This window comes from Mytilus trossulus, chromosome 7 (genome assembly GCF_036588685.1).
Source record: "Mytilus trossulus isolate FHL-02 chromosome 7, PNRI_Mtr1.1.1.hap1, whole genome shotgun sequence".
NCBI classification, from domain to species: domain Eukaryota; kingdom Metazoa; phylum Mollusca; class Bivalvia; order Mytilida; family Mytilidae; genus Mytilus; species Mytilus trossulus.
Window position 1 is genome coordinate 647,702 of NC_086379.1, and position 65,679 is coordinate 713,380.

At 31.8% G+C, this 65,679-nt stretch overlaps 2 protein-coding genes across 4 annotated transcripts; both read left to right on the plus strand.

The window, feature by feature from the left end:
* Nucleotides 1-4,013: 4,013 nt before the first annotated feature.
* On the plus strand, nt 4,014-48,095 carry LOC134724461 (multiple epidermal growth factor-like domains protein 10). Of its 2 annotated transcripts, none has more exons than XM_063587484.1 (12): nt 4,014-4,051; nt 4,539-4,647; nt 8,016-8,228; nt 8,494-8,709; nt 10,173-10,373; nt 11,736-11,909; nt 13,424-13,621; nt 15,225-15,359; nt 16,499-16,636; nt 17,178-17,318; nt 18,641-18,671; nt 47,527-48,095. In XM_063587484.1, the coding sequence occupies exons 2-12, from the start codon at nt 4,593-4,595 to the stop codon at nt 47,654-47,656; spliced, it is 1,632 nt and encodes a 543-aa protein (XP_063443554.1). In that variant the 5' UTR covers nt 4,014-4,051; nt 4,539-4,592; the 3' UTR covers nt 47,657-48,095. The 2 variants fall into 2 exon arrangements, with proteins under 2 accessions (XP_063443554.1, XP_063443553.1); XM_063587483.1 differs by lacking the exon at nt 47,527-48,095 and adding an exon at nt 20,369-21,024.
* Nucleotides 24,772-45,223, plus strand: LOC134724460 (multiple epidermal growth factor-like domains protein 11). Of its 2 annotated transcripts, XM_063587480.1 has the most exons (13): nt 24,772-24,839; nt 25,613-25,728; nt 26,959-27,171; nt 28,164-28,379; nt 32,675-32,875; nt 34,703-34,876; nt 36,167-36,364; nt 38,256-38,390; nt 38,993-39,130; nt 40,387-40,530; nt 42,881-43,018; nt 43,527-43,667; nt 45,163-45,223. In XM_063587480.1, exons 2-13 carry the CDS (start codon nt 25,674-25,676, stop codon nt 45,195-45,197), a joined length of 1,788 nt encoding a protein of 595 aa, XP_063443550.1. In that variant the 5' UTR covers nt 24,772-24,839; nt 25,613-25,673; the 3' UTR covers nt 45,198-45,223. The 2 variants fall into 2 exon arrangements, with proteins under 2 accessions (XP_063443550.1, XP_063443552.1); XM_063587482.1 differs by lacking the exon at nt 38,993-39,130.
* Nucleotides 48,096-65,679: the final 17,584 nt, after the last annotated feature.

A 65,679-nucleotide genomic window follows, 5' to 3' on the forward strand; every position in this document is an offset into this window, starting at 1 on the left:
TGAGCAATATGACGACTGTCACATGTAGAACATGATCTGCTTATTACCCTCGCGGAGCACATGAGATTACCTCTGTATTTGATTGGGTTCGTGTTGCTCAGTTGTTTATATTGTGTTTTATGTAGTGTCTCGTAAGTCTTTATAGGCTGGGTATTGATCTTTTTTTTTATGATGTTAACTTTTTTATGCATTTTAATGTAGATCAATATGTGACACTTTAATAAACTATTATTTATCTTATCTTTATCTGTACTGTAGATTATCTTTTTGTCTTTCCCCGCTTTTTTCAAAGACATTGTCACTTTATTTTCGACTTAAGAGTTTGAATACCCCGCTGGTTTATTTCGCCTCTCTTGTCATGCAAGAAATGAACCATCCTTGATCTGTCATTAAAATTAAAAGACAAATTCCACGGAAGTCATAATAATTTCAAAACAAACCTATGAGGATTATTTTTATATCAAATAATTTGGGAGACACGATACAAATTAAATGTAACTTCGTAAAAAGCATTAATTAAGGAATAACAGTACTGTAGTTGAAGAGTTGCCACCGTCAATTGTAGATTTGACGGTCGCAAATACAGTTTTACTGGCGACGCGGAGCGGAGACAGTAAAACGGAGATTTGCGACCGTCAAATCAAAATTGACGGTGGCAACTCTTCAACTACAGTACTGTTATTCCGATTCTAATGCATTACAAAAAGAAAAAAATACGATAAAACTTGAAAAAATGTCTAAATTTGTCAATTAAATAAAAATCCGCGAAACTTCATGAATAATTTTGGCACAAAGACGTCATGGCTAAACGTGACGTCATACAAACGAAAACTTACAAACTGGAGGTTATTTCGTTACCTGTACGCTTCAAATTTGGATAAAATTTCATTAAAACGGCAAATTCGAGGTAGGTGTTGTTTTATTTTCGATTATTTAGTAGTATTCAAACATTTGTTGATTCAACAATTCAAAATGGCGAGTCTCTCCTTAGTTACGCCTGGTCAACTGTGGATTTGACGGCAACTGTTAGCCAATGAAAAAAATTGTTACATCCAAATTGCATTAGAATTATCGTTTTCACGTATTTTGGGTCTTCAATGCTTCTCAACTTTGTACTTTTGGTCTTATATGACTCCTAAATTCTAGCGTAACTGATAATGCTGATTCTTCTGTAGACGAAACGTTCGGTCTGGCTTACATAATTTAATCCAAGTATCTTTGATGAATCGTATAAATCAAAAATCTCATACACCATACATTAGTACACTGTCAATACTTGCTTTCTATTGTGTATAAAACATTCACTTTAACCAAGTATATGGTAATTAACAAGCATTAAAATTTTAGAACAGAGACAATATTTTAATACTTTTAACGTATGCGTTAAATAATTAAAAAAATAATTAATAATAAGTATTTAGTGAAAGAAACATACCTGGAACAATTAACACATCAAAATTAAAAGGAAGTATAGTTGTATATTTCCGAATAAAACTTACCTAATGTAACAGAACCGAAAGAGACCGTTTTGTAAAAGTCATAAACACATGACCCTTAACCTTTACAACATCACAAAGTTAAGACCTATAAGTCTAAAATAATGATATTAGATTCATGTTTAAAAAAAACTAGGAGTGACAATCAGCCCCCTCTAAATGTTTGTTACCATTACGAACAAAGTTATATAAGCTCCTCACTCATATGCTGATTTACAGATGGATGCAAATGATAGACTGTATAGAAGTGAGGTGAAAGATACCAGAGGAACAGTTAAACTCAAAGATTGAAAATAAACTGACAACGCCATGGCTTAAAATAAAAAAGGGTATGTCATATATTAGCCATTAATTTTATTTAAAGTGATAAGTTTCGATTTGCTTCATTTGTCGCATTTCATTCTTAATGTGACATAGGCATAAAGAACAATATTATTCAATTTCAGGCAAATGTTGGCAACATATACTTCAAATATCAAGGTACAATGTATTTTGTGATTTGTGGTAGTACAATTAGGAATTCTACAGGTTCAACTAAACTTAATCATCAAATCTTTGAAACTTTGAATTATTTCTGGTATACATTTCTTTTTTAAATTAATTTTTTTTATGTGTACAGTTTTTCTCAAATTGTGAAGTTACTAATATTTGATAATTCTCTTATCAAAATCCTTCTCTAATATGACGTCCTTCAAACGCTTTGAGTACACACCCGTGGTAAAATTTGAATATATTGCATGGGCTGTTCCGATCGTACTACCACGTCGTATGCTTTTTTATGAATGAGTTTCGCGACGTCATAAAACGATGACGTTAGAATATGAGCATTTTACGGAAAAATACACGCTTTTAAATCCGAAAATCATCACAACATGGAAACGTAAACAAACGATGCTAAAATGTGTTATAAACCTCATTTATTTAAACATTGAAGACATATAAGTAAATTATCATTTACATTAATTAAAAACTATCTATATACGATATTTTAAATAGTTTAATCATGTCACTAATTCAGTTTGCTCCGTTTATTTACGCCAATTTAATAGTGCGTTTATTTATGGGGATGGATAATATTTGCCTCCACCTAGAGCTCTTCGATCCAAATGAATTGCCGTATTTGACCTATTAGAATCGAAATAATTCATGGGGGCTTGACTATATCTAGATTTTACCACGGGTTGTCCCTTTATGCCGATATTTTACCCCTCGCTATCGCTCAGGGTAAAATATTTGTCATAAAGGGCCAAATAAATCACGATATAATCAAGCCCCCATGAATTATTTCTTAAATAAAACAATTGATGAAATAAGATAACGACAAACCACAAACACTGAAGTACAGGTTACAGACTTTGGAGATGTTCATATATAATATTGCAGGATTAAACATGTTGGAACCCTCCCCTTAACTATGTAGATTTGAGCGTCCCTGCCGAGTCTTTCGTATGTGTGACAAAATTGAGACGTACATAGTTTAAATTCTGGTATCTATGATGAGTTTATTTGACAGTAGGGTAACAGAAAAACACATACAGCAGAAGACCAAATTATAAAAATCAGTAAAAAGGGGCTTATCTCATTCGATCCACTCCTTAATAACAAAGTCAGATGAAAAGGACTTAACACAACAGATCGACGGTATCATAAAGTAGCATTTTACCAAAAACTGTTTTAACAGACATTACCTCAAAACAACTAATGAAGTACGGACTCATGACGTATGATACACATATAATATGATGGGATTAACATTCTTGAAGTCATCTAGCCGTCAGGCAACTTGGAAATGTTTTGTTAGAGTATAACATGAGAAAACAAAATAAACATCAGTTAAAAATGATTTTCTTATCTGAAGAAAATAAAGAAAAACATATAACAAAAAATAAAAACCGAACGATGGAAATAAGTCATCTCCACACTTAATCCTTTTAAATCTATCTATATGGTAAAATAATCGTTTCAGTCCGTGTAAGACCCTAAAACTTCATCCCATGCACTTCAAACTGTTTCCGTCACATCGCTCTGTTATATTATTACAATCTTAAATCTTACAACCTAAATAGTCAATAATATTGAACTTATTAAGTGAAAATCTACTGTAAATATATGCAGTATCTAGATTAATTTTACCCGCAAAATTCATTGCTACCTATTGAATAATATCTATCTTAATTCTTTTGTAGTGTGAAAAGCTCTTATGTAAAGCAATTAGACCGCATATAACACAATATCCAGAGCGAAATGAAAAAAATAAATGAGGAAATGTTTTTTGGTGAATATTTCTATTTCTTGGAAAAGGGAAGAAGTGGTGTGAGTTTGTTATAATCCTGGTGCCTTTGATAACTATTTACGGCACTCAATCAACAATAAAATAAATATCAGTTTAAACTTACAAAAACCTAATTGTTACAGCTAAAACAAAACCTACACATTTTAAACCTACACATAAAAAACGCTACGGTTAACCAATAACCGGATTTTTAAACTGATGTTATATTTTTAGACAAGATGAATATCTTACTTCCTGTTTAATTGTGTTGTCTTGATACAAGGTATGTCTTTTTTTTTTTAACTTATTTTGTAAAATATCTTGGAGTTAACTTGTTAATATATTCTTGTCTTAATCCACATTTTTCCTAGCATTTAATATCACGTGTGGTGTACTATTAATACCCAAGGTTATCATATGCAAAGTAGTCAGTGCTTTGGTATTGACATAATTCGTTACATACTACAAATTGTCCGTGTCGAAACTATTAAAGAACTGAGTTAAAACCCCCGGAGGTACAGTTGACCGTTGGTGGACCTGGCTACTATATTTATGTCATGTTCGGTTATATACATGTAGCTCTGAACTTGGTTAGGATCCTATACATATTTTTTTTAAGCACACTTGATAGTGTGATATTTAAATGGTAAAAGATTTTATGTAGAAACTATGGAACAAGTTATATAGATGCCTCAAGACTTCAAGATAAACATATAATTTACAAAATGATACCAAATTCATTACTTTTCTTTTTTTTTCATCCATTTAAGCGAATCGTAAGCTGTTATGGTACCCGCTGGATGTAGATTTTAACTACAGCTGATATGTTACTTCGTCTACTCAGTCACACAGCTATACTACTGAGAGTTACAGCCCAACGTATGTTACACTTCAATAATTATTTGACACATTCAATGTTTGTTCATTCCAAATGCTGCCTTATTTCAACCTAGCACAAACGTCTATGTTAACCAGTTCAAACAGAGGGTATCTGTTATGTCGATATAATTCTTATATCATTTGCATATCTATAAATACTTGAATTGGATTGGTTAAGTAGAATTTTTCTCTTGGTTTACACTTCGATAAACCATGTTTCCGAAACTACTTTTGTAATCTATTCATGCGCGATACATATTCTTGCAGGGATACTGGGATTTTCAGCATGTTGAGATTATAAAACAATTGCATAACAGTTGTTTCTATTCTAATGCATATATAACCAAAAAATAAAAGAAATAAAATAAATGCACTCAAGCTTCGAAAATGTATTTATATAAGATTTAAATAAAATTCCGGGAAATTTCACGAATGATTTGGCGAATTTACGTCATAGCAAAACACGACGTCATACGATTGAAAACTTTCAGACGGAATATTATTTCGTTACTTGTACGCTTCAAATTCGGATAGTAGCTAATTAAAATGAAGTTTTTGAGGTAGGTGCTAGTTCATTTTTCATTCTGTTGCATTTATCGAACATTTAAGTTTTTTAGAAAGTCAAGACGGCGCCGTACTCCTTAGTTACGACATGTCATTGTGCTGCTGTACTTCTGATGGTACATATAGTAGCCATCAAAGTAATAATGTAAATTAATAATCGCGTATGTTTGACTGAAGAATTATAAGGATTAAACACATTTTTTCTAGAGGTTATTGATGTGTAAACCGGGTCTCTAACTCACAAACTTGACATAAAAGTCCTTCGGACTTTTATTCAGTTTGTGAGTTAACCGCCCCGGTTTACACATCAATAACCTCTAGAAAAAATGTGTTTAATCCTATAGTAAACCTTTTCGAAAGATCTTGTTTTCCTCTACAATCAAGCTAGCCAATTTTGGTAAAAAATTGTTCATTCGCAATTTTTATATTTGTAAAAAATGTTCTTTATTTATTCAGTTTACATATTCTATCACAAATAACTACTAGCCCAAAATAAATGAACATCTTATACACTTTGATTTACCTATCGGAGAGTTGTTACGCCACCTTCGACACTTTTGACTATCTTGTGAAAGTTTGTATTGGTTAGGGAAATCGTTTTGCTAGTATCATGTAAAGATTTAAATCTAAATAATCGAAAAGACAAGTCAAATTCTTGTATTATAGTTGTTTCATTTACAATGACATTGGTTGTTAAGGTCTTATGATTGTTTATAATTGTTTACATTCACTTCATTTGACCTTTGGTGGATAGTTGTCTCATTAGCAATCATACTGCATCTCCTGTGTTACATCATCTCTTTTTTCTGTTCGTTTTTTTAATTCTTTAGCCTTGGCTTTGTCAGTTTTTTTTCGATTTGACTGTCACTCTGGTATCTTTCGTCTCTCTTTTTAAAAGCATTTTTATATATGACCTCTTATTTTTCAATACGTTAATTCTACCGAATTGTGTACTTTGACAACTTTTAATTCAATTACAAAATGTTTTGCATATATAAAAAGCTTCCTGATTAAAACACTATCACAACATTTTCTATCTCAAAATTTAGATTCTCACAGTTTATTTATTTCAAACAACTAAAAACCCGGGAGTAAATTTTATAAATAAAACTTTTCGTTACATGTATTACATGCTTCAGGTCTTAAAATCAATATAAAGCAAATGAAAATCCCTAAAACATAATCATAACAAGTGTCTGAAGCGTTTTCTGAAAAAAAAATGTATAATGAATACACGATATGAAATGAAATAATAAAACAAACATCAATTGCAGCTTTAATTTAATGTATAATGAATGTTGGAATACTGGAGGAGTTTCACCGGGACCACATCACTTTTTAATAAGCTATTGTTTTCTCTTATCGTATGGTTATGTGAAGGAACATATTCAAAGTAATGTTACCAGTGGCGTCATGGTGTTTAAAACTGTATAAATATAAATTGTTTGGTGAGAGTTGTTTTCTCGAGTCAGATAGTCAATTCGATTTTACAATGGCCTGTGTGAACAATAATTGGTCAAATCATTAGGCTTCTTAATGATATGTTTCTTTCAGCTTTTATCGGTTTAACAACGGAACAACAGAAACATTGAATTGCAACAAAACAAACGCCAACACACACAGACTGTCAAGCGCGTCTGGCGTACTAGATTATAATCCTGTTTCCTTTGATAACTATTTAGCCTTTTTTTGTCTAGTTAACAAAAAACAAAATAAACATAACTTTGGATATTATTTGCTAAGTAATAAGTATGGTGTCACAAAAATGATTTATAACATACCATTCTTGATTTTTCTAGATTAAAGAAAAACTTAAAATTATATCACAACTGCTAAATTAGATTTGACCTTAAGGATGTTCACTTGTCTTGTTTTGGAATTTTTGTACGTGTGGAATCCTCTGGTTTTATCCATTTAAATGCACTAAAAAATTTGCCCATTGACCACATTTCTAGTTTTATAAATCCTTTACATGTATAATGATAAGCATTCTGTATTATTTACTACCAGAACTTAAACCTGTCAATGATAAAGCTATGAAAAGTCAAGAGAGAATATTATCCCTCCAACATTTCAATGGCTAATATCTCGAAAAACAAGCACACTGACCTATTTATTTGTTTGCTCTCATGATTCCTTTTTATTAATTCCCTATCAATATATACTAGCGTCTTGGAAAACTTTTTTTGAAAATGAGAAGCCGACTCCATTAACTGGATAAAAGAAAATTAGAAGCCGACTCCCTTAAGTGTATAAAACAATTTATTCGCATTATTTTTGGTCCTGAGACTCCTCAAGGGTTTAAGTATCAATATATTCCAAACAACTCCACGGCAATTATAAATCCAATCTGCAAACTACTCTAAACTTCTAATGGGGTAAAGGATTTAAAACAATGAATGTACGGATTTTAATAATCCTATGCTTTAAAGGTTTTGGTTACCTATGAAATTCAGTACAGAACACGCAAAAATTCATGAATGGTAATAATATTTCTATACTTAGCTGAATTCATAATGTAGATTTCCCAAAAAGACGTATTAAACTGTGCATGTTACAGAACAATAACTACAATATACACTATCACAATGTTTTCATTTGTTAATGTAATGGTGGTTTAGCAAATTGTCGTTGTTATTGACTTAAGTTCAGAAAAAAGAGTCAAACATGAATAAAGGACATTCGGACTTGGTACATCATATAAACAAATAATTTCTGCTTTACTATATGTCTTACAAGGCGGAAATATTATAAATTACAGAAATATGATCTTCTTTTCTTTTTATTCACAACGTACGTTACAGATAACCTGACACCGTTTGGTACAGCTACTCAAAGTTCCACTCAACCAAGTGGATTTCCTAAAAATGCAATAGAACCACCTGTTTCGAATGCGTTTTCCCATGAAATTTGTTCACACACAGGCATTAACACCACAACACCAGCTTGGTGGATGTTTCAATTCTCTTTCGGAATTGCCTACATCACAGATATCACAATCTATTACAGGGAAAGCTGTAAGTATATATAGACAGGAGACACGTTGTGAAATAATATAATATGTTTACCTTAATATTCTTGTATTTATGACACGTTTCTTTAGTTACAAAAAACACGTAGACATCAGTATTGAAATTTTGAATTTGTCTACAAAATTTACATATTGAATGGTGTCGTATCAAAGTTTTCCTTGATTCATGCATTCTTATAAGACTCACCATTTTATTTCTTCTTTAATTTATTGTATATAAATTTAGATTTTTTGTGTATAATTTTTTACAGTTGCGCATCGCATGGATGGATTTCAATTATATGTTACCAATACATCAACCATTCCACCTGATGGTTATCTTTGCTATGAGGATCCTGATCCAGGATTGCCAGACATCACACAAACTATTCCTTGTAACCAGCTTGGACAATATGTCATTTATTACGACACTACACCTGACAATATTTATGGACCTATAATTGAACTTTGTTACGTTGCCATTAATGGTGAGTAAAGTATCATTTATACATATTGTCTTTTAACTTTCTACCCATAAAGCTTTCAAGTGCATTTAGCTAAGCTATACCAGTCTCTTTGTTGCATTGGACAAACAGTAGAAAGTTTCGAAAACCCAGGTTTTGCCCAGGAGATTTTGTTTTTATCAAGTAGGTCAGATTGCACTAAAATAAAATAACAACAATGTTTGTTTTATTTTCTAATTGTTTTATTTTTTTCTTCTAAATATCTTTTAACATTAACGAACAAAAAATGATATAAAAGGATACATTTATTAATACATCTATACAACATATATATTAATGTTTTCAAAACTGTCCCGATCCCTTAGCAGTTAGCTTTTTAATAAAGGTAACAGTAGTATAATGTTGTTCAAAAGTAAAAAATAGGAAAAGGAATCTGAGCTACACACTATAACCGAGAAATACAAATCAACAATACTAAAGAGGAAGACAACGGAACAACAGACACACTGAATTGCAACAAAACAAACGCCAACATGCATAGAAAAGAAAGATGTGATAATAACTTAAATATTGCGGACTTTGCTCAATACATTCTAGGAACATAAATGGTTGGTTGAACCAAAATTAATCGCTGACCAAACCTCTCGCTTTCATGGCAAGGTTTAATAATATCGCTAAAATGGCAACACTGCGTGACAGAAATACTACACAAACAAACCAAAAATGTGATAAAAAAAATCCACTATCGGTATTCCTTTTGTCTCTATCACATTGTTCAGCAATTCATAAACTGTCATTTAATGGCTTTGTGACGACAAATACGTTAATCTGGGCTTATACTTTTTACCTAGACATATCACTTTCGTCGAAACATATAATCTTGGTAAGCTTGACCCGTACTTATGACGTCATCTTTATGTTCGCTGGTGAAACAAAGCAAACAAAATACTGAACTTCAAGGTAAAATCAAAAAGGAAAGTCCTTAATCAAATGGAAAATTCAAAAGCATATTCAGCTCAACATATGCACCTGTCGTTTTGCTCATGTAAAACAACATCGGTTATAACATGTACAAGTCCAATTCTGTGAGGTCAAATTCGACGGGCAGAGGACAGAATTGTGTTTGCGACTATTGAAACATATCGTCCACCAGCATAAAGAGGGCTTCCATAACGGACATTTAACACTTGATGGGACCAGTAAAAGTTTGAAATGAATGACTTAAACAGCTTCCCTTCATGGATCATTAGCCTTTATAGCTTTCTTGTAGGAAGAAACTATCTACAAAGAAAATCATTCCAGAATATGCAAGCTATGGAATACTTACAAAATGTATACATTACAGATTGAAAAATCATAATTTACAAATTGATTTTCTTTTTTCATTGTCATAAAAATAACAGCGCTGACCTATGCTATTCAAATTGATGTTGATATATTTTTGCATTCTTATCGCCCATAAATCATGATGACTGTTTTGTTTTCAGGATGCCGAAAAGGTTTATGGGGAAATAACTGCGAGAAAGTGTGTGCTACATATTGCGTTGATCAACTTTGCTACCCTGGAAATGGGTCTTGTATTTTTGGATGTAACAGTGATTACTGTTTGAATGATATTTGCAATAAATTTACCGGTATTTGTACCGATGGTTGCAAGCAAAAACGAACAGGAGACTTTTGTAACAAATGTAAGTAATTTTTGATAAACATATCGTAAAAAATCCTAACGCACTTGACCTCGATAATTTGCCTATCTCCCTATCTTGTGGGATTAAAGGGTTGATTTTGGAGGGAGGATGACTATGTAATTAATATCAAAATGAAAAAATAAATGGTTTTGAGGTAAAAAAAAAATTACAATCAAAGTTTACATTTTATAATATGAAAAAGAACAACATTATACAGCATGTCTATGAAAACATTTTTTTCGTTTTCTTGAATGTTAAACATCATAAAGAATGAAAAAGTACAATTGCTTTGCAACGGATGAAGAATATGACATTAATTTATCATGCTTTGAATTAAAAAAAAAAAAACGCGATAAAAATAACGACCAATCAAAATAACATTAGAGAAAACATGATATGTTAATTAAATATACTGATTAGACTTTTTAAGACTTTATAACGTTGTGTCGTTTGTTTTCTCGTATAGTTGAGTGTGAATTCACAATACTATAAGACGTGTAACGGTACTTTTCTATCCCAGATTTATGTATTTGGTTTTGATGTTATATTTGTTATGCTCATCGGATTTTGTCTAATGCTTAGTCCGTTTCTGTGTGTGTTACATTTTAATATTGTGTCGTTGTTCTCCTTTTATAATGCGTTTCCCTCAGTTTTAGTTTGTTACCCCAAATTTGTCCATAAATTTACGAGTTTTGAACAGCGGTATACTACTGTTGCCTTTATCTTAATATAAACATCTATAAAGGTGAAAGTTGGTTAATAGACTTGAACTGTTTAAATGCATTATCATTAAACAAAATAAAATTATAAACCAACTGGTATTAAAACATTAACGATTTTCGAAATACTATGGATTTTCAACCCACGGACAATACTTCCTAACTGAATTTGACAAAATCTTTCATATTTCGGAGTTTCAAATGCTATCAACTTTGTAATTTATTTAGTCTTTTAAATTTTGTTTGAAACGAACGTGATTTATAAGACTCTCTAGATACAAAAGTATAATCCTAATGTCATTATTGAGTTTATTTGAATATTTTTTCAGTATGTTTTTAAAGAAATAGCCAACATTTTGTTTCGAAGAAATATTTTGTGTTCGATTCATTTAAATTTCAAACACCTCACCACAGAGGGTATTAATCTATCAAAAAGTCTCTACCAACTTAAAAATACTCCAACCTGGATCAAAGTTTATGATTTCTTTGTTAATTCAAGGAAACTATTTTTTCTTCTGTTTTTAAATGTTTCGGATTCTGGAGGTCCTACAGTACAAACGTTTTACTTCTCGTACGTTAACTTACTAAACAATGAAATAAAAATGATATAAAAAATAAATGTAAATATATCTTTTCGTCACAGATAACTTGGCATATGACAGTTCAGTCCTTATAAATCCAAACAGTAGTTACCCAGGTAGTCTAGCAAATGATGGAAATAAAATATCCTGTTCTAAAACAAAAGGTCCTACCGTTACATTTCAAGTCGACCTTAAAGAAGAAAGCATTGTCACAGGAGTGCACATACTGTTTGGCGGTAAGTTAGTTAAACAGTCTATATTTGATTTTATTACTGAACTGACTATACTCATATTTAATTGACTACTTTAGTTAATATATTTGATCTTGAAAGGCTTCTATTGGAGTTGAATGTTTAATCATTTATTGGTTTAATTTTATCCATATGCACTGGTTAAACATACAAAGGCAACAGTAGTATACCGCTGTTCAAAAGTTAATTGATTGAAAATGAATCTATGTTACAAACTAAAACAGAGGGTAACACATCAACTATAAGAAGAGAACAACGAAATAACAGAACATTGAAGTGCAACAAAAAAAGAAACATACGTCAACACGGAGTTTTAACTCACATCGAACAGCACGCTATAAAAAAGTCTCGAAAATGACTAGTGATTAACCATTTAAATACACTAATCATAGATACCAGGACTAAATTTAGTATATACGCCAGACGCGCGTTTCGTCTAAAAAAGACTCATCAGTGACGCTCGAATCCCAAAAAGTTTAAAATACCAAATAATGTACGAAGTTGAAGAGCATTGAGGACCAAAATTCCTAAAAGTTTTGCCAAATACACCTAAGGGTATCTATAACTGAGGTAGAAAAGCCTTAGTATCTAAAAAAATCTAAATTTTGTGAACAGTTAATTTATAAATATAACCGGTACCATATCAATGATATTTCATGTCAGCACAAAAGTTAAACGGGTAAACCAACGCTCTAATCTATATTAAAACGAGAATCGAGAAACACTTATGAACTGCACCAACAAACGACTACTACTGAACATCAGACTCCTGAATTAGGACAGGTGCAAACATTTGCAGCGGGATGAAATGTGTTTAAAGGTACCGACCTTCAACCTTAGCTGAAACAATAGTGATATATCACAACATAGAAAGACACACTTAGATATCAATTACTAAATCAAAATAGATACTAAAACAAAAGGACATACACTGAATGAATGCATTAGATATATGATACAATATAAATACAAAATCAATAACTTAAGGGGCGAATAATTAAAGTAACAGTATTTTACCGCTGTGAATGTTAAAGAATTTCAGGAAAACAACAATAACCTTGTACAGAAAGCCACCATTTACAAAAGTATGCATAGGTTAATGAAATTAATTTTGTTTTTAGGTACATGGGGGAGCAAAGTATTTATACACAATATATAATTTCGATGTTCATTGTACAAAGAAGTGAAAATTCATAGTAACAGCAAACACTTGTCAAAGCTGGTATATAGACCAGATATAATCTTGAATAAGTAAACATAACCTAACAAAACAGCATTACGTATATTATTAACAGGTTTTTGTTATCAAATAGAAAAATCAAAAGAAGCACAATCTTCCTAACGACTGGTATGCTGATTTTCATTTGGTGAAACAACGAAATCAAATATTCACGGACACACATTTTTCCTCAATTAACAAAAATGGGTGGCACAACAATTAATAAAGCAGAAGTAAATTGGTTTTGCAAGTTTGAAACGTTTGAAGCTATTATTTTCAGATTATAATACAAAGGTCGGTAGCCATACACTTTATGCATCAAATACAAGCAATTCTTGGAAAAGTGGGACAATTTTATTCGAAGAGCAATTTTTGCCTACAAGAATCAACGTTAGTGCAGTTTTAAGATATTTGACTTATGTACCTCCAGTTCAGGGAATATCTGCAGAACTTGAAGTTTGTGAAATTGGAATTCATGGTAAGTGTTTATTTATCAGAAAAAAGAAAACTTGAATGCATTAAGGTGGTGTTTTTTAATGGAAAGAAAGTAAGAACATTTAAAACTCTTTTGGGTAATTGAGTTTTGATTCAGTTAAAATTTCAAAATTATCAAAATACGTTAATGGCTGTTATTTTGTTTAAATGTCAACATATAATCTTTTCATCGAAAAGTGGTTATTCGCCTACTGTTAATATTTGGTTATTCGTCTTATTGGTAAATACCGATAATTTAACCATTTGAGTAACTATATATATATTTATGGCTCTATGGTCGAATTGTTGTTTCTTTGACACATCCCAAATTTCCCATTCTCAATTTCTTTGAAATAATAAAATAACAAGAATTGCATAAGATTTTGAAAAACTGGTTTTTAAACTATATGTTATTAAAATATGAAAAGAAAAGTAGGGGTTAGTAGGCAAAATGTTTTAATGTTAACACATGGATAAAACCAGAGGGTTCCGAAAATCTGGCAAAAATTCAAAAAATAGAGGATCAAACATCCTTAAAGGAAAATAAATGTCAACATTGAAAGTGAAATAAAGGTAAATCATATCATTGACTGACATCGATTAAAAAAGAACCAACATTCTTATACAGATAAAAACGAAGATAAACATTTATTTATCATTTATGATATGAAATAAAATAGAGCTGAAAAAATCCAACAGCACAAGTATGCGTAATCTATTTATATCTATATTAATATTTAGATCGATTATACGGTCATCGGATGACTTTAGAGGTCAACTCAATAGTTAACTAGATGGCATGTAGTCTAAAATACACACGAAACGAATCTACTTATGTTCATCCCTGTGTCTTGGTAATTGTTTATTTCAGAATTTTAATAGTTTGGATAAAGGGTTAACATTGTTTGAATCAAATATAAGAATTTGATTAAAATCGGTGAACATGAATTTTACAGCTAAAGTTCTTTAACACCATATAACACGTGTTAATTAGTTGGATCACTTACGTCGAAAGAAATTGCAAAATAAGCTTTTATCATTTTATTTATCATGGAAATGTTAAATAATAACAGTATTTAAGTACATGTACATGCATCGACAAGGAACGAAATTATAAAACAACAACATAAAACTGTTGGAGCTACATGTAACATGTGTACATCGGCAATTTCAAAAATGTCAATTATAGATTTCTGATTTTTAAAAGAATTATAATGTCAAGCATGTCAAATGCGCCAAAAAGTACAAAATATAACTACAAAAGTTTAAATGGAAGATAACTTGATCAAAATGGTGTCACATTGCCTACGGTTAATGAAAACAGTATTGATTTATTGATTTGTGTTTAACAGCACTCTCAAAACTATGGTCATTTATCTAGGCGGTCAGGTTTTTGTTTATTTGTGAAGAAAGTCGGAAGTGTCCGAAGAGAAGCATCAACTGTTGATAAGAAAATAGAGAATTAGAACTGCTTTTGATAAGGAATAATTTAGACAACCCGGTTGACCAGGCCCTTTAGATCATTATGGGTATAGCCAAATAAGTAAGAAGTCATTTATTTTAGGAACAAAACAGTATTATTTAAACAATGAATCCTTCTGTTTAAGGTTGTCCACCTTCACATTATGGTACTAGATGTAATACACTGTGTCCAGGTAACTGTAACGGACCTTGTGATCTTGACACTGGTAACTGTATATTTGGTTGTCTAAACGGATGGATCGGTAATAAGTGTGAACAAGGTATACATATCAAAACTTTACAATTCATGTGTAAGAGACGTTGTACTTATCTGTTATATTATAATTTTTCAATCTGTCGTTTGATGCTTGTTTTTTTAAAATTCTGCTTTGGTTTTGCAAAAGCATGTACGCAGTATATGCAAATGTTATGGATTCAATCCCAGCCTTGTCAAACAGAACCTTAAAATAATGTTATTAAATGCCTCAGTTCTTTACACGTAGACTTTAGGAGTAATAGCAAATGCTAGTCGGATTGAAGTCATGATCTTGTCCTTATGTGCATATTATTAGTTATCTTGGTGTTATCAGGGGTGTACATAATTTTACACCGTTGTTAAAAATTCATACACCTTAGTTTAGCAATTACAAGAAAAAATTTAGCTTTTGACAAAATTAAATTAAGTTCAATCTTAATCAACTAGGATTGCATGTTTTCCTCATGTTCCTGCCGAATGTCAGTATTTCTCCTAGGTTATACCAAGTGTGGCTTATACATATTGGTCACAATAATAGAGTCGAGAGTACAAAAAGTGGCTTTTAATACCATCAATTAATTATTCAATCAATCCATCAACTTTGTCAATATGCATCATTTATTGTCAAATTTGACATGTTCTGATTGTTAAATTTTTTTTTTACTTTCTTTGCCAATACTGTCGAATATTGTTGTAAAACAATAAACAAGCATAAACAATTTCAATATATATAAATATATTAATTCCGACATGTTGAATGTTTGATAAAGAAATTGCTTGCAATTGAGATATTTGATCAATTCAATTGTATTAAAAATTTCAGGAACATAATTTTTTTTCATACTTTAAAATTTTACCTTTGGTGAGTCACATCGCAAATGATTTAGTACGACCAACTCTTGAAAATACCAACATGTCAAAAAGCATTGAGGAAAAATAGTGTTGTCGACAATGTTTTGCTAAAACAATCTACTGAATTTATCAGTTTAGGGCACAAGGGACAATTTGGATGTATACTCATTAGATAATTTCAGGTTATTGTTTTTGAAAAATATTGTTTTTGTTATCCCAAATTTAATCTTTTAAATCAACTAATTATCGTGGATAAATTATAAATAAGTATATGTATGACATGTTTTTCTTTAATAAACTTTTATTTAACAGCCTGTCGGGATGGTTTATATGGAAGTAACTGTCTTCAGATATGCTCACCATTTTGCTTACATGCACCTTGTGATCATAGAACAGGAGATTGCATAGATGGATGTATTCGTGGAGTGCATGGAACTAATTGTATGCAAGGTTAGATTTTATTTAAACGTTCAATCGGTGTTTGAATGTGAAATATATGAAACCTTATATATACAACTGGGCCTAGACGACTGCGAAAGAGGTTTTTTCATCTGATTAATCGTTACACAAGAATAAAGCAAAGTAACAAAATTACCGAACTCCGAGGAATATTTCTTTAGCAAAGCGAAAAATAAAAAAATAAAAAAACATTAAGGAGCCACTCGTCTGAAGTTAACACAAAACTGAAAAATGGTTTCACGTTGCTAATAAATATGCTTTAAATTTGTTACACAGTGAACTGTATACAACATAAATCAAATGGTTAAAAAAAAATATCAATCGATTACAAATATACAAATGAAGTCATGATCAAGCTTAATAAAATCGTGAAATGAACATGGTTGTGATATATTTCGTTTACTGTGATCTGTGAAAAAATAAAACAATTTGCTCATACTTTTTAAGATATAATAATAATAATAATTATAATAATAATAATAATAATAATAATAATAAATAAACTCTATATATTTTATCCTTTTTATTGCAGTTTCTATAAACACAGCAGACGGCGTCAACGAAGTCGCTACCCGGATTGGAATTTTTATTGGAGGTGTTCTTTTAGGAATACTTATAACAGTTGCGGTGTGTTATATAATTAGGAAAACACGACAATCACAGAAAAGGGAAGGTAAGCAATGTTGCAAAAGAGGGAGGAAATATACCAGAGGGAGAGTCAAATTCATAGATAACATAAACTTACAATGGCATGACTAAAAATAAAAAGACAAGCAGACAAATAATAGTACAAAAGACACAACATATAAAACAAAAGACTACGCTACACGAACCCCACCAAAAACTTGGGGCTATATGGGGTGCTCCGGAAGGGTAGGCAGATCCTGCCCACCATGTGGCATCTGTCGTGTTGCTTATGTTATTATAAATCCGGTAAATAGTATAATTTGATAGGTCACATTCGTGAAAAAGGAAAGGGTATTGTAGTTACGATATAAGCAACATATCCTATATCATCTATGAAACGGTTATTCCATACCGGTCAACCAACTCGGGATGGCGTGCGCAAAATTTACGAAGGGATGAATTCAACTTTACCATTTGGAACTCTTGGTTTAATAGCTTCCTTGTGAGTAGCACAAAGGAAATCATGAAAGGAAATACAAGCCCGAGAATATCAATTGAGAGATATATACTCCGTATGCAGGCGCTGCTGGAATGAAGCAATTTAGTCAATGAGGCAGAAACATAATTAAGTTATTATGTGTATCTTTTATACTTCAAATCGTTGGAACGTTTACTTTCGGTTGCTGAATAATTTCGCTGTCAATATAAGAATGCAAAGATCTAAGATTATTCCAATGACGAATCACCTGCAAACCCATACTGCATATATATAGCAAAAAAGAAATCGCCCCGAAATGATAAATGCAGTATTACCATTGAAACGACCAACATGTTACGATAGATTTTAAGACTGCAAAATAACATTACTTCGTAATTGGTTTTTTTCAACGTGTTGATTCCAGCGTCATTAATGAGTCTTATATTAAGAAAATGCGAGCATCTGGCTTGCCAAGTTCTTAGCCTGGCTTTTTGTTTGGCTTTTATATTTAGCTTTTGCATGTGTTAATTTCACTAACTGTATAAAGAAATAAAAAATCCTCGTTATTTGTTCAGAAATATATTACATGCGATCTTCTAGACACCAATACATTAATAATTTCTGACTCTACTGTAAACCAGAAGTTCTTCTTGGGGACAGTGACAATTTGATCGATTTCAATTTTAGAAAAACATCATAAACAATAAGTCCAACATTCATTTATTTGGACAGAGGAAGGACTGTTAAACAGAGAGCTCAGATTGACTAAATGCTAAGCTCTATTTTGCTCTTCCGTTCTTTGAAGTATATACATGTTTTGCATTTGATACTGTTTAACATACTATTATACATGCATACAAATAGTTCAATTTTCTCTTCTATGTTGACAGGCAAAGATAATGTGTCAAAGAAAACACAGAGGTATGTTTGTTATTAATAACTTAATAAAACACAGAGGTATGTTTGTTATTAATAACTTAATAAAACACAGAGGTATGTTTTAAAACACAGAGGTATATTTGTTATTAATAACTTAATAAAACACAGAGGTATGTTTTAAAACACAGAGGTATGTTTGTTATTAATAACTTAATAAAACACAGAGGTATGTTTGTTATTAATAACTTAATAAAACACAGAGGTATGTTTGTTATTAATAACTTAATAAAATATGTTTGGTTTATTCTCTGAATGATAAAATGTCTGAAACGAGAAAGATATAATTCAGGTGAAAACGGAATGTCTCTTCACTTCAGCATGACCTTATTCTATTTCGCGTCAGATGCTTCCAACGGTTAAATTCCGTAATAGTTAGATGCATTTTTTAAACTTTAAGGCAACATACAGAAGTCATTGTTATTTTCTAAACTTTTAGGCCATTGCTATATAATCAGTAGATATTTGATTTGTAATCTGACTGGTGTGCCCCGTAATAATACTCAATTTCTAGTGTAGGTTCGGAAAGAACTCTTAACAAATTAATCAGTTAATAAAAACATTAGTACATACATGTACAGAATAAAATAAAATTGAGAATGGAAATAGGGAATGTGTCAAAGAGACAACAACCCGACCATATAAAAAAAAACAACAGCAGAAGGTCACCAACAGGTCTTCAATGCAGCGAGAAATTCCCGCACCCGGAGACGTCCTTTAGCTGGCGCCTTAACAAATATATACTAGTTCATTGATAATGAACGCCATACTAATTTCCAAATTGTACACAAGAAACTAAAAATAAAAAATAAAAAAACACAAGACTAACAAAGGCCAGAGGCTCCTGACTTGGGACAGGCGCAAAAATGCTGCGGGGTTAAATATGTTTTTGAGATCTCAACCCTCCCCCTTCACCTCTAGCCAATGTAGAAAAGTAAATGCATAACAATACGCACATCTAAAATTCAATTCAAAAGAATTCCGAGTATGATGACAGAAGATGTAACCAAAGAAAATAAACAAAATGACGAAGAAAACATAAATAACAACAGACTACTATCAGTTAACTGAAAGTGACATGCCAGCTCCAGACTTCAGTTAAACTGATTGAAAGAATATGATCTCATCATATGAATATTAGGGAAAATCCTTCCCGTTAGGGGTTAAGTATCATACCATCATGACATATATGAGAAGAACATAACCCGTGTCATGCCAACAACTGTTTTTTGAAAAAATGTGTTTAGTTCCGACGCAAAGACCCTTTAAGTGAATCAATATTAACGCCAAAATAAGCAATCTTTAATGACCTGACAGCAGTATCGTAACTATATCCCTTCATGGTAATTCTATTTAAAGGTTTTGTAAGTTTCTGAGGTGAATACTGACATTTTTGTGCTTTATAAAGATATTTCCATAAAAAATAATAAAAGAATAAAAGTATATTTCGTCAATGTGTATGTTGTCTCGAATTTAACCCTTGTTTTATGAAATGCTTAAGCGACAAAATACATAGCTGGTTTGTACTATCTACATATAATGAAAATAATAAAATAAAAATCTAAAAATGGGAAGCCTGCGTAGACGAAACTAAATTAAAATCCTGGTACCTTTGATAACTATTATTCAATATTTTTAACAATCTGAAGACTTTATAAATACTTTGTAGCTTTATTTTGTAGTCAAGATTCACAACATTATGACGATGTTAGAATGGAAAATGTATCTACTTATCAGGATCTCAGAATGGAGACGGGAGCAAATGAATATGACCAGATAAGCCAGATAAACACATCATATGATAATCACTGAGAAATAAACTTATATAACGTCATCTACCAGGGGAAAAACTAATGGATATTGAATACAGTTAAATATAGGAACTTGATCTACACGATGTGATATGTGGGATTGTATCAATAGGATAATAATTGGTGTATTGATAGACATTTGAAGAAAGTCTTAATGAATACAACATCACACAAAACACCAAACATGTTTGTGAAATTGTATCATTAAAGACTTGCTTTTTGTATAAAATGTTTTGTAGTGTAATGTATCTTTGCATTATGATCCATCGTTCCGTAACAATTATTGTTAGCTGTTATTCAGACATTTCATAAATAAAATGTATATATGTGTGTGTAAGTGTAGGGTTGTGTTTGTGAAAGTGTCTGACCATTTCTCTGTCTCTAATTGTCATAAATCACTTTATAAACCAGTATGATCTGAATAAATTATTTTTTTGTTTTCTATTAATATCAATAATGTTAGCGTTTATCTGTATATAATGGCGGTCAATGCTATATTATATAGACGTCGCTATTTAATAAACTCTGTGACCCTATGGATAGTAAACTTGAAAATGATAGCAGATAGAAAATACAATTTATTGATTAAATATATGTATGTTCAAAGTATACAGAAAAACTCAAACCGGAAGTCTAGTCTGGCTTAATATTCCGACCTATGACGGAAACAATATCAGGACGCCTTTTTTTCGTTTTCCTCCAAAAATAACCCATAAAGAATAATCATTAGCAAGGATGACAAATTCGACAATGTATTGTTCCTATAGGGTTTAGAGGCAGGATGATAAAAAAATACTTCACTATTTTTGCGTTGTTTTATTAAATATATGTGATTAACATGTTATTATGCACTTTTATATTGTTTATGATTGTTTTTTTGTGCTGGTTGTTCTTCTGTATGTACGTACTATATTCCTGTCACTTAGTATTGTCCTGTCCAAGTTGGGGAACATGGCACTTGTGATAAATTTTTTATTGTGTTGCTGTTCAGTGTTTCGGTTGTTCTGATGTTTCCCTCTTATAGTTGATGTATTTCCCTCGGGTTAAGGTTTTAACTCGGATTTATTTCCTCTTCACCGATTTATGACTGCCATACAGCTACTGTTGGCTTTATTTATTTATTTGAAATAAAGATAAATGTATATTATAATTCCTCATAGAACCTTTAGTTAATGATGTAGTAGAAATTTACCGAAAAATATACTTGATCTCTCAGGAATAGTCTAGTACAAACTAGATGCTAAGCCTTATTATTAAACAGCACATACACAAAAAGAGGTCGGGATAATCATCATGACATTTATACGTATCAAATTATATCAACATATTTATGACATGATACTGAAAGAAAACGGCTGTTTTCGGTAAAAGCAAATACATCCTACACCGTTAGGCTTATTAAATTAAAATATGAAAAGCAGGCAAGGTAATGTCATTCAGCATGTTCATAAAAAGATATGTGGACTATTTTATTCCTAATTTCAAACAAAAATTTTCTATTCATACCTTAATGTATGTAAAAAGAAATATTGTTGTAAAGTCATATCCATTTAGCAATTAAATTCAATAGTAGAAAGATCATTTCCTGTTTAATGTATGTTTAATACACTTCTGAATTTTATCTAATACAAAGATTATCTTGCTTCTTTTGTTGATATTTAACACAATAGATGTAAGCCAGGCTCTTATTCAAAATGGGATAATATTCTATTACAGTTTGCATAGAAGAAATTGTAATAACAACATTTCCAAAAGTTTGGAGGCTTATCTCGTTTTGAAATGATTTTGTCAGAATGTAAACATTATCTTTTTTCATGTTTACCCACCAGCTTTTGTTTTTACTTAGTATCAATTAAAATATATCCTTTTGCGCTTGCCTGAGCAACGTGATGACTGTAACATATGGAGCAGGATCTGCTTATTATCCTAACAGAGCATATCAGATCATGCCGGTATTCCATTTTGTTTGTGTTAATGTATGTTGTGGTTAATGGGCTAAATCATGTACGTGGCACATTTGTTTAAGTAATAAAACAAAACAATCAAAATGGTATTAATCAATAATTTATCCCATTTGATTAGAAATTATACAGGTTCAACCAAACTTAAAAATCCAATATTATATATGATTTCTATTACATATTTATATATTTCTGTTTGAAATTAAAATTTCTAAATGTACAGTTTTCAAATTGTCAGGTAACAGATATTTGTTAATTCTTTTATAACACACTAACGTAATGAGTACTCATTTGTTGTGTACGATATCATAAAACAAATATGGACATGTGGTATAATTGCAAATAAGACAACTAAAAATCAAAATGAAGTTAATATTTTAGAAATTACAGTACTGTAGTTTAAGAGTTGCCACCGTCAATTGTCGATTAGACGGTCACAAATGTTTTACTGGCGACGCGTAGCTTGAAATGTTGAAAGAAAAAAAAACCCCAGTTCCACGAAACTTAATGAATGATTTTGACGCAAGACTGCATGGCTGAATGTGACGTCATACAGATAAAAACTTAAGTACTGTAGATTATTATGTTACATAGGTGTTGTTTATTTTCAATGCTATTGTAGTAATCGAACATTTGTTGATCCAATTAATTCAAAAGGGTGGATTCCTACTTAGTTACGCCTGGTCAACTGTGGATTTGACGGCAAATTTTAGCCAATGAAAAAAATTGCATTAGAATAACAGTTTTATTCAACATTGCGAAAATACATACAGTCGGCAACAAATAAACCTGACATGAACTATGTGCAACGATTCAATATTACAAAACAATTGCTTTACGAATATTAATCCGATAAAAAAACCCCAACCAAACCCAAAATATTTATCCGATAAAAAACCCAACCAAACATATGTATGACAAAATATAAACCGAACTTTACCTCAAAAATAATTCACCTCAACACTTATATATATATGATGTGTATAAGTTATTATAAGTTGCACTAAATGTACACATTATAATTTATATTTTGATTTTGTACAAATTACAATTTGTACAAAATGATAACTTGTACACAACATATAATATCACTTCTTGATTGACAATATATTTGTATCATTTGGATGTGTTTTTCAACAGACTGTCGATGTTCGATTTTCTTGATGGAGGTTTGCTGCTCACAAGGACGCTGTTAACCAAGAGTTCCAAATGGTGAAATTGAAATCATCCCTTTATACATTTTACTGACGCCATCACGCGTTGGTTGACCGTTATGGAATAACTGTTTTACAAATGATATCGGATATGTTCCTTATGTTTAGCATTTTAAACTGTTGTGGATTCGAGCGTCAGTGATGAGTCTTTTGTAGACGAAACGCACGTCTGACGTATATACTGAATTTAGTCCAGGTTTCTATGATGAGTTTAGTTCCTTACGTCGTAACTACAATCCCCTTCCCCTTTCATGAATGTGACCTACCGAATAAGACTATTTATCGGATTTATTATAATATGAGCAACACGATGGGTGCCACATGTGAAGCAGGATCTGCTTATCCTTCCGGAGCACCTGAGATCACCCGTAGTTTTCGGTGTGATTCGTCTTGCTTATTCATTAGTTTTCTATGTTGTGTCATGTGTACTATTGTTTTTCTGTTTGTCTTTTTCATTTGAAGGAATTGTGCTGTCAGTTTATTTAAGATTTATAAGTTTAACTGTCCCTCTGGTACCTATCTTTCGTCCCTCTTTTATATAATTAGTCATTTTAATTTCTACTTTAAATGGTAAACAAATCAGCGTTTCCAATCATTTAAAAACCACAAAATCCCATCTCATGCTCATTTTCTCAAAACTGTTTTCGTTACTTAGCTCTGTTATATTATTACACTCTATCAACTTAAAGAGTGAAATCTTAATATGCAATATCTAGAATACTCTTCTGGAAAAAAATCATTGGGCTGTACTGAATATTTTATATCTTAATTCTTTTGTAATGTGAAAAGCTCTTATGTAAAGTACTTAGGAGGCATATAACATATGTATGCATCTAGCATTGTCTAAGGCAGAATGAAAAAAAATGAAGAAATTTTATTAGAATAATTATGTTTATACTTATTAGTTATTTGTTTTGTGGGAAAAGGAAAGGGTGGTGTGGGTTTGTTACGGTACTCAATCAACAACAAAATAGATAGGAGTTTAAACTTTAAGAAACCTAATTGGTACAGCTAAAATGAAACCTACACACATTAAAAACCTACACATATAAAACGTTACTGTTAACCAATAACCGGATTTTTAAAATGATGTTATATTGTTAGACATAATGAGTATCTTACTTCCTGTTTAATATGTATTATAGACGATAGTTGTCCTGATAGAAGGTTTGTCTTTTTTTCACATATTTTATGAAAGTTACCATATGATTTTGTTAAAATATGATATTCCTATTCAATATTCGTAAATATAGTGTTTAGTTTTAGTTTTTCATGGCTTTTCATACCGCTCAGAGCTGCCACCGAAACAACAATTTGTACTTATTTAGTTTCGAAACATATAAATGGATCGAAATTAAAAGAATACATACAAGACTAACAATGGTGGGAGGTTTCGGGCTGAGGATAAGCGCACAAATGCGGCGTAATTTAACATGTTTTGTGAAATCTGAACCTCTGTACATGAGGCAAATGTAGAATAAACAAATCCTATATTGTTCAAAGTTTGAAAAATCACTATGGACTTTGAAAGACAAACGAAAGGATATGTAGTAAATGTGGATTTGACATAGCAGTACATATTTTATGTTAATTTATTTTGTGTATGCTTGTTTTGTTTTATACGCGTAATAAATTCAACATGCTCATAGGACTATTTATTTATTTTATTACATTAAAATATGTCAAACTTATCTGCATGCAATTAATGCATTTTTGTATAAATTTCTTTTTGTATATAATATGCTTTCTTCAATCTAAGTCAGCGGAATAATATGAAGAACACATCAGACACAAATGAAAGAAGTTGTAATATGTAGCAATTAAAAATATGATACCAAACTCTAAGAATATGTATAGAGCAGACAACACACTAATGTGAGAGTATGTACAAATTAGAATGATAACTAACATATAACATTTCCTTTTGTAATTCGTTTTAGTGAATCGGTAGCTGCTATGGTAAAATGTAACATCTAGATGTACACTTGAACTACAGCTGATATGTTATTACTTTTACTCAGTCACACAGTTGTTTTATTAAGAGTTTCAGCTCAACGTATGTACACATCGATAATTATATGAGACATTCAACATGTTCAATATTTGTTCACTCCAAGTTGCACAGCATATAAACTTAAAATAATGGTTTATGTTAACCATTACTAACAAGCAAAATCACAAAAATACTGAACTTGGAGGAAAATTTAAATCGGAATGTCATTAAATGGAAAAAATTAAAAGCTCAAACACATCAAACGAAACAATAGTAACTGTCATCTTCCTAACTTGGTACAGGCATTTTCTTAATATGTAGAAAATGATGGAAAAAATCGGGTTAGCTGAAACTCTCACTTGTATGACGGTTGCATCTAATTCCATTATATAGACAAGGATATGTGAACCAAACAAATAGACATAATAGGTAACAATGACCAAATTAGGGGTTCAGCATTCAACATTTAAAATCGAAATCACTATAAAAACAAACAGAAATGTAACAAAGAGGCATACAAAGGCTAATATACCAAGCCAACTAGCCACATTCTTTATGTATGTGCCTGTCCCAAGTCAGGAGCCTGTAAATTCAGTGGTTGTCGTTTGTTTATGTGTTACATATTTGTTTTTGTTAATTTTTTTTACATAAATAAGGCCGTTAGTTTTTCCGTTTGAATTTTTTTACATTGTTTTATCGGGGCCTATTATAGCTGACTATGCGGTATGGGCTTTGCTCATTGTTGAAGGCCGTACGGTGACCTATAGTTGTTAATGTCTGTGTCATTTTGATCTATTGTGGATAGTTGTCTCATTGGCAATCATACCACGTCTTCTTTTTTATATTTGATGTGATGTCATAGGTAGATTTACGTGTTCGTTTTTTTCTGGGGGTTAGCATGTCGAAATGTACTATTGTATTTTTTATTTTTGTACTTCTCTGTCCTGAATGTCAAAGAATGTTCTTGCATTTAATTGTACTGTATTCCTGTCATGTAATGTTGATATTTAAGTGTTATATTTAACATTGCCATAAAAACGCGAGGTTTGGCAAGCCACAAATCACCATTTTTCTTTAAATCACATGTACAAAGACAGGAAAATGGCAATTGTTATTTTTAGTTCGTTTCTGTTTGTGCTGCCTTGTCGTTTTGTTGCACTTCGGTAATTCTGTTGTTTCGTTGTTTTCTTGTTATATTTGATGTGTTTCCCTCGGTTTTAATTTGTAACACGGATTTGTTTTTTTTATCATAATATAATATGCTTTTATTTTCATTCACTACGTACTTTACAGATAATCTAACACCGTTTGGCACAGCTACTCAAAGTTCTAATCATTCGATCGGAGTTCCTCAAAAAGCTTTACAACCACCTGTATCAAATGCGTATTCCATTAATATTTGTTCACATACAGGCATTGTCAGCAAAACACCAGCTTGGTGGATGTTTCAATTCTCATTCGGAATTTCTTTCATCACAGATATCACAATTTACTACAGAGAAAGCTGTAAGTATAGACATGAAATGATTCTAAAGTAAGATACTATTTTCATCTTATTATCTTATCTTGATGACAAGTTAATTACTTTCATAAAGAAAATCATTGAGAATCGGCCGGTAGTTTTATTGTACTCCTGAACATTAAATTTGATTGTTATAAAATCATGTATTTGTAACTTTGTTTTGAAACTGCTTTACATATTTTAAATGAAAAAAACGCGAAATAAGTACATCAATTAAGAAAAACCCTTCAAATGCATATGAAAACAACGAAATGAGCAGAAAGCAGTTTTTGTTGGTTGGTGAACAACTATTTGTGTTTCGTATAGATTAAGATCAAAGCGGACTGATAATTCATGTCCTTGCCAGTTCGAGCTGACAATAGAAAATCATTTCTTTTGATGTGTAATAAATAAATATTCTTCACTATTTAATACAGAACATAAATGTTTTTTCAAATCAGTAAAGAAACCTTTTTAAAGTATAGGCTGATAAAAATAAAAAGAACGGCGAACAAAAAAAAACCCAGTCAGGTTATAAAGAAATTATTGAGAATTGAAAGTAAAAGTTCTCAAATAATGTGTTCAATCATTAAACATGACGGATGCAACTGTGGTGTTATTTTCTAATTATTCGTTTGATTTTCCTATCGTTCGCCGCCCTTGACATGTATGTACATTGTATAAAAACAACTAAACTTTCCTGTATAAAATGCAACACATTTGTCGAGAAATTAGGACAGAAAGATATTTGAAAATCTTAACTATACTTTGATTTTGACTTCTAAGATAATTTCATTTTTGAAATGGCAATTTAAGGCCAAATGTCAAACACTTCAGCCAGGAATGAATGGATAAAAGGAAACCATTTACATATTGAATTTTGTCGTAACACAGCTTTCTTTGAATTATGTATTTTCATTAGATGCATTATTTCATTTCTTTTGTTCCGTATATAGATTTAGAAAAAAAACCAATTGTTTGTGTAATTCTATTACAGATTCCTATCGAATGGATGGATTTAAGTTATATGTGAGCAACACATCAACCATTCCCCCTGATGGTTATCTTTGCTATGAGGATCCTGATCCAGGTCTGCCAAACATCACACAAACTATTCCTTGTAATCAACTTGGACAATATGTCATTTATTACGATACTAAACCTGACATTAGTTATGGACCTATAATTGAACTTTGTTATGTTGCCATTTATGGTGAGTAAAGTATCATTTATATATATGTTATTTTTATATTCCAGACATAAAGCTTTCAAATGCGCTGAGCTAAAATATACCAGTCTCTTTGTTGCTCAATGTTGAACTTGGACGTATAGTAAACAGTTATCAAAGGTACCAGGATTATAGTTTAGTACGCCAGATGCGCGTTTCGTCTGAATAGGACTCATCAGTGACGCTCATATCAAAATATTTATAAAGCCAAACAAGTACAACGTTGAAGAGTATTGATGATCCAAAATTCAAAAAGGTTGTACCCAATACGGCCAAGGTAATCTATGCCTGGTAATAAGAAAATCCTTAGTTTTTCAAAAAAAATCAAACTTTTTTAAAGGGTAAATTTATAAAATTGACCACATTATTGATATTCATGTAAACACCGAAGTGTTGACTACTGGGCTGGTGATACCCTCTTGGACAAAACGTCCACCAACATGGCATCGACCCAGTGGTGAAAACAGTTATCAAAGGTACCAGGATTATAATTTAGTACGCCAGACGCGCGTTTCGTCTGAATAAGACTCATCAGTGACGCTCATATCAAAATATTTATAAAGCCAAACAAGTACAAAGTTGAAGAGAATTGATGATCCAAAATTCCAAAAGGTTGTGCCAAATACAGCCAAGGTAATCTATGCCTGGTAATAAGAAAATCCTTATTTTTTAAAAAAAGCAAACTTTTTTAAACAGTAAATTTATTAAAATGACCACAATATTGATATTCATATCAACACCGAAGTGTTGACTACTAGGCTGGTGATAACCTCGGGGACGAAACGTCCACCAGCAGTGGCATCGACCTAGTGGCATAACCATTTACCAAAGGTACCAGGATTATAATTTTGTACGCCAGACGCGCGTTTTGTCTGAATAAGACTCATCAGTGACGCTCATATCATAATATTTATAAAGCCAAACAAGTGCAAAGTTGAAAAGTTTCGAATACCTTAGATTTGATAAGGGCGTTTTGTTGTAATCACCTAGGCCAGATTGCACAAAAATTAAATAACAATGATGTGTTTTTTTTGTTTTCTAATCGTTGTTTATTTTTTTTTTCTAAATAGTTTTTGACAACAACGAACAAAAAAAAAATGGTATAAAAGGATACATCTATATATATAACATGTATCCAAATGTTTTCTATCCTACCTTGTCCCGATTCCTTACCAGTTAGTCTTAAAAAAAGCAACAGCAGTAAAATAATGCTTAAAGTAAAAAAAAAATTATTGAGAGAAAACTAATCTAAGTTACACACTAAGCATCAACGAAGAGACATGTATTGTTGAAATGCGCATCTGGTGCGAGAAAAATTGGTACCCTTAATTTTATTAAACCGAGGGAAACACATGAAAAATGAGAGAAAAAACAGCGGAATAACAGAAACAATGAATTGCAACAAAAACAAAAGCAAACATACATAAAAACGAATTATTTGATAACGCCAATATTCATGACTTTGCAGAGGACATTCTAATAACATATATGGTTGTTTAACCTTGTTTAATGACTGACCAAACCTCCAGCTTTTATGACAGTGTTAAAATGTATCGCTAAAATGACAGCACTGCGTGACAGAAATACTACACAAACAAACAAAAACACTCAGTACAGACAAACACAAATCGTCAAAAAAATGTCTAATGGACGCAGTAAAAAACCAATATCGGGGTTCCTTCTGTCTGTATCACTTGTTTAGCTATTCATAAAATAGCATTTCATGGCTTTGTGACGACAAATACGTTCACCTGGCCTTATACGTTTCACCCAGACATATCACTTTCGTCAAAACATATGAACCGACGCTGATAAGCTTGATAGAAACTAATTACGTCATCTGCAGGTTAGCTGATGGAACAAAAAAAGAAGTCAAATCACAAATTTACACCACTGGGTCGATGCCACTGCTGGTGGATGTTTCGTCCCCGAGGGTATCACCAGCCCAGTAGTCAGCACTTCGGTGTTGACATGAATATCAATTATATGGTCATTTTTATAAATTTTCTGTTTGCAAAACTTTGAATTATTCGAAAAATTAAGGATTTTCTTACCCCAGGAGTAGATTACCTTAGCCGTATTTGGCACAAGTTTTTGGAATTTTGGGTCCTCAATGCTCTTCAACTTTGTATTTGTTTGGCTTTTTAACTATTTTGATCTGAGCGTCACTGATATGTCTTATGTAGACGAAACGCGCGTCTGGCGTATAAAATTATAATCCTGGTACTTTTGATAACTATTTACACCACTGGGTCGATGTCATGCTGGTGGACGTTTCGTCCCCGAGGGTATCACCAGCCCAGTAGTCAGCACTTCGGTGTTGACATGAATATCAATTATATGGTCATTTGTATAAATTTTCTGTTGCAAAACTTTGAATTATTCGAAAAACTAAGGATTTTCTTACCCCAGTAGTAGATTACCTTAGCCGTATTTGGCACAACTTTTTGGAATTTTGGGTCCTCAATGCTCTTCAACTTTGTATTTGTTTGGCTTTTTAACTATTTTGATCTGAGCGTCACTGATGAGTCTTATGTAGACGAAACGCGCGTCTGGCGTATAAAATTATAATCCTGGTACTTTTGATAACTATTTACACCACTGGGTCGATGCCACTGCTGGTGGACGTTTCGTCCCCGAGGGTATCACCAGCCCAGTAGTCAGCACTTCTGTGTTGACATGAATATCAATTATATGGTCATTTTTATAAATTTTCTGTTTGCAAAACTTTGAGTTATTCGAAAAACTAAGGATTTTCTTACCCCAGGAGTAGATTACCTTAGCCGTATTTGGCACAACTTTTTGGAATTTTGGGTCCTCGATGCTCTTCAACTTTGTATTTGTTTGGCTTTTTAACTATTTTGATCTGAGCGTCACTGATGAGTCTTATGTAGACGAAACACGCGTCTGGCGTATAAAATTATAATCCTGGTACTTTTGATAACTATTTACACCACTGGATCGATGCCACTGCTGGTGGACGTTTCGTCCCCGAGGGTATCACCAGCCCAGTAGTCAGCACTTCGGTGTTGACATGAATATCAATTATATGGTCATTTTTATAAATTTTCTGTTTGCAAAACTTTGAATTATTCGAAAAACTAAGGATTTTCTTACCCCAGGAGTAGATTACCTTAGCCGTATTTGGCACAACTTTTTGGAATTTTGGGTCCTCAATGCTCTTCAACTTTGTATTTGTTTGGCTTTTTAACTCTTTTGATCTGAGCGTCACTGATGAGTCTTATGTAGAAGAAACGCGCGTCTGGCGTATAAAATTATAATCCTGGTACTTTTGATAACTATAAACTGAAATCCGAGGAAATTCAAAAATGAAAGTCAGATGGAAAAATCAAAATCATATATAGGCCAACATATGGGACATGTCGTATTGCTCATGTAGAACAACTTCGGTTATCACAGGTAGAAGTCCAATTATGTGAGGTCATAATCGACGACCGGAGGACACAATTGTGTTTACGACCATTGAACCATATCGTCAACGCCAAAGAGAGATTTACTCCATGTCGGACATTGAAATGTTGAACACGTGATGGAGGCAGAAAATTTCATATGGATGACTTAAACTTCTCTACAGGGACCACAAGCCTTAATAGCTTCATTGTAAGAAGCAACCAGCTATCAAGAAAATCATGATAGTAAATGAAAGCTCTGGAATATCGAACTAAATATACCAAATTATAATTTGAAAACTTATTTTCTATGTGACATGCCATTTCATACAACGGTATATTGCTGGGTCTTCCAAGTGATCCACAAAACTTCTTTCTAAATTATTAACATCGATTTTATCAGCAATCCAAGACGGGCTTCAAAGTTATTGTGAAACTGCCTATTCTACAGGTGGCGTGAATCAGATGTGGATACTTAAAAAATCCAAAGATCTTTTAGAGTACATACAATCTAACTATCTTTTATCTTGCAATAGTATTAACACATTTTACTATTCTACAATTTATTCCAGTATTCCACATTCCAAACTAAAAGACAAATTGAAAGAGTTGGTATTTTTCTTTTTCATAAAAAAGAATGACCAACGAAGATACAAGTATCTTGCCATGGAAAGGGATAAATCTAACTTTGTAAAGGATCACTCTGATTCAAACAAAACATTCTCTGAAACTGACATTATCAAGAAGCTAGGTTTCTTGATTGACAACAGTTAGCAATATCCTTTAACTCTTCTTTCCGCTATAAAGATGATGTTCTTTCACTAAATAATTTAAAGTTTGGTAAATCATGTAGACTTTTGTGCTTTTTAGGTTGCCGAAAGGGTTTTTGGGGAAGTAACTGCGAGAAAGTGTGTTCCGAGTATTGCATAGAACGACATTGCTACCCTGGAAATGGGTCTTGTATTTTTGGATGTAATACTGATTACTGTTTGCATGATAATTGCAATAAATTTACCGGTATTTGTACCGATGGTTGCAAGGAAAGACGAACAGGAGACTATTGTAACAAGTGTAAGTAATTTAATTAGTTATCAAAAGTACCAGGATTATAATTAAAACTGAACATCGTTAAAAAACAACACACCTACTGCGATAATTTGTTATCTTCCGAAATAGAGTGAAATACTTGATATATATATGGTATGACTATAATATGTTTATCCTTGGAGGGGTTGACTAAATATTTTACTTCAAAAGGAAGAACAAATTGTAGGGAGGTCTATTTAAATGTACTCCTATTTTTGTATCTTTTTGTTGTTTAAACTCCCTTAAGAGTAAAAGTACACGACATTGATAAGCAACGGAACAAGAACAATGAATAAGATATCAGTTTTCATGCTTTGAATCCATCAAACGTAAGGCAAATTTTGGAACACGGAAAATAACATGAAAGAAATTATGATATATTCAGTAAACTAAAAGATTCTACTACCATTTAGGACTATACTATTATCTGAATATAGACCTCGACAAAAGTGTAAGTTGATTAAAAATTTATTTGATACAACTCTTATGCAGCCTACTGCTAAATCGGAAATGATTTTTTAGTATCTGTCTACCATTCAAACGTTTACAGTTTCATGTCAGGAAATAATAAAAACTTTTGGATTATAGCTCTTCATCTTTTATATAAGCTTTGGATTTCAAATATTTTGGTCACGAGCATCACTGAAGAGACATGTGTTGTCGAAATGCGCATCTGGTGCAAGAAAATTGGTACCGTTAATTTTATTACTACCACTGGGTCGATGCCTCTGCTGGTGGACTATTAGTCCCCGAGGGTTTCACCAGCCCAGTAGCCAGTACTTCGGTACTGGCATAAAAATACGGATTTTTTGTGTTATTAAAATTTGCTGTTACAACATACAAAATATAAGAAATTATTATAAATTAAGGAATGTATCGCCCTCATGCAAAGCTCTGATTCCTTTCACGAATTTGGCTATACTTTTTGGACCTTTTGGATTATAGCTCTTCATCTTTTATATAAGCTTTGGATTTCAAATATTTTGGTCACGAGCATCACTGAAGAGACATGTATTGTCGAAATGCACATCTGGTGCAAGAAAATTGGTACCGTTAATTTTATTACTACCACTGGGTCGATGCCTCTGCTGGTGGACTATTAGTTCCCGAGGGTATCACCAGCCTAGTAGCCAGTACTTCGGTACTGGCATGAAAATACGAATTTTTTGTGTTATTAAAATTTGCTGTTACAAAATATTAGAAATTATTATAAATAAAGGAATGTATCTCCCTCATGCAAAGCTCTGATTCCTTTCACGAATTTGGCTATACGTTTTGGACCTTTTGGATTATAGCTCTTCATCTTTTATATAAGCTTTGGATTTCAAATATTTTGGTCACGAGCATCACTTAAGAGACATGTATTGTCGAAATGCGCATCTGGTGCAAGAAAATTGGTACCGTTAATTTTATTACTACCACTGAGTCGATGCCTCTGCTGGTGGACTATTATTCCCCGAGGGTATTACCAGCCCAGTAGCCAGTACTTCGGTACTGGCATGAAAATACGGATTTTTTGTGTTATTAAAATTTGCTGTTACAAAATATTAGAAATTATTATAAATTAAGGAATGTATCTCCCTCATGCAAAGCTCTGATTCCTTTCACGAATTTGGCTATACTTTTTGGACCTTTTGGATTATAGCTCTTCATCTTTTATATAAGCTTTGGATTTCAAATATTTTGGTCACGAGTATCACTGAAGAGACATGTATTGTCGAAATGCGCATCTGGTGCAAGAAAATTGGTACCGTTAATTTTATTACATACACCTAATATCAAAAATCGTTCTAAATATGTTTTTCAACACAGATAACTTGGCATATGACAGTTCAGTCCTTATAAATCCAAACAGTAGTTACCCAGGTAGTCTAGCAAATGATGGAAGTAAAATATCCTGTTCTAAAACAAAAGGGCCTACCGTTACATTTCAAGTCGACCTTAAAGAAGAAAGCATTGTAACAGGAGTGTACATTCTGTTTGGCGGTTATTTAGTTAACTGTACATATTTGACTTTTATAACTAACCTGACTATACACATTTTTAATTATAGACTATAGTTTATATCGTTGATGTTGAAAGGCTTTCATTGCAGTTAAATATTTAATCATTTTTGGTTTGGTTTTATCCATTAAATCAATATGTTCTTATTAAACATAAAAATGGCAACATTAGTATACAACTGTTCAAAAGTCATAAATCGATTAATAAAAAACAAATACGGTTACAAACTTAAACAGAGGGAAACACATCAACTGTAATTGGAGAACAACGAAATAACAGAACACAGAAATGCAACAAAAAATAAACGGACGCAACATTCATAGAAACGAACTATATTGGATAATAATTGCCATATTACTAACTTGTTACAGTACATTTAAAGACAAAATGGTGGGTTGAACCTGGTTTTGTAGCTACATGTAGCCAAACCTTTGCGCTTTATAACAATTCGTGTTCAGATAGCCAATACACTGTGTTCACTTGAATCTCAGATTAAAAATTGTGTGGTATTTATGTGATCCAGAACATTAGAAAAGAAACTTCATTTAAATTCCTACAAATACACATATATACAGTAGTTGTCGTTTGTTTATGTAATATATACGTGTTTTTCGTTTCTCGTTTTTTTTATATTGATTAGACGGTTGCTTTTCCCGTTTGAATGGTTTTACACCAGTAATTTTTGGGCCCTTTATAGCTTATTGTTCGGTGTGAGCCAAGGCTCCGTGTTGAAGTCCGTACTTTGACCTATAATGGTTTACTTAAAAAAAAATGTTTTTTGGATGGAGAGATGTCTCATTGGCACTCACACCACATCTACCTATATCTATATACTTCGATAAATATACATACTATGAATTCGTGAAGATAGTAAAAAATCTATAAAATATACATGATATATTTACAAATCGATATAAGAAGATGTGGCATGAGTGCCAATGTTTAGCTTTCATTAATTGTTACTTGGATAGAGAATTGTCTCATTGGCACTCAAACCACATCTTGCTGTCTCTATATTACCATGAAAAAGTGGACATAAACTAACTAAACAGCATAAAAGATAGTATCAACAGGTTAAATTTACGAAAATACATACTAAAAGAAGTAAAAACTTTCTAAAGACATGTATGCTGACTTTAATTAGGTGAAACCAAAAAACAATTACGGAAACACATTTTTCCTCAATCAGTGAAAAAGGGTTTGCAAAAAATAAATACAGCAACAGTATATTGGTTTTGCTAGTCTAATAAGTTTGAAGCTATTATTTTTCAGAACATAATACAAAGGTCGGTAGCCATTCCCTTTATGCATCAAATACAAGCAATTCTTGGAAAACTGGGACAATTTTATTCGAAGACCAATTTTTGCCTACAAGAATCAACGTTAGTGCAGTTTTAAGATATTTGACTTATGTACCTCCAAGTCAGGGAACATCTGCAGAACTCGAAGTTTGTGAAATTGGAATTCTTGGTTAGTGTTTATTTTATCAGAAAACAAAGAATAATTGAATGCATTAAGATGGTGTTTTAATGGTAAGAAAGTAAGAACATTTAACATTCTTTTGGGCTATTGAGTTTTAATTCAACTCAAATATCAAAATTAACGAAATACGTTTATAACTGTTATTTTGTTATATGTCAACATATGTGTCTATTCATTGAAAAGTGGTTATTCGCTACTGTTAAAAATAAGTTATACGTCTTATTAGTAAATACCGATAATTTAACTATTTCAGTTACTCTATATATACATATATATGGCCTTATGGTCGGGTTGTTGTCTCTTTGACACATTCCCAATTTTCTTTTTTAATTTTATATATATATATAAATTGCAAGATTTACAAAACGGAATAGATTAATCAAACTAACAGCCTATAGCTATGGGGTTAAAGATTGGATTATGATACCAAAACTATGATGAAACTGAAACTTAAAATGTTTTGTGTGCCCGCTGCACTTTTTCATCGACAGGTATGCATAATAGCAAATATAATGTTAACAAGGGCTATATAGAAAAAAAAAGAAATACCAACAACTGTAGTTAAAGGGGCATAAGCTACGATATATATAAAAAATCTAATATATAATTTTTATTTTGCATAATTATTAATGAAAATGCAAATAGTAAAATAATGATTCGCTTTTAGTTTAAACAATATTTTATTCAAAAGTGCATGAAATATAATTATCAATATATATACAGGGATTCGAAAACAAGAGACATTTATATAAATCCTTCTTTCTTTTAGCAGCCAGTGTTGTTCTTTTTTGTCAAAATGAGCTAAAATTATTCACTTGCAAGTAAATAACTCGACCACATTGACTCCGTATTCATGTGAACTTCAATTTAATCCCTTAGCCTGAGATGGATATCACGTGACTTGAATGTTTAAAGTTATTTAAAGGAAAATAATGTCAATACTAAAAGTGAAACAAAGGTAAATCATATCATTGACTGATTCGTTCGATCCAAAAAAATATACCAATATTCTTATACAGGTGAAAACGATGATAAACAGTTATTACATCTATAATACGATTTAAAAATAGATCTAGAAAAATTCCAACAGCACGAATATGCTTATTCTATTTATATCTTTATTTATGTTTTCATCGCTTATATGGTCATCGGATGACTTTAGATGTCCACTCGATAACTTAATTAAATGGCATCTAGACTAAAAATACACACGAAACGAAGCTACTTATGATCATGCCCGTGTCCTAATAATTATTTATTTCAGACTGTTAATAGTTTGGATAAATATTTAACATTGTTTGAATCAAATATGAGAATTTGATTAAAGTCGGTAAACACGGATTTTAAAGCTAATGTCCCTTCAACACCATATACCATGTGTTATTTGGTTAGGTCACTTAAGTCGAAAGAAGTTGCAAAATAAGCATGGAAATGTTAAATAAAAACATTATTTAAATACATGTACATGCATCGGCAAGGAACGAAATTTTAAAACAGCAACATAAAACTGTTGGAGCTAACATGTGTTAATCGGCTGTTTCACAAATGTCAATTATAACACCACTCTCAAAACCATTGTCCTTTATCTTGGCGGTCAGGTTCTTCTATTTATGAAGAAAGCCGGAAGTGTCTGGAAGGAAGCATCGACTGTTAATAAGAAAACAGACAATCCGTCAGTTAGAATTGCTGCCGATTACAACTGTCATATGCGGGAATCGAACTATCAAATTCCAGTGTTGACTGGCTTTTGATCAGGAATACTTTAGACCACCCGGTCGGTAAGATCCCTTAGACCATTACGAGTATAGTTAAATAAGTAAGAAGTCATTTATTTCATGAACAAAAAGATCTTATTTAACCATCAATCTTTCTGTTTAAGGTTGTCCACCTTCAAATTATGGTACTGTATGCAATAAACTGTGTCCAGGTAACTGTAACGGACCTTGTGATCTTGAAACTGGCAAGTGTATATTTGGTTGTCTAAACGGATGGATCGGTAATAATTGTGAACAAGGTATACATCTCAAAACTTTACAATTCATGTGTAAGAGACGTTGTACTTATCTGTTATATGATAATATTTCTATTTGATTATTGATGCTTGTTTTTATTTAAATTTTTCTTTTGTCTTGCAAAAGCATACACGCTGCAAATGCAAAGGTTATGGATTCAATCGCAGCCGTGTCACACAAAAACTAAAAATAATGTTATCAAATGTCTCAGTTCTTACACGCAGACTTCAGGAGTAATCTCAAATGCTAGTCGAATTGGAGTCATGATCTTGTCCTAATGTGCATGTTATGTTTTATTACAGTATCAGTCAAACAACATTTCATCTTTATCATCATCAGTAACGTCAACGTTCACATTGACGTCGATCGAAGTCATCTCTTAAAATCATTAAGTGTCTCCCTGAAAAATGTATATTAGAAAGGGTTATTTCCACTGCAATCGATATTTTTGTTCATCCTTAAAATAAGATTTAAAATCAAACGTGGTTAAAGTGTGTAGTTATTAGAAAATCATATGGACTGCTGTGCCATTGCAATCGCGTATAAGTATGCATCATTTTGATGAAACTGTGATTTATTTTATTCTTCTTTTAAATGTTTTTAGCATGTCAGGATGGTAAATATGGTAAAAATTGTCTTGAAACATGTTCAGCAAACTGTGTAAATCCTCAATGTAATAAAATGACCGGAGAATGTATAGGAGGATGCAATGATGGTTGGCTGGATTCTAATTGTACACAAAGTTCGTCATATTCTTTTTCATTTAAGGTTTTAACATTAACTTACAGTATAAATGAGTTTAGTTGACAACATTATATTACCTTAAGTATACATAGAGCAATTCACAGTAACCGTTGCATGGAAACAATGAAATCGTTTTTCGGGGGTATTTGTTATTTGGTGGACTGTGAAAAAGAGAACTTGAGTTAGTGATAATTGTTATCAAAGGTACCAGGATGATAATTTAGTACGCCAGACGCGCGTTTCGTCTACATAAGACTCATCAGTGAAGCTCATATTAAAATAGTAATAAACCAATAATAGTGATAATGTTAGTTAGATATCATGTCTGTTTCTTTCTAAAACTAGTATTTAATACAAACTGTGTACCTTATAAGTTATCTACGTTCATATCCGTAGATATGGTTATTTTAACAGCCTGAAGTACCCCAGTACACCATGAGGCGTAGCCGAAGGGTGTACAGGGTACTGAAGGGTGTTAAAATATCCATATCTACGGATATGAACGTAGATAACGAATTTATCCCCGGTCTTAGTCCGAATCGGGTCCGTTTTCTGGAAATTCGGGTACATAGTGTAACGTGAAGGCAACGTTTTTTTTCATAATCTAAATTTTTTTTATTGAAATTTGGAAATTTTACATATTTTTTACGGGGTGTAGGGTACTACCTTTGGTAGAACCCTACAGGTAGTCAAATATAAGACGTTTTTAATAGGAAGATAGAGAAACTAGATTGAGTCAAATTTGGCGCTCAATGTTGTGAGAGTTACGTCATAGATGTGTGACGTTAACGTGGGTCATTTGCATAGCTAGGCCAGTAGTCCCATTCCTTGAAAATGTGGCAGTCAAGTGATGTATTTAATGAAATGAGTGTAAATAATCGGCATATTAGAACAAAATCGTTAGTGAATTAAATATTTGATTAAAAACATCATGGATAATCTACAGAATTCAATATTTCACAAGAAGCAATCATGGAACTAAGGAAAACTTGCGTGAAATTCCCCGGGATAATGGTTAGCAACGTCCGGGGATATGGGTTAGCAACACCCAGGGGCTATGGGTTTTGTAACGACGTGCGTTAACCAATCAAAATCCTAGATATATACTAAGCCGGGGATAATTTCTTTTAACAAAGTATTTACTGATATTTAAAAATAGAAATAGTTCATGCCCTTAACTGACACATATTTCATTTCTGTGCTTATATTTCATTTAACCTAATTTTATGAACGTGTTCAATTCTTTTTTTTCAGAATGTCCATTTGGTAAATTTGGGAAAAACTGTTCAGAGTTTTGTCACGGATGTATATCACATATGTGTGATCATGTTAATGGTATATGTGATAACTCAACTGCATGTAAACCTGGATATGTGTATGATAAGTACTGTAATACAAGTACGTAGAGTGTATTACTAAGATTATGCATGTAGGACCCAAATCTATGGTGGGTTCCAGATCTATGGCAAATTCCTAATCTGTGGTAAATATGATGTCACAGACGCCGAACACATCACAATTCTATGGCAGGTTTTTGTTTTCTCCAAATCTATGGCAGATTTAGAAATTACTCAATTTTCCGTCACAATTAAATAACGTCATGTAATGTCGAGGGGACGGCTTTGTTATACAATGCAAAACAGAAGGGAAAGAAAAATATCGAAAAGCAAATTTGCAAAGGACCGTTATCCATAGACAAAAACTATTTGAGAATTGTGTTTATTTCAGGCCTTATTTTCCCTTATGGTGTTCCTTATGTTGTCTTTACCTTTAATTATACAAGTTGTATTTGTTCATCTGGTTTGCTTTTTGTTGTGTTCTTGTTATTTTTTGTATCCCTTTGGTCTCTTCTATTTTATTTTATAGGTCACATAACGAAAAGTATATTGTCAGCTATGTAGCATTGACTAACTGTGCTATTTTAGCAAATAAACTTTTTTTCAGGTATACGGACAAAATGGATATGTCATAGATTACTAATAGATATTAATTTTATTTTTTGCCATCAACATGACGAATGACTGTATACTGTCGGAGAACTAAGGACTTGTTTTTAAAAGTCACGCGCTTGAAGCGAGTCATTGTTCATTACAGGGCCTAATCGTCATCATTTAAAAACTATTTATATTATCTAACGCTCAAAAAGATATAGTTTTTACATGTAATTAGTTAAAAAAATAATTGCTTTTTGTGTTGTGAAGGGTCAGGTAAAGAGTAGGAAATACCAATTCTTCTGGGCACATGATTTCAAACCAAAATTTGTGACATTACAGAATTATATGCTTCCTAGTAGTATTCGTCGTCCGTTTTTTCCTTTACCGCAGGTTTTACTTTAAAGCAGCTCTTTTGCTTTCTTAGGCCGGACATTCGACATCGAAATCATTGGTCAGATATGTACTGATTTGTTCGACCTTGTGCTGAAAATCCGCCATAATTAGAACACTAAAATAATTGCCAGAGATTAGGAAAGTAAACAGTTGCCATAAATTAGAGTTCTATAAAATCCGCCATTGATAAGGGATCTAAAAAAGCAGCAATAGATTAGAAATTAAAAAAATCCGCCATAGATTTGGGATTACATGACGTTATATTTATCATTTATATTAGGAATCTGCCATAGATTTGGAACCCACCATAGATTTAAGTCCTACATGCATATGAAAGGTTCAGATATTAAAGATTAACAAGTATAGAACCAACAATAAATCTAAAAGCAGTAATCATTAATGTGTTCAAATTACCCACAATACAGTGGTTCTCCAATATATTCAGGTTCCGACAATTAATGTGGACTTAAATATTAAAGCAACAATAGTTTACCGATGTCCAAATCTCTGAAATTGAGTATGAATATAAATTTTGGTTATACATTAAACTAATGATGGGTATGGATGAACTCTAAATGGAGAAAAACAAGGCGCTTTGACAGAGATAGCATATTCTGGCATGCAAACCTTATCTGTTATCCGAATTCATACTCTAAACTTCACAATCTGGAATTAGACTTATAAATGAATTACAGATTGAAAGATTATTTATTTTAGAGTTAACCAATTGCATGCAAATGCTAGCTCTTCGCAAAAATAATTTTGGTTCAATATTAATCAACTAGGACTGTATATGTTTTCCTGCCGAATGTCGGAGTTATCTTTGGTTATACAAAGTTTCTCTAATACATACTGGCCAAAATAGAGTCGAGAGTACAAAAAGTTGCTTTCAATATCACCAATGAATTATTAATCAATGTTGCCAATATGCGTCGTTTACTGCTGAATGTAACATGTTTTAAGTGTTGCATTCATGGCCAATATTGTCAAAAATTATTGTCAAAGCTGAAATAATTTCAATATTTATATATATATTTATTCCGACATGTTGAATGTTTAATGTGGTTAATTGCTTGCAATTGATATATTTGAACAATTCAATTGTAATTCAAAGTTTCGAAACACAATTCGTTTTCATAATTTAAATTTTTAACTTTATTGTGTTACATTATAAATGATTAAGTACGATGAACTCTTAAAAATATCAACATGTCAAAAAGCATGTTGAAAAAAAAATGTCGACAATGTTTTGCTCAAAATTTCTATTGAATATATCTTTGAAGAACACAAGGGATAAATTAGATTCATAATCATTAGATAATTTCAGAATTTTTTTGTTGTTTAAAATTGAATTTCCTTCATATTTTATAAATAAATGTTTGTATGACATGTTCTTCATTAATAAACATCTTTTTGAACAGCATGCAGGAATGGTTTATATGGTAGTAACTGTCTTCAAATATGCTCATCATTTTGCTTACATGCACCTTGTAATCATAGAACAGGAGATTGCATAGATGGATGTATTCTAGGAGTGCATGGAACTAATTGTATGCAAGGTTAGATTTGGTTTAAACGTTCCATGTGTGTTTGAATGTGAAATATTAGTAACCATATAACTACAACTGAGCATAGGCGACTGCGGAAGAAGTTTTTTTTCATATGATTAATCGTTACACAAGAGAAATGCAAAGTAATAAAAGTACCGAACTCCGAGGAATATTTCTTTAGCAAAGCGAAAACCAAAAACTAAAAGACATTAAGGAGCCACTCGTCTGAAGTTAACACAAAACTTAAAAATGATTTCACGTTGCTAATAATTATGTTGACATTTGATACACAGTAAAATATATACAACATAAATTAAATGTTGTTAAAAATTTATAAAACGATTACAAATATATAAATGAAGTCATGATCAAGCTTTATAAAATCATGAAATGAAGATGGTTGTGAACTTTTCGTTTACTGTGATCTGTGAAAATGTAAAACAATTTGTTCATACTTTTTTTTAGTATAAAATAATCATAATAAATGAACTTATGTATTTTATCCTTTTTATTGCAGTTTCTGTAAAAACAGCAGAAAGGGTTATTGACGTCGCTCTCCGGATTGGACTTTTTATTGGAGGTGTTCTGTTAGGAATACTCATAACAGTTGCGGTGTGTTTTGTAATTAGGAAAAAACGACAATCAAAGAAAAGGCAAGGTAAGTAATGTTGCAAAAAAGGGACGAAAGATAACAGAGGGAGAGTCAAATTCATAGATAACATAAACTGACAACGCCATGGCTAAAAATAAAAAGACAAACAGTCAAAAAATAATATAAAAGACACAACATAGAAAACTAAAGACTAAGCTACACGAACCCAACCAATAACTTGGGGTGATATGATAGTCTAATTAGGTAGGTCACATTCGTGAAAAGGGAAAGGGTATTGTAGTTACAACATAAGGATCATATCCCATATCATCTGTGTTGGTCAACCAACTTGGGATGGCGTCCGTAAACTTTACGAAGGGATGATTTCAAGTTCACCATTTGGAACCCTAGGTTTCATAGCTTCCTTGTGAGTAGCAATCCTTTATAAAAGAAATCATGGTAGGAAACACAAGCCCGAAAATATCGCATCAATTGAGATATATATACTCCGAATGCAGGCCCTGCTGGAATGGACAATTTAGTCAATGAGGCAGAAACATAATTAAGTTATCATGTGTATCGTTAATACTTTATATCGTTGGAAAAACAGAGGGACGAAAGATATTAAAGGGATAGTCAAACTCATAAATCTAAAACAAACTGACAACGCCATGGCTAAAAATGAAAACGACAAACAGAAAAACAATAGTACACATGACACAACATAGAAAACTAAAGAATAAACAACACGAAAGTTTACTTTCGGTTGCTGAATAATTCCTCTGTCAATATAAGAATGCAAAGATTTAAGATTATTCCAATGACGAATCACCTGCAAACCTATACTGCATAGCAAAAAAAAGGAGTCGCCCCAAAATGACAAATGCAGTAATACCATTGAAACGACCAATTTATATATATCGGTAGACATTTAGACTGTAATATAGCATTACTTCGTTATTGAGGGTCTTGAAACGTGTTGATTCAATGAGTCTTATATCGAGAAAATGCGAGCACTTGTATTGCTTTATTGTTAGCCTGGCTCTTGTGTTGCTTTTATTTTTAGCTTTTATATTTGTTAATGTCACTAACTGTATACATAAACCAAGAATCAGCGTTATTTATTCAGAAATATATTACATGCGATCCTATAGTCACCAATACATTATAAATTTCTGACTGTACTGTAAACCAGAAGTTCTCCTTCTTGGGAAAGGGACAATTTGATCTAATTCATTGTTTGATAAACATCATAAACAATAAGTCCAATATGTATCCATTTGGATAGAGGAAGAAATGTTAAACAGAAAGCTCAGATTGACTAAATGCTAAGCTCTATTTTGCTCTTCCGTTCTTTGAAGTATTATACATAGCGGGAATTTCTCGCTACATTGAAGACCTGTTGGTGACCTTCTGCTGTTGTTTTTTTATTTGGTTGGGTTGTTGTCTCTGACCAATTCCCCATTTCCATTCTCAATTTTACATGTTTTGCATTTGATACTGTTTAACATACTACTATACATGCTTACAAATAGTATAATTTTCTCTTCTATGTTGACAGGCAAAGATAATGTGTCAAAGAAAAGACAGAGGTAAGTTTGTTATTAATAACTTAATAAAACACAGAGGTATGTTTGTTATTAATAACTTCATAAAACACAGAGGTATGTTTGTTAATAATAACTTAATAAAACACAGAGGAATGTTTGTTATTAATAACTTCATAAAACACAGAGGTATGTTTGTTATTAATAACTTCATAAAACACAGAGGTATGTTTGTTATTAATAACTTGATAAAACACCGAGGTTTGTTTGTTATTAATAACTTAATAAAACACAGAGGTATGTTTGTTATCAATAGTTTAATAAAACACAGAGGTATGTTTGTTATTAATAACTTCATAAAACACAGAGGTATGTTTGTTATTAATAACTTCATAAAACACAGAGGTATGTTTGTTATTAATAATTTCATAAAGCACAGAGGTATATTTGTTATCAATAACTTCATAAAACACAGAGGTATGTTTGTTATTAATAACTTAATAAAACACAGAGGTCTGTTTGTTATTAATAACTTCATAAAACACAGAGGCATGTTTGTTATTAATAACTTCATAAAACACAGAGGGATGTTTGATATTAAAAACTTAAAAAAACACAGAGGTATGTTTGTTTTTAACAACTTAATAAAACACCGAGGTATGTTTGTTATTAATAACTTCATAAAACACCGAGGTTTGTTTGTTATTAATAACTTAATAAAACACAGAGGTATGTTTGTTATTAATAACTTAATAAAACACAGATGTATGCTTGTTATTAATTACTTAATGATAAAGAAAACGCAGAGGTATGTTTGATATTAATAACTAAATAAAACACAGAAGTATGTTTGTTATCAATAACTTAATAAAACACAGAGGTATGTTTGTTATTAATAACTTAATAAGACACAGAGGTATGTTTGTTATTAATAACTTCATAAAACACAGAGGTATGTTTGTTATTAATAACTTCATAAAACACAGAGGTATGTTTGTTATTAATAACTTCATAAAACACAGAGGTATGTTTGTTATTAATAACTTCATAAAACACAGAGGTATGTTTGTTATTAATAACTTCATAAATCACAGAGGTATGTTTGTTAATAATAACTTAATAAAACACGAGGTATGTTTGTTATTAATAACTTAATAAAACACAGAGGTATGTTTGTTATTAATAACTTAATAAAACACAGAGGTATGTTTGTTATTAATAACTTAATAAAACACAGAGGTATGTTTGTTATCAATAACTTAATAAAACACAGAGGTATGTTTGTTATCAATAACTTAATAAAACACAGAGGTATGTTTGTTATCAATAACTAAATAAAACACAGAGGTATGTTTGTTATTAATAACTTAATTAAACACAGAGGTATGTTTGTTATTAATAACTTAATAAAACACAGAGGTATGTTTGTTATTAATAACTTAATAAAACACAGAGGTATGTTTGTTATTAATGACTTAATATATTAGGTTTATTCTCTGAATGATAAAATGTCTGAAACAAGAAAGATATAATTCAGGTGAAAACGGAATACCTCTTCACTTCAGCATGACCTTATTTTGTTTCGCGTCATATGCTTCCAATGATTAAATTCCGTAATAGTTAGATGCATTTTTCAAACTGTCAGGCAACTGTAGTCATTGTTTTATAATCAGCAGATATTTGTTTTGTAAACTGACTGGTGTTCCCTGTAATTATACTCAAATTCTGAAGTAAAAAATGTACGTTCGGTAAAAAACAAATTAATCAGTTAATTAACAAAATTAACGGTACCAATTTTCTTGCACCAGATGCATAAAACATTAAAACATACATGTACAGAATCAAAGTATATTTCGTAAATGTGTATGCTGTTTTGAATTTAAACCTTGATTTATGAAATGCTTAAGCGACAAATGACTTGGCTGGTTTGTACTATCTACATATAATTAAATGAAAAAATAAATAATCTAAAATTGGGAAGTCTGCGAAAAATAATTAAAATTTAGTTTTGATAAAAAATTATATGTGTTTGCTTCCCCAATTATTAATGCGTTCCATGCGTTTTTATTTATAAGTTTATTGAATAGCGCATATTCCAATAATTTATATGCATTTCATGTAATACTTAATCGTATTTGGCACAACTTTTTGGAATTTTAGATCATCAATGCTCTTCTACTTTGTACTTGTTTGGCTTTATAACTATTTTGATATGAGCGTCACTTATGGAGAGTTGTCTCATTGTCACTCATATCACATCTTCCGATATCTATTATGAAGACGAAACTGAATTAAAATCCTGGTACCTTTGATAACTATAATTCATTATTTTCAACAATATGAAGACTTTATAAATACTTTTGAGATTTATTTTTTAGTCAAAATCCACAACACTATGACGATGTAAGAATGGAAAATGTATCTACTTATCAGGATCTCAGGATGGAGACGGGAGCAAATGAATATGACCAGATAAGCCAGATAAACACAGCATATGATAATCACTAAGAAATAAACATATAATACTTCATCTACCAGGGGAAAAAAACTAATGGATATTGAGCATGTTGAGTACAGTTAGTGATCAACACAATGTGATTTGTGAGATTGAATCATCAATTGAATAATAATTGGTGTATTGATAGAAATATGGAGAAAGTATAAAAGAATACAACATCAACAAAAAATGTGTACTTTATCATTGTTATGTGATCCATCGTTCCGTTACAATTATAACTGACTATTTTTGCAGACATTTGATAATTACTATGTATATATGTGTGTGTAAGTATAGGTGTGTGTTTGTGAAAGTGTCTGAATTCAACATTTTTATTTTACTTTCAAAACTGGTTTGTGTTTTCTAAGTTATGTTAGTAACTTTGTTCTTGAACAATGTTGAAAGTGAAGTATGACGTATAAGTGTTAGTATTATATTATTCCTAACTATTTTGATTCGACTGTATGTGTTTCTTTTTTGTAGCTTACATATTCATTACTGGACCATTTCTCTGTCCCTAATTGTTATAAAGACAAACATAAATATAAAGAGGGAAGGCTATTAAAAGTAAACGTGAGGCAAAAGACAGTAAAGGGACATTCAAACTCAAGACAAGTCAATAGCAAAATGATAGAGCCATAGAAAAAAACAAGAACTATCTTTAAAAAAGATATCTGACGTATTTAAATTTGAGTGTATGTTTAAAACTATCATTTCGATAACCTTTTTGTTTACATTCACCAAAAACCCGCGGAAATCTCATATGCGTAGGTTCGTTCTCAAAGTCATGTACGTTCGAACAAAAAAAAATTGAGAATGGAAATGGGGAATGTGTCAAAGAGACAACAACCCGACCAAATAAAATAACAACAGCAGAAGGTCACCAACAGGTCTTCAATGTAGCGAAAAAATTCCCGCACCCGGAGGCGTCCTTCAGCTGGCCTCTAAATAAATACATACTAGTTCAGTGATAATGAACGCCATACTAATTTCCAAATTGTACACAAGAAACTAAAATTAAAATAATACAAGACTTACAAAGGCCAGAGGCTCCTGACTTAGGACAGGCGCAAAAATGCGGCGGGGTTAAACATGTTTGTGAGAATTCAACCCTCCCCCTATACCTCTAACCAATGTAGAAAACAAGTTTACTTTATAAATTATATAATTGTCCCAAATAAACAGCTGTCATGGATGCAAAGAGCTATTAGACATGTTGGAGAAACTATTATTGAAAAATCTAGTTCAAATATTTATAGTTTTTTCACTAGCTTTCCATCACGATATAATTAACGAGACGTTTTTTCAAACATAACCAAATCACAAATGACAGCATTTTGTTACAGTAAGGATTTTCGAGCACGCGTATTCTGTTGCCATAGTTAAGCGTTCAAAGGGCACAACCGAAACTATACCGACTACGTCGGAAAAACGACAAATAAAAAACACAAAACATTACATTAAATTGAGCAACATAAAATCCACCAAAACATGAAAAAATTGGGATTGATTTCAGATGCTCCGAATTGGAAGACTATTTTGAAAGTGCCTTTCTCTGATGCTTCGATATGTGAACCAGTTTTCAACTAATTTTTATGGTTCGTTCTTATGTTGTACTGCTATACCACTGTTCCAGGTTAGGGGAGTGTTGGAATCCCGCTAACATGTTTAACCCCGCCACATTATGTATGTATGTGCCTGTTCCAAGTCAGGAGCCTGTGATTAAGTGGTTATCGTTTGTTTATGTGTTACATATTTGTTTTTCGTTGTCTCATTAGCAATCATACCACATCTTCTTTTTTATATTTCAAATCAATTTAAGATTTATTAATGGTATGGCACTTATCACTAAATCAGATAACAGTTGATGGTGTGTAATGCAATACCGAGGATGTATTCACAGAGGAGATTCAGTGAACAAATCATTTTCTAAAGGAAAAAAAAAACTAGGTTATTAATGTTTTTATATGTAAAAAAGACAGGCGAAATACAGGCAAAAACAGAAACTAGAACATGAAATGACAACTGGTCAAACCACAGAAATGCGTAACACATAAACGACAACGGCAGAGTTTTGATATTTAAACATGCTTCATACCTTGATATTTTCTTCAATATTTACACACACGAAAAGCGCGTCTGGCGTACTAAATTAAATCCAGGTACCTTCGATAATTATTGAACATTTCAAGGTTAAATCTATAACAAACGGGGTGATTTAAATTTCTTAATTATCAATGATTGATTTCTCAATAGTAACATACCCATTGCATTTATTGATATGTTTATGTGCACACTATACGGACTATATATACTGAATGAGTTCATTGCGCAGAAACTGCTTCAACAGTATGAAGAGGAACGATAAAAAAACATCATTTCGTAAATTTTATTGACACTCAATCTTATTAAAATCCGATGTTCTGATACGCTACCCTCCAGTAGCGTATCAGAACATCGGGTTTTTATGAGATTGATTGAAACCATCAAGAATGGGTTGATTTATACGCTACGTCTTTGTGTCATCTAACTAACCACATTTTTGCCACATCTTAAAGTGTGGTTTACTATCTTCTGAGTCTGTCTAGTAAACACCAAACATGACCTATTCCTGGATGTATAGATATAAAAAGATGTGGTGTGAGGGCCTATGCGACAATTCTCAATCCAAGTAACCATATGCAAAGGTTAACCATTCAATGTCAACGTACGTATACGGCCTTCACAACGGAGCCGTTGCTCACACCGAACACGAACCTATAGAGAACTAAAAAATGACCAGTATAAATAAAAAGGAAAACAACAATCTAATTTTTATAATGAACGAGAAACTAGAAAAACAAATAAACCTCATCAACAAACGACAACCACCAAACAGCATGTTTTGACTTAAAACAGGTGCAAACAATTGTAGCGGGTTTAAGCGTTTTAACAGGCGACAACCTGTATCATTACCTGAAATAAGTGTGTAACATCACAACACAAAAAGACACACTTGAAAATATCTATTGAACTCAATCAAAAAGCATAACAAAAAAACAAAACATACACTGAACGACGAATAAACTTAATATATGATAAAATGTAATTTATGACCGTTTTGACTAGTGGAAATTCAAAATGCGTTACGACGTTTCTTGGTATTAATACATCCAACATTCCTGTATTAAGAAATGATGTATCATATGTTATTACAGTAGTATATTGTTGTATGTCCGGTTTGACATATATAGTGTTATTCCTTATCGTTTCTGGTTTGAACTCTGTATTAAGTTATGATGTATCATATGTAATTACAGTAGTATATTGTTGTAAGTCCGGGTTGATATATATACAGTGTTATGCCTTATCGTGTCTGGTTTGAACTCTGTATTTTCGGCACATTTCACATATGACTCATTTATCAGTATAGTTGAGTTGATTTCCATTATCAACCGACAAAGTATTTTGTTAGTCTAAATAATTATGACGTCTTGACAGAAGTTGTTAAGCGGTTGACATGCTATTACATGTATGCACTGTTATATTATTTATGAGTATTTTCTCTGTGCTGGGTATTCTTGCGTATGTACAAACTATTCACTGTCACGTAGTATTGTTTTGGTCAAATTGAGGAATATAGCATTTGGGATAAAATAAACCGTTTCGATGTATGTTTGCATTTGTTTGTTGTTGCTGTTCATTTTTCGATTTTTCCGTTGTTTTTCCCTTATAGTGCATCATAAACCTATTTGGCTGGCTGAACATTATGTCAATACTCAATGTATTGTATATATTCAGGTTGTACTCTAATACACTATTTATTCATTCATTCGTTCATGTAGTGTATGTCCCTCGGATTTCGTTTGTAACTCGGATTTGTTTCCTCTTAACCAATTTATGACTTGCGTACAGTTGTATACTTCTTTTTGCTTTGTTTATTTATTAAGTGATTTGGAATAAAGGTAAATGTATATGTAAACTTCCTCATAGTACCTTTAGTTAAAAATCTAGTAGATATTTACCGAAAAAGACTTAATCTCTCAGGAATAGTATTATTCATAAACATGATTATGTGCCTGCTGCATATGTTCACTCGTCTAGTTGTTCAATACATGTGAGTAAAAACTAGATGTTAATATAAAAAAAAGCATATGTGGTATGATAACCAATGAAATGAGACAATTCTCCACAAGAGATTAAAATGACCCAGCAATTAACAGCTAAGTCTTATAATGAAACATCACATACACAAAAAGATGTCGGGATAATCATCATGACAATTGTAATGTTTCAAAAGAGGGACGGAAGATATCCAAGGGACAGACAAACTCATAAATCTAAAATAAACCGACAAGTTATATCAACATATTCATACTGATAGAATACGGCTATGTTCGGCAATAACAAAAAACATAAAACACCTTTAGGCTTATTAGATTATGAAAAGCATGCAAGGTAAGGTCATTCATAAAAAAGATCTGTGAAATGTTTTATTCCTAACTTCAAACTAACTTTTATCAATTCCTACCTTTATGTATGTAAAAAGAAATATTGTTGTAAAGTCATATCAATTTAGCAATTGAATTCAATAGTAATAATAGGCGAGTGACATTTTCAGAAAAGGCGCGTAGTTAGTGACTTTAATGCACCCACCTAACACACAGCTGAATTTTTTTATATGTTATAGCATGATATCTGAAGGTTACAATACACCATTAGATTTTATGGGCGCAGCCATTTTATGAGCATAACATGGTATTCAGAATTAAGAGTATGGCGAATCCTGATTGGTCGATAAGTGCTCCCGTTATTTTTTATTTTTAGAGACTTCGTGCACTCTGCTTTATACAAAAGGCAAAATAAAAATTATTCCGTAGCCCTAAAGGCACTGAGATGACTTTTCAACGCTAGGACAAGACCCGTATTTTTAAGGGCAAAATTGATAGGCATGGGAGATAAGTACAAAATACGCTAAGAAAAGCAACGCGACCCTATATTTTTTAGACCAAAAAATACTGTCCTAATAACTTTACTTTGATTCTAGCAAGGTTTCGTTAAGAAAATCAACTTTCTAAAGTCTGTATCTCGAAAAAGGCTACCATTGTCGCCTATGGGGAAATTAATTGTTTATTTCAATCTATACAGCATCGACATTTCTTTATAATAGTGCTCAAAAAGTGTCAAAAACAGTAATTTTACTTGACATTTGATGTGAAACGGTATTTTTTGGTGACAAATGAAATATTGATTATCTAGTTTTTAAGCTATAGTCTGTTTCATATTGGTATTGCATTTTACCTTAGAAACAAGGGTGGGCTCGACTTTTGACTTACTGTGGAACGAATATGTCATTTTCTGAAGTTCTGCTGATTTGTTTGAATAGAGCAAGTACACGTCTAGAGTTTGTGAATATAAATCAATTTTTAAACATAACAATGTCGACCCAAGTGCTGTTATCGAAATTACCAAATTCAGCGAAAATGTACGGAAATGATCTCCTTCGAACATTGAAATGTTCACACGAATATCAAACTAAAAGAATAAAATAAGCATGCCATTTTGTAGTTAACAAACAGTTATCGATGTCAAAACACAAATATTAACACATATTCCATATTTTGAAATGCTATAGTCTGTTTCAAAAATGTACTTTTTTACGAAAACGGTTTCATTTAAAACTGTTGTTCAAAATTCACCGTAGTAGTTATATATTGGATTGGTTTTGTTATCAATATAATCAGTACTTGATGATATATAAAGAATCATTGGAGAAAGTGTGCATTATCTTCAGTCCCTTTTTAACAGAACCGCATTTACTCCAAAAAAACTGGTTTTTTTTCTTCACATTTTTCGACTGGGGTCACCTCCGATAAAAAATTCTGAAAATTCAGAGAGTAAAGCCAGAACGGTTTGAAGATGATTTATTTGTGGCATATATATTTGTTCATCTAACGCACTATGAATTGCACGATACAAGAAAGTATTAAATACCGTATAGGTTACAATACACCATTAGATTTTATGGGCGCAGCCATTTTATGAGCATAACATGGTATTCAGAATTAAGAGTATGGCGAATCCTGATTGGTCGATAAGTGCCCCTTTATTTTTTATTTTTAGAGACTTCGTGCACTCTGCTTTATACAAAAGGCAAAATAAAAATTATTCCGAAGCCCTAAAGGCACTGAGATGACTTTTCAACGCTAGGACAAGACCCGTATTTTTAGGGGCAAAATTGATAGGCATGGGAGATAAGTACAAAATACGCTAAGAAAAGCAACGCGACCCTATATTTTTTAGACCAAAAAATACTGTCCTAATAACTTTACTTTGATTCTAGCAAGGTTTCGTTAAGAAAATCAACTTTCTAAAGTCTGTATCTCGAAAAAGGCTACCATTGTCGCCTATGGGGAAATTAATTGTTTATTTCAATCTATACAGCATCGACATTTCTTTATAATAGTGCTCAAAAAGTGTCAAAAACAGTAATTTTACTTGACATTTGATGTGAAACGGTATTTTTTGGTGACAAATGAAATATTGATTATCTAGTTTTTAAGCTATAGTCTGTTTCATATTGGTATTGCATTTTACCTTAGAAACAAGGGTGGGCTCGACTTTTGACTTACTGTGGAACGAATATGTCATTTTCTGAAGTTCTGCTGATTTGTTTGAATAGAGCAAGTACACGTCTAGAGTTTGTGAATATAAATCGATTTTTAAACATAACAATGTCGACCCAAGTGCTGTTATCGAAATTACCAAATTCAGCGAAAATGTACGGAAATGATCTCCTTCGAACATTGAAATGTTCACACGAATATCAAACTAAAAGAATAAAATAAGCATGCCATTTTGTAGTTAACAAACAGTTATCGATGTCAAAACACAAATATTAACACATATTCCATATTTTGAAATGCTATAGTCTGTTTCAAAAATGTACTTTTTTACGAAAACGGTTTCATTTAAAACTGTTGTTCAAAATTCACCGTAGTAGTTATATATTGGATTGGTTTTGTTATCAATATAATCAGTACTTGATGATATATAAAGAATCATTGGAGAAAGTGTGCATTATCTTCAGTCCCTTTTTAACAGAACCGCATTTACTCCAAAAAACTGTTTTTTTTTCTTCACATTTTTCGACTGGGGTCACCTCCGATAAAAAATTCTGAAAATTCAGAGAGTAAAGCCAGAACGGTTTGAAGATTATTTATTTGTGGCATATATATTTGTTCATCTAACGCACTATGAATTGCACGATACAAGAAAGTATTAAATACCGTATAGGTTACAATACACCATTAGATTTTATGGGCGCAGCCATTTTATGAGCATAACATGGTATTCAGAATTAAGAGTATGGCGAATCCTGATTGGTCGATAAGTGCCCCTTTATTTTTTATTTTTAGAGACTTCGTGCACTCTGCTTTATACAAAAGGCAAAATAAAAATTATTCCGTAGCCCTAAAGGCACTGAGATGACTTTTCAACGCTAGGACAAGACCCGTATTTTTAAGGGCAAAATTGATAGGCATGGGAGATAAGTACAAAATACGCTAAGAAAAGCAACGCGACCCTATATTTTTTAGACCAAAAAATACTGTCCTAATAACTTTACTTTGATTCTAGCAAGGTTTCGTTAAGAAAATCAACTTTCTAAAGTCTGTATCTCGAAAAAGGCTACCATTGTCGCCTATGGGGAAATTAATTGTTTATTTCAATCTGAACTTCCTTTTTTGGTCGGTCGTAAAAAAATCGTACGGTGCAATTTTTCTAAAAATCGAATTAAAATCGAGAAAAAATTTCAAATTGAAAAATGACCAACAGTGTTGAAGCGTTAACAATAAACAAGTAGCTTCATTTTCTGTTTTCACAATGCAAAAATTATGTACGTTTAACATGTCAATGTATAAAAAAATACTTTATAAAAATAAATGAAGTAATTTTTGCGAGAGAAAAAGATCTTTGTAACAATTTTGGATTTTTTTTTATAAAAATGGTGCCAATCTTCATATTTATTTTTCATTTCTTAGAAATTTTCGGCTTGGAACCCAAATTAATGATGTTCGTTTTATTCAAAAGTTCATTACTTGTTTAATACATATCGTTATCACTGTATTATTCTGGATTTTATACATTTTTACACACTCCCCCTTTTCAATTAAATTTCCGGAATCGCGTTCTCTGTTAATTTCTCTCAAGTTAACGGACATAAACGCTTCGAAAAAGAGTATGAATAACCATGAAGGCATATTTTTTTTGGTACAAAAATTACGCAAAGTATAAAAAAAATAAAAGGACCATAGAAACTGAGATGTCAACGTTTTTATATTGGTAGAAAACCAATATCTTATTGTTCTTAGTCAACTTGCACTTACAAAAAGCAGAAATTATGATAACTATTGAAAAATGCTATTTTCTCAATTGGATCAATGCACATTTTAGTTTTGCAACTAAACGTACGCAAAAATGTGTCAAATCTGATATTTTCCCTATGAACTTGAACGTGTGATATGTCCACCTTTTAAATTTCCTACCGTTTTAACTATCGCATACAGTAGACTTATTAATGGTGCAAATTTGGTCAGTATTTTAGAGGAAGCATGGCGTATATACTAGGGACATGTCAAGAGCCTGTATATTGACATGCTATAAATACTTTTATATATGGGAATATCTATTCATTCAGTTGACAATTTTGAATTCTTCGTAGATATTTGAATTACAATAAAGTGTTCTACCTCAGGGGGTATATATTACCTAAGCCGTATTTTTAATAGGATTACGTGTTTTTAAAAATTCTTCGAAGTTTTACTTGGTTCGAGCGTCGCCGATGAGTCTTATGTTGACGAAACGCGTGTGTAACGTAAACAATCGATCATATACGGAAGCCGATAAGGGCCATTCAAAAAAAAAAATTTATGTCGTTTTTACGACATAGCATGTCATAATTTCGACATAACATGTCGTTATTACGACATCGCTATGTCGTAATTTCGACATAACATGTCGTTATAACGACATCGCTATGTCGTAATTTCCACATATCATGTCGTAATAACGACATCACTATGTAAATAACGACATCGCTATATTTAAAAGAATATGTATTATGATTGTCAAGAGACTAAATGACAAAGAAATTAACAATTAAACATCATCATAATGTCCCCGATAATTATAAGAGCCCCCGCATGGTCAGCTATAAAAGAGGGAAGAAAGCTACCAGAGAGAGAGTCCCCGAAATGCTGTGTGTCAGACAGTGTTATTATTCAATTATTAGCTCCCTTGGTAAAACTCCAAATTTCATATTTAATGTATTCTATTGTTAAATAATTTACGTGAAGCTAAAAAAGTACATATTTGTTAATTGCATAGCTTTTGCTATTTGAATTCATTGGTTAAAGATATTTATTTATATTGTAAAGTTTAATATTTGCATCGTCGCAAAATCTTTGGTTACCTTCTTTCTCAGTGATAAATTTATATATGTTATAGATACCAATATAAATGAACATGGCTCATAGTGCTAGGGCTGTACAGGCAGACAAAGTCGTTTAAGGTTCATGTGGACCCTATGGCTAAAATGGCCGTATTTTCACCTCAAAATTTTCTCTCAGTACAGGCAAACCTGTGCATCTGGAAAAGTTTTAAGGCATAGCATGCCCTAGAGAAATAGAATTCAAATGCATTGTATGATTTAAAAAATTCTTAACTTAACTGGATTTTGCCGTACACTTTTTTTCGTCTCTGCAGAAGATGATAAAATTAACAAACAGTTGTGTTTACCTTGATATGGTCCACTCAGGTACACAGTTTATAACCAATTATTGTCAGGTATCTATTGTCCATCTAATGTCCATGTCAATTAAAATGCTCACTTTAAGTTTTACCTGTGGGGAAGTTCTCAAACCTGTTACCCAACTTAGTTTATTTTGGCACCTTCTGGGGGAATGAAAAAAAGTGCACGGCAAAATCCTGGTAAGTTTTTTTTTTCTAAAACATAAAACATTTATCTAGGGCATGCTATGCCTGATTTTTTTTACAGATGCGTAGGTTTGTATGTACTCAGAGTAAATTTTGAGGTGAAAATACGGCCATTTTAGCCATAGGGTCCACAGGGACAGGAACAACGACATGTGTCGGTTTTTTGTGGCGTTAAAGCCGTTATTATACCAAATTTCATTTGACTCGACTGTGCATATTATAGTAGAAAATGAATAAAAATTGTAAGACAAAAATAATATCTAACAAAAGTACAAATATTTGCCTCATGTGAGTTCAAATATTGCTGATTCAATAAAATCTTCTCTACACAGTCGTTTTGCAAACGGTAGCCATTGTGTCCAAGTTGATATTTCATTTTTCAAAGCAGTTAAGGCGTAATTTTTTATAATTGATCAAAACAAAAGTTTGATATACGAAGAGTAAAAAATGCCAAGATTCTTTCTTTATTAACTACATATTTGGGTCTTAAAGGAATAAAATGCTTCCATACATTACAAAACGGTAGCCAATTTTTCCAAATGTCTGAAAACGTCTAAAATCCTAAAGACGCTAATTTCCGACGTTAAATGTGCTAAAGTTTCAATTAAATGTTCATGATAATTAAAACAAATCGTGTTATGAAACTTGGAGAAAGATGTTAATGATGGCTGCCGAAAAAAAAATAGTGCATGTTGCTAAAGACTCCGCCCGGGGAAATAGGTTCGACACAGGTTAAATTTTGCAATTTTTATTAATTGTATAGCTTTTAACGATTTATTTAAAAGAATTTGGAAATGGGGGAAAAATCCCATTTTATAAAATAAATTGAAATTTATGTTACGGAAGTACTCCGAAATAGATCATTTAAAGTCGTCACTTCAGTTAGGTGCAATCACCAATATCAAAATACTTAATACCAGTTCACGGAATGTTTTACTTCGCGATTTCGTCAATATAAACTTGTGCATGAAATGGAGGTAATTGAAAGACGAATCCCAAACAGCAACGAAAACCGTTTCATCGAATTAAAATGCAACAAGAAAGTTAAACATCCTATGATAAAAAAAAATATGAAAACCGTATACATGTACTTCCGTCCCATCTTTCCTTCCTACATTACTTGCGACAGTACTGCATTTTAAGTTGAAATAACTTAAAGGCTCAACATTATTATATCGATTTCCACAACTCGAGGTAATTTTTTGATAAAATGACATCACAAAACGAACAGAACCAGAATCAACCAACAATATAAAAAACCGAATAAAACTTGCAGAAATTAATCGAAGTCAAAGACCCTATTCGACGTCGCATTATAGGTGTGACGTGTACTAGGAATATCGTGCCCAACGTTTGAAAGTAGCATTAGAGCAATTGATACTTTAATTCACCCTTATTCACCAGCCCAGTAGTCAGCACTTCGTTGTTGACATGAATATCAATTTTGTGGTCATTTTTATAAATTTTCTGTATACAAAACTTTGAATTTTTCGAAAAACTAAGGATTTTCTTACCCCAGGAGTAGATTACCTTAGCCGTATTTGGCACAACTTTTTGGAATTTTTGGTCCTCAATGCTCTTCAACTTTGTATTTGTTTGGCTTTTTTAACTATTTTGATCTGAGCGTCACTGATGAGTCTTATGTAGACGAAACGCGCGTCTGGCGTATAAAATTATAATCCTGGTATTTTTGATAACTATTATAAGAATCCATGTAGTATACGCTTATTTTGAGGGAGATGGGATGCTTAGCTGGCAAGTTAGGCTCGCATGTTCACATAGTATTATCTACCTATTCTGCCTGTACAGCAGTTTGACAAACGTTTACTTATCAACCTCTAATGTTTTTTTAAAAAATATATAAGTTTCTCACTGAAGGTATTCAAAGAAGGTATCCAAAGATTTTGCGACGATACAAATATTAAACTTTACAATATTAATAGAAATCTTTAAACAATGAACTCAAATAGCAAAAGCTATGCAATTCACAAATATTAACTTATTAAGCGTCATGTAAATTATTTAACAATAAAATACATTAAATAGGAAATTTGGAGTTTTACCAAGGGAGCTAATAATTAAATAATAACACTGTCTGCCATACAGCATTTCGGGGACTCTCCCTCTTGTATCTTTCCTCCCTCTTTTATAGCTGACTATGCGGGGCTTTTCTAATTATTCGGGGCATTATGATGACCTATAGTTGTTATTTGTTAATTTCTGTGTCATGTAGTCTCTTGCCAACCATAATACACATTCTTTTATATATAGCGATGTCGTTATTACGACATAGCTATGTCGTTAAAACGACATAGTGATGTCGTTATTACGACATGATATGTTGAAATTACGACAAAAAGATGTCGTTATACCGACATGTTATGTCGAAATTACGACATAGCGATGTCGTAATAACGACATGTTATGTCGAAATTACGACATGCTATGTCGTAATTACGACATAAAATATTTTTTTTGAATGGCCCTTATCGGCTTCCGTAATCATATGCCTGATATCCTCAAATTGATTTGTAATTCATTATGGTTGTCTTAAGTTGCTTTTTATGAATTTTGCTTTTGTTTGTAGTTTCGAGCATGAATTTTGCTTTTGTTTGTAGTTTCGAGCATGAATTTTGCTTTTGTTTGTAGTTTCGAGCATGAATCAAGCTTTTGGGTATCTGTTACACAGAATTGTGTCAGTAACAGCGAAGCATCAGGAATTGTTCCAGTAAAGCAAAAGCCTCACAGGCTCAGTTTTAAAATATGAATTTTGGCTGTATTATATTGTTAAAAATCATTATTTGTTATAAATTAGATTTATTTCGTTTCTTTTAAAGAAATAGATTATTCACAGAAACTCCTCGAGAATGACAAAAAAATCTATATATAGGTTTACTAGCCGCACTATATCCCGGAATTCATATTAGTTGAAAAATGTCTATATGTATCTAAGTTTTGAATACTGCTAAGACATAAATGCTTGCATTTTTAACTGCAAACCTTTTGACTGCACAAACGTGAGTGAAAATAAATGCAATCGTAATAAAAAAAAAACACGTTAAGAAATTACAGTGTTTGTAAAGTATATAATCCCAACTGTCAAAATAAAGGTCACCGTGGGACCTAATTTTAAAATCATCGCATTCTAATTTTGCATCTGGGGTCAGTTTCACAACAAATCTTACGACTAAAGCTAGTCGTAAGTCAAGAGTAGATAAGTTTACTTACGATTAATCTTGTATTAAGTTTTTTTTGTGAAACCGACTTCTGTATCTGAAATTAAGTAAACCTTAGTTTTGCAGCTATATATGTCGCGAACATGATTCCATTATGATTGGATCCATATCAAAGTGACCTGATTTTAGTTTATGACCATCCCCTATTATATGATGTATATGCATACTTAGTTTTGAAAACCCAGATTCAACGGTTCAAAAGATATGGATCGGACACAAACCAGACATGAACAAATCAAACAATGTTTGAAAACTTGACGGCTCAAATGTCAATGCCAATGTCAAAATGAACTAATTTAATTTATGAAGAATCACGTGCCATCCCATAATACATCTCTGAACTAAGTGTGTTTAACATCAGTTCTATTGTTCAAGGCAATGCATTTTATTACGTCGTAACTACAATCCCCTTCCCTTTGATGAATTTGACCTACCGAATTAAGACTATTTACCGGATTTGTAATCACATAAGCAACACGACGGGTGCCGCATGTGGAGCAGGATCTGCTTACCCTTCCGGAGCACCTGAGATCACCCCTAGTTTTTGGTGGGGTTCGTGTTGTTTATTCTTTAGTTTTCTATGTTGTGTCATGTGTACTATTGTTTTTCTGTTTGTCTTTTTCATTTTTAGCCATGGCGTTGTCAGTTTGTTTTAGATTTATGAGTTTGACTGTCCCTTTGGTATCTTTCGTCCCTCTTTTATATTTGAAATCATTGGTTTTTGTATGAACTGTATAAATTTATACATGTATAAGTTATAAGCAAACAAGTGAGGACTGACGGACGGACAGACTTAAAATGTGATTCATATACCCTCTTTCACTTTACTTGTGGTTGTAATAAACATGTAAGATAGTGATTTCCGATCTTGACACGTTTGTAGGCTGTTAACAAACAGGAGACTATTGTCACTGTTGGTGTGACAAAGACGTCTACTTTTAACTCTCTTTATTGCATTGTTTCTCTCCCTTTTACTCGTCCAACTTACAAATATTTCATCATGTTTTTTTTTAATTTTGCATGGCACACCATCAATTAGAGTAAATATTTAATATTTAATGTCAAATATTTGTTATTATACGTCGTTTTTGTAGAAAGTAACGTTTTACCTATAGCAGAGTGGAAACGACAAAATGACGTCAATTATCGCCAAACCATGAACGATATGCGACTTAGAATCAGAGAGACGTTATCATAGTATCGTGTTAAGTAAAATTAAATTTAGCTATATTACCAGCTGCTTCAAATAAGACAATAATACTACAAAAGTGTTATTCTTTCATTTTTTTATGAATGACCTTTGACCCCAATTTAAATAAAAATGCACCATATTTCATTTTTACGACCGGGAAAAATTGAATCTACACATTTTGTCCTTTCGAATGATATATAATATAGCTGTGTGTTAGATAGGTGCATTAAAAATATTTTTTAGGTCTGAATGTCACTCGTCTTTAAGATCATTTCCTGTTTATTGTATGTTTAATACTTTAATAAAACGATTATCTTGCTTCTTTTGTTGATATTTAACACAATAGATATAAGTCAAGCTCTACTTCAAAAGGAATAATATTCTATTACAGTTTGCATAAAAGAAATTTTAATAACAACATTTCCTTAAGTTTGGGGGCTTACCTCGTTTTGAAATGATTTTGTCAGTATGTAAACATTATCTTGTTTTCATGTTTACCCACCATAATTTGTTATTACTTCATGTCAATTAAAATATGTACTTTTGTACTTGCATGAACAACTTGATGACTGTCACATATGGGGCAATATCTGCTTAATACTCTTACGGAGCACATGAGATCATCCTGGTATTTGATTAAGTTTGTGTTACTCAGTTATAGTAACTGTTGTATATGTTGTGTTGTATGTTCTGTCGGTTATCTTTTGTCGTTTTCTGTTTTTTTCCCCCACTTCTTTGTCAGTTTGTTTTCGACTTAAAAGTTTGAATACCCCTTTGGTTTATTTTGCATTTCTTTTCTTGCATTTAATGTACCATCGTTCAATTTTCGTTTAAAATAAAATTCCACGGAAAGCATTATAGTTTCAAAACAAAACTCGGGTTAGGTTTCGATAAATGAATTCGGGCGACATAAAAAAGGTTAATCAAATGTAAAAAAATACAGGAATTGTCGTCTTCGCATATTTTAAATTATCAATGCTCTTCCTCTTCATTCATAAGTTGACCTTTGTAACTTTTTAATTCTAGCGTAACGAATTAATCTTTTGTTGACGAATCGTTCAAAAGGCGTTAACAATTAAAAACCATGTATTTATGATGAGTCTAAATGGTAATAGTAATTGAGGAAACCTATATTTTTCAACATTTTTATTTAGAATATAACAGCCGCATGTGGATGATCCCTAAATAAATATTATGAATTGATTTACCGTATTAAAATATATAAAGGGATATGTTTTATCTAATCATGATGATGAAGAATCATTCACGACGGCGGTAAAATTCAATTCGCATATTTTATGACATTTACTTACATATTATATCTTACAATCGTATAAAATAAAAAATATCATACATCGGACATGAGTACACTGTTAATATTTAAAGTCTTCTGTTTATGAAACATTCACTTTCAACAAGTATATGGTAAACAGTTTAGTATGGCATTCATTATCACTAAAATAATGTATATATTTGTTTATGGGCTTGCTGAAGGACGCTTCGGGTGCGGGAATTTCTCGTTGCATTGAAGACCTTTTGGTGTCCTTCGGTTGTCATCTGTTATATGTTCGGGTTGTTGTCTCTTTGACACATTCCCCATTTCCATTCTCAATTTCAAGCATTATAATTTGAGAACAGAGACTTTTTTAAATACTTATGACGTATGCGTTAATTAATCAAACAACAAGAATTTAGTATGTAGTGAAAAAAACTTACCTGAAACAATAAACACATCAACATTAAAAGGAAGTATATTTGTATACTTTCCCATTAAAACCAACCTAATGGTACAGAACGGAAAGAGACAGTTTTATAAAATTCATAACCACATGAGTTTTGACATTTAAACATAAAAAAAATATTACTTAGTTTTAAAGAATGATATTTGATTTGTTGGGGGAAAAGAAGGTACTTACAGCTCCCTCCAAAAAGATAGAAAGGGAACTTATGTATGTAGCCTCTACGAAAAAAAGTCAAATTAACTATTTACTAATATAAAGTTCTGAATATACAGATACATGCAACTAATAGAAGGTATATAATGTGAAGTTGCACCATCTTACGGTGTTTCTATTTCACAACTTGTTCGCTATGCCCGAGTCTGTTGTGACATTTTTGATTTTAATGAACGCAACCTATGTATTACTGGTAAATTATTAAACCAGGGATATCGTTACCATAAATTACTTAAAACCTTTACTAAATTTTTCCATAGATATAAAGATTTGGTTTTGAAGTTTGGTTGTACCTGTAGAAAACTTATTTCAAACGGGATAGCACATCCTCATTTTTACGGAAATGTTGTTAACCGTGCCCGAAAATTTAGAAATGATCCATGTAAACTTGTTGCTCCTTTAAATAAACGTATTCTTAAAGGTTACCTATTCAACACTGTGATAAGATCATTGAATATTGTTTTTATTGGTATAAATATTGACTTTGTTATAAGTAGATTAAAAGCTAACTAAGTATTACTAGTATGTTATATACATATACATTTTCATGGATCTACAATCTGTCGATACCTGTAACTTGGCATTGCACAAGACAATGTGTTTCTCTGGCTGTTTATGACGTCTTTACAGTAAATCCATTGTATGTTGGCTGTGTACGGATTGATTGCTTAGTCTTAAAGGCATGATTTTTTGTTTATTAGTTGTAAATGGCTTTGAACTAGCTGTCAGATAACTGCGAGTACTCTCAGATCTGTTCATTGTGTCTTTTTGTGTCGGGATGTATAAGTACCCGGCCACGTCCACTTTTATTTTTTGTCTATCTGATGAATTAAGCCTTTTTTCAGCTGATTTTTATCGTTCGTTCTTATGTTGTACTGTTATACAACTGTCCCAGGTTAGGGGAGGGTTGGGATCCGGCTTACATGTTCAACCCCGCCACATTATTTATGTATGTGCCTGTGTCAAGTCAGGAGCCTGTAATTCAGTGGTTGTCGTTTGTTTATGTGTTACATATTTGTTTTTCGTTCATTTATTTTACATAAATGAGGCCGTTAGTTTTCTCGCTTGAATTGTTTTACTTTTTGTCTTATCGGGCCCTTTTATAGCTGACTATATGCGGTATGGGCTTTGCTCATTGTTGAAGGCCGTACGGTAACCTATAATTGTTAATGTTTGTGTCATTTTGGTTTTATATGGATAGTTGTCTCATTGGCAATCATACCACATCTTTTTTTTTTATATTAAAATATTTACGTATTTTGTTTCTGTTCAATTCATATTTTCGCATTTCATTATAATTGTGACAAATGTCTATAGATTGATATTATATATCCTTTTTAGCAAATGGGCGGTACATATTCGTTAAGTTTTGGGTATATTGGAATTTTAGAACAAATATATTAAAAATTGTAATTAAATATTTCATCCAATTTGATAAAGAATTTTTTAAGATTCTGCCAGCTTAAAATTTTAATATTGGTATAAATATATAAATTCGTGTATCCATCCTTTAAAAAAAATACTACTTAATGTATACAGTTTTCTCATATTGACAGTACATGGATATATGGTTATTCTCTAGTAACACACATAAGCAATGGAAACTCATATCTAATTTATAATATCCTTATCAAAAAGGAGATATGGTTTAAATGCCAAAAGAAAACACAGATCCA

What these genes read in the sequence shown, in the direction of transcription:
- LOC134724461 (XM_063587484.1), top strand. Translation starts at nt 4,593, where the DNA reads ATGTTACTTCGTCTACTCAGTCACACAGCTATACTACTGAGAGTTACA. An exon ending in ACTGAGAGTTACAGCCCAAC is followed by an intron (nt 4,648 to 8,015) that starts GTATGTTACACT and finishes CGTACGTTACAG; the next exon opens with ATAACCTGACACCGTTTGGT. An exon ending in AATCTATTACAGGGAAAGCT is followed by an intron (nt 8,229 to 8,493) that starts GTAAGTATATAT and finishes AATTTTTTACAG; the next exon opens with TTGCGCATCGCATGGATGGA.
- LOC134724460 (XM_063587480.1), top strand. Translation starts at nt 25,674, where the DNA reads ATGTTATTACTTTTACTCAGTCACACAGTTGTTTTATTAAGAGTTTCA. An exon ending in TTGTGAAATTGGAATTCTTG is followed by an intron (nt 36,365 to 38,255) that starts GTTAGTGTTTAT and finishes TTTCTGTTTAAG; the next exon opens with GTTGTCCACCTTCAAATTAT. An exon ending in TGATAAGTACTGTAATACAA is followed by an intron (nt 40,531 to 42,880) that starts GTACGTAGAGTG and finishes CTTTTTGAACAG; the next exon opens with CATGCAGGAATGGTTTATAT.